This window comes from Camellia sinensis, chromosome 14 (genome assembly GCF_055761805.1).
Source record: "Camellia sinensis isolate YWXY chromosome 14, ASM5576180v1, whole genome shotgun sequence".
NCBI classification, from domain to species: domain Eukaryota; kingdom Viridiplantae; phylum Streptophyta; class Magnoliopsida; order Ericales; family Theaceae; genus Camellia; species Camellia sinensis.
Window position 1 is genome coordinate 133,903,014 of NC_138974.1, and position 72,089 is coordinate 133,975,102.

Genomic DNA, 72,089 nt, shown 5'->3' on the forward strand with positions numbered 1-72,089 from the left:
TCGATACCTCGGTTCGTTACTAGGAATCCCAAAAAAATTTCAGATCCCACGCCGAAGGCACACTTAGATACATTCAGGCGTAGCTTGTGTTTTTTGAGAATGGCAAACATCTCGGACAAGTCAGACAAATGGTCTGCCTGATGCCGGCTTTTAACCACCATATCATCAATGTAGGCTTCCATTGTCCGGCCCAGCAAAGGAGCAAACATCTTGGTCACCATCCTCTGAAAAGTTGCCCCGGCGTTTTTCAAACTAAAAGGCATAACTCGGTAGCAAAAGAGTCCCCTTGGTGTAGTAAACGAGGTGATTTCTCGGTCGGGGCCATGCATGGCAATCTGATGATAGCTGCGGTAGGCATCCAAGAAACTTAGCCTGTTATGTCCAGCCATCAAATCCATGAGCTGGTCAATTCTAGGCAAAGGGAAGCTATCTTTCGGACAAGCTCGGTTGACGGTCTTGTAATCAACACAAACCCGCCACTTCCCATTCTTCTTCGGTACCACCACTGTATTTGAGATCCAACGAGGATAGTGTACTTCTTGAATTGCTCGTGCATCTAGCAAATTCTTGACTTCTTCCACAACTATCTCGGCGTGATGCAGCGCCGATCTCCTTGTTCGCTGAATGACTAGCTTGGCACCGGGGAAGACATTGAGATGATGGCAAATAAATTTAGGATCAAGGCCGGGCATGTCGTAAGGCGACCATGCAAAAACTTCGATGTTGGCCATCAAAAACTCAACCATCTCGGTGCGTTCTGTGGCTGTAAGGCTTGAGCCGAGCAAGAAGAACTTGTCTGGCTGCTCTGTATCAATTCGCACCTCCACCAATTCCTCGACAACTTTGTCTTTGGCCTTGGTGCCCACATCATCCAAGACACCCTGGTCCTCCGGTCCCTCAATCATTTGAACAAATCCTTTGGCAGCCCGGCTCCCGTTGACCGCCACGAAGCACTGCTTGGACATGACCTGATCGCCCCAAATCTCCTCAATTGCCCCTATAGCCGAGGGGAATCTCATTACTTGGTGGAAAGTCGATGCCACGGCTTGCATAGCGTGAAGCCACCCCCTACCAAGGATCAAATTGTAAGTAGATGGCACCTGTAATACCCAGAACTCCACCTGTTTGACCACAAATCCCGCTTTGACTGGCAGGATAATCTTTCCCAAAGGCCACTCTGGTTGTGAGTTGAAATCAACCAACGGCGATGTCGCCGGGGCCAAATCCGTATCTCGGAGCTTGAGCTGTTGGAAAGCGTCGTAGTACATGATCTCGACCGAGCTTCCCTGATCGATCAAGATCCGTTTCACTTCAAAGTCTTTGACGCGGAGTGTAACTACTAAGGCGTCATTGTGCGGTGTCTGAATGCGTTCCAAGTCCCTTGAGGAGAAACTGATCACTTCTTTCGCTTCCGTCCTCTCCCTTTTGAGCGCAGGCTGAACTGACAAAACTTTCCTCATGTACTGTGCCTTTTTTATCATACCACGGAGCTTGCAAACGCTCGCCGGTTCCACTATGCCGTGGATGACATTCACAACCCCTTGAGGAGGTGCATCTCTGTCGTCCGGCCCCCACGGATCAACCGGAACTTGATTTGCCTTGACGCCCCCATCAATGTAAAGATCCAGGTGCCCGGCCGCGACTAGCTCTTCCAGGTGTTGCCTCAATGGCAAACAATCCTCAGTCTGGTGGCCTCGCTCCCGATGAAACGTACAGCGATACCGCAGATTGTAACCCTTTTGTCCATCGCCCAACTTAGCAGGAAACCGGACATACTCCTGGTCTCGAATTTCACTAAGTATGCGATAGATTGGAATCTTGAAGATCGTGATTATGCAAGTCCTTGCCTTCAACCTTCTGTTTGCATCCGCTACGTTATCTCGGGGGTAGTCATCCCGGTCATTCCGACGTCCTCTACCCCGGTTTTTGCGATTCGAGCCACGGTCCGATTCCTCGGCTCGGTCATTTGAGCGGCTGGACTCTTGCCCAACTGCGTGCACTTTGCCTGCTGTCTTCTTGTCTGTTGCTACCGGAGTTTCCTTCACGGCAGTTGCTGACACGTCATCCTCGACTCAGATGTGCTCATTGATGCGCTGCATGAGTTGGCCCATGGACGTCGGCTGGTGCATAGTAAGCGAGTCCCGCAGTCTATATCCGACCGGGAGACTACGCTTGTATTGAGTGATTGTAAGGTTGACCGGGCAATCTAAGATCTCGTTGAAGGTCTCCCAATACCGAGAGTTGTATGCCTTTAATGTGTCGCTCGGTTCCATCTTGACACTCAGTAAATGATCGACTTCCTTTGGTGTTTTTGTGTTGGTTTTGAAGCGCGTGACAAAGGCTTCGGCCAGCTGATGCCACCTTTCAATACTTCCCTCCGGCAGCCTTTCAAACCACTTCAAGCCCAGTTCGCCCAAACTGGACGGAAAAATGAGGCACATAAGAGCGTCATTCCGCCTATGTCCGACCATGACCTGTCGAAAATGACTTACATACATGTAGGGATCGGTTTTCCCGTAGTAAAGCGTGAACTTTGGCTGGTGGAAGCCCGCCGGAAGCGGTGTAGTTTCTATTTCCAGGGAGAAAGGGGTGGCACTCAACCTGGCCAAATCTGAATCCACTAGGAGTGGCGCTGCTTGGCGGGGTGGAGGCATTCCGACCTCTTCGTTGGCGTGAACCCCATAGGATAACTGCTGGAACACCGATATTCTCTGAGCTTCGCGCCGGCGAGCCCGCTCCTTCAAGACCGCCCGCAAATCCTCTGAATGAGCGGAGTAAGAGTACCGATGTCGTCACCGGACGTGAGGGCCGGTAGGTGCTGTCTTGCGCGCTAGACTTCTCTGCATGCGTGTCGGAATCACCAACCTGGTAACTTCTGGTGATAGAAATGGACAGAGTGCGTCGCTGACTCTGTCCACCTGAACGGCGGGATGGGGTGCACTCACTGTGGTCACCCACTCCAGCTACACCTTTCCCTTTGACATGCCGCTTGAGCTCCTCCATCTCCGCCGCCATTCGCCGGATGACAGCGTCTTGGTCCCTCAACTTATGTTCCAGACGTCGGGCATGTGATTCTCTCCGCCGCCGATGACCGTCCGGACTTCGTGAATGACCATAACTTCTTCCGCGCTTATCCCGCGCGTCTCCTGACTGTCCTTCGGTGGGCGTCTCCAAGTCCGCCATTGGATGGATGGCGGGAGGTCCCTCTCTCCTTCGGGTATACTCCGGTGTGGCTCTATCTATGGCAGACAACGGAAACTCGTCGTTGTTCGCCATGGACGGCGATCAGACTAGCCAGGAAGACAAGGTTTTGTCTGTCAAGCTTTTTCCACAGACGGCGCCAATTGTGCGGGGAGCAAATATTTAGGCAAGCCCGCACTCCTTTCTTCCAAACTCCTGTCTGTCCGATCACTTGCGAGCAAATAACGATGAGCTACCCGGCAGTGTGTGGCCGGAAAACCCCTCCGACGATCAAGTTAGAACACACACACAGGGGATAGATAGAGAGAATGGAGAGTGTTGAGTGTTTAGTGTATGTCTCACCAAATGTTCATCTGTCTGCGTATGGGGGGCGCAGTCATGCTTATATACCTTCTGCGCCCCAAATCTACTCCTAGTGATCTCTCAACACGTGGCACTGTTATCCCATCTGTCAGCATAAACCTTGCTGAGCACCACCTAACCCAACTGCCTGCCCATGCTCCTGGGAGCTTGGCAGCCGAGCAGTATCATCTCGGCCATCGTCTGCCATGCTGCGCTTCATGCCCAAGTACTCCAACAGCTAAGCTCAGATGAGGATCGGACTCGGCGGCATCTCGGCAAAGCCGAGCTCGGGACTACTCACATTTGTCTGCGGTCGACCTACCTGCCGAGCAAACAGGTACCTCAGTCCAACCTTGCCTTTCCTGGCGATGGACTTTTCACCTGACCGGCTTCGCAATCACAGATCCTTGCAGCTCGGTCAATCAACGTGCTGCCTTAACCGAGCAGCTTTCAATAAGGCCGGGCCACACAACTTGGCCCAACACCTGTTCGGCCCAAATCTATCTGGCACAACATTGTCCGGCCCAAATCTCTCCGGGCCAACTCTGTCCGGCCCAGATCTGTCCGGCACAAATTCCATATCATTAATCTCCCTCTCAATAATGTTTTTCTTTTGTTTAGGTAGCACATTCTAAAGTTTTTTTTTTTTGTTTTCTTTACTTTCTTCCTCTAAAAAAATCACATCAACATACTTTTTCCATTTACATATAAAGTTCTATACAAACTTAATTTCAATTATAATAACCAATTTTATATAGACTCTATTTGAGAAATACTTATTTTTCATATATTTTTTATCGTGTATTTAGTTTTGTCATTGTCAGATTTATTTTATATAGTTAATATTTTAATTTAATCAGTATGATATTTGAAAAAACAAATTATCTCGATATAAAAATAAATAAATAAATAAATAAAACAAAATGTACTTAATTATGTGCATCGCACGGGTCAAATTAATTTTTTCATGTTTTATATTTTTTATCTATCTTATTGATGTTTTAATATTAATTTGTTTATTTAATATGAAATTATTTATTACAAAATATTTGTATTTAAATTAAATTTTATACACCTATATGCAATATGTATGAATAATTCAAAAAGAATATTAAAGAAAGAAAAATCAATACTTTATATATTTTCTTCTTAATCCAATCACAACATATTTATATTTAATCGTTTAAATAAATTTTGTGGAATTCTATTTTTATATATTTTTATTTTCTAAATAAAAAATTAGAATCACTTTTAGTTTTATAATAATAATTTTCTTTCTAATTTAACTATTATTTTTAATATCAAAATGAGTGTTTATTTTACTATCTTATAATTTAATATATATTATATAAAATCATTATATGATAATTATATTTTTATAGCACAATAGAACTAAAATTATTAAAATAAATAAATAATTAAATTATATTTATTATATATAGGTATTCAAATAACACTTTTACAAAACGATAAAGTTAAAATTATTAAATTAAATAATTTAAATTTAAATTTAAATTTTATTTTATATTAAAATTAATATTATTCTCTTGTAACACATATTATAGTATAATGTATCATTACATTAATTTAAGCTAACTCCATTATGATTTTATCTTAGATATCATATTTTTAGAAACGATTTACATACACGTGTAGCGTCCAATTTGATATTGATTGATTAAAATAATAGAACTTAATATTTTTTTGTTAAGCTATTAGAAGATAAATCGACCAACGTCTAATGATTAATCGAAAATAATTGTATATATTTAAAACACTTATTGATGTTTATTGAATAACTTTTAAATAAAATTTTTAAATTTATAGTATTATTGATAATGCACCTTCATGAGCTCTGCCAAAAAAGATATGCAAAAGTAATTTGGCTGAAATAAAAATTTTATGATTATTATGATGTATCTCATAATTAATCAGAATTCCTTTGAGATTTGAAATTATTCAAGTTATAGAGATTTTGCCCCTGATTTCCTTTGAAGAGACTATTTATAATTTGAATTTATAATTCTGTATGTATCAATGTAAATAACTCTTACGTTCTTACTGATATAAGCATAAATCCTATCTTTTAGTCAACACACCTTAAGCATTTTTTGTGTAATAAAATACTTAAATATTGTCATATAAAAATATTTAATAGATCATAATCAAACACCACCAATTGAAACATAATTAAATACTTGATGCATCACTTTAGACATAACAAAAAATATAATAAATTAGCGAAAATCTTTTCAATTAATAACCAAAATAATATATCATGAGTTATAACCAAATTATAATTTGTATATTATAAAATTTTTCGTTATTTTTATTTTTTTCAGAAAAAATATTTTGATACAAGTGAAATTCGTGATTTTTGGTAAATTTAGGCCTCATTTAGGAACATAATTTTTTAGTAATTTTTTTTTTATTTTTGGCTAAAATATGAGGTAAAAAAAATTAATATGTTTGAAATGACTTTTTATTTTTTTACGAAAATATGTGCAAAAAATAGAGAGAAAAAGAGAATTTTTGACTTTTCGATATATGTTATAGGTTTTTTGATTTTTTTAGCCTTCGTTTGGGAAGAGCTAAAATAACTTGACTTTTTGATTTTTTTGCTATTTTAGTCTGACTTTTTTAGCCTCGTTTGGTTTTGTTTTTAGCTTTTTTGATTTTTGTGAGAGAAAAAATGTAATGATTATGATTTGAATGTGATATTTTGTCTAATTGGCTTATGTAGCCAATTTTGTCTTTTGTGTTTTTTAGCCAAAAAGTTGTTTGGAATGAATTATATAAGTGTACTTTTTGATTTTTTAGATAAAAAAGTAAAGGAAAAAAATATGATTGTTTGGGATAACTTTTTAACTTTTTATTAAAAAATATGTATTAAAATATTATATAAAATAGCAAAATTGTTGTATTACGCCTATGCCCTATGCTACTGACAATGACGGTTGAATAGTGCAGTACAGATTACTTTGAAATGAGATGGTGTCTTCAGAAGATATATATATAGGATGAGGCTTCCCTTGAGCCCTTCATCAGACCAGAGGGTACTGTTGGGTCCATGAAAACCTACCATGGGTTCCATTTCGATAATTCGAACCGTTCAATTATGCCTGTAAAATATCATGTTATTTGGATATCGATAGCTATGTGATCAAATCAGTTTTATATGGAAAAAAATAGACAGTGAAAAATAAACGGTTGACAAAAATCTAATTTGATCATATATCTATCAATATTCAATCAATGTGATTTTTTACAAGCATATAGTACTCAACGAGTTCTATAAATTGACAGTTCGAATCATCAAAATGGGACCCGTGGTGGACCTCCATGGGCCCAACAACACCCTCTAGTTTAAAATATATATATATATATATATATATATATATAATTTTTTCATAAGAGATATGAAAAGTATCCCACGAGCTCACACGTGAGCTTGTACTCGAGGGAACAATTTTGGCTTATACTTTTTTTAGTAAATAATGATAACTTTTTAATTTTTTTAATAATTTTTTAGCTTTTTGTTTTTATAGACTATTCCAAACAAGCACCAAACATAGTTTTAATAAATTTTTGACTTTTAGGCAAAAACAAGTGAATGTCAAATGCTAATTGATACAAATAAAAATTTGATTTCAGGGTGAGAATATATGTTTTTTGTTTAAATTTGAAAGAAATTATTTTTATTAGTCTATTTTAAATAAGAGCATACACAATGATAATAATTTTCATCGATTATTAACAAATCTATTCATATAGCTTTTAGTTATTAAATTTTTTAAAAAATAAAATATTAAGATTCAAAATTATTCAATTTAAAAATAAATTTATGTGCATTTAGTACTATACAAGACGTTGACATATGACGTGTTAGTTAACTGTGATGGGTTTGAAAATTGAAAAAGGCGTTATATAGCGATATCGTTCGCCAATTATAATTTACCAGAAATGATACAATTTTTTTAATTTGGAAATTTTAAAAGAGCATTAATCATATGAAAAATAAAATAAAAATAAAAATAAGATTAAAACATCGCATCACATCATATAGGATCCACATATCAATTAGAGTTATTAGACCTCCTAATTTAGAATTCCTAATTTTTTTTCATAATTTGTTATTTTTTTCATATTTTTCAATAACTCAATATCAATTTATAAATAACTCAATATCAATTTATAAATCTCGGTTTACAGCAAGTGTTCAGATTAAAATAATTATATAAGACAAAATAAATTATTTTAATTAAATAAAATAAAATATCATATCCAATTGATAATCATTTTTTTTTCTCTTATAAAAGTTTAAAAAAATCAAAAAATTTATTTCAAACGAAACTTTTTAATTTCAAATTAAAATAATTAAAAATTCAAAAATTAATCCATATCCCAAACCAATCTTAAATTTTATTTCTCTATCATTTATAATATTATTAAAATATGACTCGACGGTGTCTTAAAATCAACCAATAGCATCTCTCGGAGTTGGCCATGAGTTTTGAAATACAATGTGCGTTGTGGTTTTCTCAGTCATACATCAACAGAAAACTTTACGAGTCAGTAATTAGTTGAGGCATGTTCTCATCTATCCAGCTATAAGGATTGACCTGATCAATAAAAGCTACAAGGATTGACCAATAATAAAGTATTTAAAAAAATAATAATAATTAAAAACTTGGTCCTACAGCGTGTTTGGTAAATGTTATTTTTTAATTTTTTGGATTAAAATTTATAAAAAGATAAAATAAATTAAAATAGTCAATAAGATAAAATATCACATCAATCCTATAATCATTTTACTTTTTCTCAAACAAATATGACATCTAATTATAAAAAAATCTAACTATTTTTCCAAATATAAAAATTTCAGCCTATTAAAATAATCAAAAATTAAAATAACCTATTAAAATAGCAACTTTTCAAACACCCACAAAAGATGTTAGGCTGAAAGATTTTACTTGACAGAAAAAATAGGGTAGTGTTATTTAAATTTAAAAATTAAATTAAGATTTTTAAATTTAATTATTAATTAATTATTTATTTTTTATGTTATTTTCTTCATATCTTTATTAATTATTAATTAATTATCTTACTTGCATATTATTAAATTTAAAAAATAATTATAAAAAATAGTTTTATATATCATTTTTAAAAATAATAATAGAAGATACCATTGTGGTTAATTTTTGAGTAACTTTGAGATGCTGCTTGGATAGTTTAGTTTTTAGCTGAAATGTCAAAAGGTATTATAAATTATCATATTATTCATTTTATCATTTTGTACGTATTTTTATAAAATATAGAATAAAATAATTAATTCTCAAAGAGAGTCTCACAAACTCGAGTCATATATCTCACAAAAAGTTTAAACCCTTATTTGGTTTGTTGGCATGGAAGTGAGTTGATTTTTTAATTTTTTAATTATTATTTTAATTTAGGGTTAAAAGAGTCTGATTTAAGAAGGATTTTTGATTATTTTGTGAAAAAAAAATGTAATGATTATGAGTTGAATGTGATGTTTTATTTTATTAGGCTAAATTTTTTTTTTTTTTTTTTGTAACTATTTTAGCCAAAAAATCCTCAAACCTGGGGACTCATTTGGGAAGAGAGATTTGGGGTTTTTTTTAATTATTAAAATAGCTACAAAAAGCAAAATAGATTTTTTTGTCTAATAAGACAAAATATCACATCCAACAATAATATATTATTTCTCTCACAAAAAATTTAGAAAAGCCAAAGGGTTCGTTTGAGAAGTGGGTTGGCTATTTAGTTTTTTGGATTTTTTTGACTATTTTAACTTGGGGCTAAAAAGACTGATTTGGGAAGGGTTTTAGGTTTTTTTTTAGAGAAAGAATGTAATGATTATAGGTTGGATGTGATGTTTAATATTATTGGACTAAAAAGCCTATTTTATTTTTTGTGGCTATTTTAGCCAAAAAAAGTCCCAATCTTTCCTTCCCAAACGAGCACAAAAGCTCTTCTCAAAGGAAATTTTTTAGTCCTAGGCTAAAATAATAAAAAAAAGTCAAAAAGCTAACTCACTTCCCAAATGAAGCCTATATCTCACAAAAAGTTTAAACCCTTGTTTGGTTTGTCTCCTAAGAGACAATTTTGAAAAAAAAAATTCAAACATTTGTTTGGTTGAATTTAAAAAAATAAATAAATAAATAAATAAAATCCCTTTTATCTGTACTACATATCAATAAATCATTTTTTTTTCTTTCCTCTCTCTTTTTCTTACATCCTACAGATCAATCAATTATTTTTTCTCTCGCACTTATCTATTATAAAAAATAATAATAAATAAATAAATAAAATTAAGGATTGTTTTGGTAAGATGGTTAAAAATTGACCTTTTTTTAAACTTTTTTTGAAAAAATATGTAAAAAATATGAGAGATGATATTATCCAAAATGGGTTAAAAACTTAACCATCTTCTCAAAATAGTCCTAAATCATCCAAAACTCCAAAATTATTTTCAAAACATACAATCTAACAAATTTTTAACTTTTATAAACTCTTTTCAAAAAATTATTTTTAAAATTTTTTTCACAAATATAAACTAAACATGGCTTAAGATATTTTTTTTAGGGTTTGTTTGGAAAATAAGTTGATTTTTTGACTTTTTATGGGGGGAAAAATGTAAGGATTATGAGTTAGATGTGATGTTTTGTCTTATTAGACTAAAAAATCTATTTTACCTTCTTTTTTTTTTACTAAAATTATAACGCCCTAAAAAATATACATATAAACCCACATTATTGACATGCATAGACATAAGAGAATAAAGCATATTTTCATATATCAGAGTATTCATTACAAAAGTATTACATGTTGACAACAAAAGTAAATGCCCATCGGGCTTACAACTTTCCAAGTTAACACTTGGGTATAACAAAAGAAGAGTTTTAACTCTTTATACAAAATAAGCCATTGGCTTGAATTTACATGTAATACAAAAAGAAAACAACAAAAGAGTCATTCGGTTTCTGAGCCTCCCAAGCTACGTCCTTGGAGGTAGTATACCATCTGTACCTGAAAAATGATGTCCCATAAAGGGTGAGCCAAAACCCAGTAGAAATATACTAAACCAATTATGAGAAATAACTAAAACATTAGCATTCGATAAATGGTTATCACATATAAACCAATTTACAACACATTCCAGTTTCATGACAGATACATCTGTATTTCATTCTACTTTCATTTACTTATCCAATTCAGATTTATAAACATGGATCATTATCTAGCCCAACAATTACATGAGACTATAACTCTTATTAAAACATTTCCATTTTTCTACAATTCAATTGAGACTACATCTCATATTAAACACTTCCATACTTCAATCATCTACGTTATGCAAACGTTATTAAGATTTCGGGACTTTCACCCTGGACACTCCGGCCAACTTAGTTATCAATGGAGTTCATCCCTTATCTCCTCCCAAACAGGTTTGAGAGTACATCCACTATCTCCTCTCAAACCATGGAGTACATCCCCTATCTCCTCCCAAACAATATACATATACAATGTATTTAAACACTTATCATACACAATGATCAATCAATACACATATTCGATGTATTATTACAACCGTCATATTCAGTGACATACTCCAGGTGATTAGTTTCAGTTTTCCCTAATCGACATACAATGTTTACAATAATCAAGACTATCCTCCACCGATAGCTCAAAACAGTTATCTCTAAACAGATAATAAATTTAACAATTAGATAAAATATCAACATTTTCATAGGTGAGTGATTAACTAATCCAACTACACCATTCAATCCCATAATTTCCTAATTTTATGATTTTCAACTCAATTTCACTTTTTCTCAAATTAATTATTCAATGTAATTAGGGCATTTTTCCCCATTTCTCAACTTTCAACCCTAAGGTTCAATTTCATCAATTTAACAACAATAATTCCATTCTCCAAGGTCTCACATACATATGGAGTTTTTAAAACACAAAACCCCTCTTTACATAATTTCAATACAAACCCTAACTTTTCCAAAATTACCAAACAACACCCTCTATCCAAAACACCCAACATTTATGTCAAAACTCATAGAGAGGAGTAGGTTAGCCCTACCTCGAAATTAGAAGTCCAAAGGAGTTGATGAAAAAAACTCAAAGTGCTCCAAATCCACGGTTTTTCAGATTAAAGTGAAGCACACGCCACCCTCTATCTTTCTTACAAAGAGATTTGGGTGGAAATACTATAGAAGTAGATGAAATCCTAGAGAGAGAGTGTGTGTAGAGAGAGAAGCAGCCGGGGCTAGGGTTTGAGTAGAGAAGAAGATGAAAAAGTGAAGTGTAACCCGCTACTGCCAACTAATATATTCGAGGCTCGCTCGAGCGAAGGAGTGGTCACTCGAGCGACCAGACACAAAGAAACCTCGCTAGAGCCAACAATTCGAAGCTTTAGGTCTGCAACCCAGAAGCACGCTCGAGCGAAGGAAAGCTCGCTCGAGCGAAGAAACCCAAAACATAGTCCTCGCTTGAGCCAAGAAATGCAACCTTCAGGTCCAAACTAGACGCAGACGTAAGCTCGAGTGCAAGACTTCTCGCTCGAGCCAACAGACACACCACTCAACTCTCGCTCGAGCGAAGGAACCCTGGCTCGAGCGAAGGAACTAAAACACAGAGCTCACTCGAGAGACAAAATCCTTGCTCGAGCGAAGACACCAAAACCTGGGCAGCAACCATTTGTTTCTAAATACACCCAACCTGTTACAAACCTGCCCAACACATCCTAAAACTCAAATATGAGGAATTAAATGATGGAAATGTAGCATATACAACAATAGACAACCACGGTACCTAGTCCGAGATACAACAAAAAATTGAGGGAAAACCGGGATCGCTATAACCTCCCCCCCTTAAAGAATTTCATCCCCGAAATTAGTTATAAGTTTCAAAAGCATGTTTTCCCAATTTTCAACAATATTACAATTCAATATCTAACATCTTGACCCATTACCAGTCATCCCATCTCTTTTCAAGAGGCAATTCACAATATAATTCAATATGCATTAATAACATGCTTTTCTTTGATTTCCAACAAATTCCGATACCACATTCACCATTCCATAACATATTCAATGTTAATGATATATTTACATGCCCACAATGCATCTAACATATACAATGTCAAATTAAACTTCCATTTTCAAGGCATATTCAATAATACTCCTATAAATCAAAACACATACAATGTTTTACAACTTAAGACATACTCAATGTTCTTAAAGTTCATCAATACAACAAAATATTTCAACATATGCTCAAACATCCACAAATAGATTCGGATACTTTTCTCAGACCTCCAATTCACGTTCCCAAGTGGTTTCCTCTACCCCGTGATGTTTCCACAAAACTTTAACCAAGGGAATGGTCTTGCCTCGCAAGACTTGATTTTGCCTATCCTAGACCCTCACCGGTCTCTCCTTAAACGAGGTATCCCCGTCTACCTCTAAGTCGGTCCAATCCAGTATATGTGACGGATCCGGCTCGTACTTCCGAAGCATACTAACATGAAACACGTCATGAACTCTGGACAACTGCGGCGGTAAAGCTATACGGTAGGCAAGCTCGCCAATCCTCTCAAGGATCTCAAAAGGGCCAATAAACCAAGGGGACAACTTCCCACTCTTCCCAAACCTTATCAAACCCCACCTAGGTAATATTTTTCAGAAAGACATGATCACCGGCTTCAAATGCCAAAGGCCTCCGCCTACGGTCAGCAAAACTCTTTTGGCGACTTTGGGCTGTAACAAGCCTCCTACGGATAAGCTCAACCTTCTCCGTCGTCTCCCGAACCAACTCCGGGCCTAACAAAGGTGCATCACCCACCTCGGCCCAACACACTGGAGACCTACATGGTTGGCCATACAAGACCTCAAACGATGCCATACCAATACTCGATTAGAAAACTGTTATTGTAGGCAAACTTCACCAAGGGCAAATGCCTCTTCCACGAACCACTAAAGTCAAGGACACAACCTCGAAGCATATCCTCAAGGATCTGAATAGTACGCTCGGACTGCCTGTCAGTCTGAGGATGATAAGCCGTGCTAAAGGTCAACCTAGTGCCCAAGGCACTCTGCAAACTCTGCCATAACCTAGAAGTAAAACGTGGATCTCTATCTGAGAGGATCAACACTGGGACCCCATGCAACCTCACTATGTCTCGAATATACAAATCGGCAAGATGATCTACCGAATCTCTCACGCGCATAGGAATGAAGTGCGCTGACTTAGTCAATCGGTCAACTACCACCCAAATTGCATCACTACCCCGCTAAGTCCTCGGAAGACCTACAACGAAGTCCATAGTGACATGCTCCCACTTCCACTAGGCAATAGGCAAGGGTTGCAACAAACCCGCTGGCCTCTGATGCTCGGCCTTCACTTGCTGACAAGTAAGGCACTTAGACACAAAAACTGCCACATTCTTCTTCATATCCCGCCACCAAACCTGGCGACCCAAATCACGATATATCTTAGTGCCTCCCGGATACACCGCAAGGCGTGAATGGTGAAACTCTTGGAGTACTTCCTCTCAGTAAGACTCCGGCACAAACAAGTGGTCTCGGTACCTCACACTCAAGTCGGGATACACAGTCAAACCATTCTCAACCTTCCCACTAGAGATCTTCTCCCGGAGGGATTCTACCTCAAGGTCACTCCTCTGTGCCTCTAACACTCGATTCATAAGTGTAGGCGCGACTACAGAAAACAAGGCCGCAGACTCAACGGATTCACCCAAGAGTAAGTCAAACTCTCTAAGTGCACCCAACATTTCCACTCCCGGATGGCTATACAAGCTACATCGCTAATGGATTTCCTGCTAAGGGCATCGGCCACAACATTGGCCTTCCCTGGATGGTAATGCAACTCAAAGTCGTAATCCTCAATAAACTCCATCCACCTCCTCTGCCTCAGATTCAAGTCTTTCGGTGTAAACAGATACTTCAAACTCTTGTGATCCGAGAATACCTCGAATCTCTTACCATAAAGGTAGTGCCTCCAAATCTTCAAGGCAAAAATCACAACTGCTAACTCTAGGTCATGTGTAGGGTAATTTCTCTCATGTGTTTTCAACTGCCGCGAGCCATAGGCGACCACTTTTCCCTCTTGCATCAAGACACAACCCAAACCCTCTCGTGAGGCATCACAATACACTGCATAACCCAAATTCCTCTCCGGAATAATCAAAACTGGAGCGGTGGTGAGTCTAACCTTAAGTTCTTGGAACGAATTTTCACAAGTCTCACTCCATACAAATTTGATCCCTTTCCGCGTCAATCTCGTCAAAGGTGAAGCTAGCCTGAAGAAATCTTTCACAAACCGACGGTAATAACCAGCCAATCCTAGAAAACTGCGGATCTCAAAAACACTCTTAGGCTGTGCCCAATCTTGCACTGCCTCTATCTTGGACGTATCAACAGACACCCCTTCCCCAGAGACTACATGGCCTAAGAACTTAACCTCTCTTAGCCAGAACTCATACTTCCTAAACTTGGCATACAGCTTATGGGCTCTAAGCAACTCAAGCACCACTCTCAAGTGTTCCTCGTGCTCCTCCTCAAAAGGTGAATAAATCAGAATGTCGTCCACAAAGACGACCACAAAGCGATCTAGGAACTCCCGGAATATCCGGTTCATCAAGTCCATAAACACTGTCGGTGCATTGGTGAGCCCAAAAGGCATCACCAGAAACTCATAATGGCCATACCGCATACGGAATGCCGTCTTTGGGATATCTTCCTCCCTGACGCTCAACTGGTGGTAACCCGATCTCAAGTTTATCTTAGAGAAACAATGGGACCCTTTTAACTAGTCAAACAGATCATCTATACGAGGCATAGGGTACTTGTTCTTAACCATAGGCCGATTCAATTTTCGGTAATCAATACAAAGTCTCAAGGCACCATCTTTCTTTTTAGTAAAGAAGGCCGGTGCTCCCCACGGCGAAGTACTAGAGCGGATAAAGCCCTTATCTACAAACTCCTGGAGTTGAATCTTCAACTCACTTAACTCAGCTGGGGCAAAATAATACGGTGCCATGGAAATCGGCGCCGTGCCGGGTACTAAGTCAATAGAAAACTCCACCTCTCGATGTGGTGGCAGACTAACAAGATCCTTGGGAAAGACGTCTGAGTACTCACAAACCACTCTGGGTAACTCAATCTGGATCTCATCATACTCATTACTCATAAGGCTAGCGAGAAGACCACTAAGCTCACTCCGCCCTCGCGGATCATACACTGGCGGCAACACTCTACCAACCTGATCTCCTAAGAAATGAAAACAATCCCTGCTCAAGGTACATACAATAACCCTCTGGCAGTAGCAATCAATAACAACCCGGTATGACGATAACCAGTCCATACCCAAAATCACATCAAAACCCGACATAGCCATAACTACAAAAGAAAATAGAAGCTGGTGGTCGGCGACCTTAATATCACAACCTCTACACCCTTGTTTCAAAATCAACTCACCTCCAACAGGTGATACAACACAAATAGGAGAAGCTAACTGCGCCAACTCCAACCCCAAAACAGATGCAAATGCAGCAGATATAAAGGAATGGGATTCACCCGTATCAATCAACACACTAGCAACCGAGTTGCAAAACAAAAAGGTACCTCTCACAACAGATGGAGCCGGTATAAGGTCCTGCGCGGTAACAGTATACACACGCCCTGAAGGTCTCTGATCTACCTGCTCATCTCTCAGAGCAAAAAACTGTTGCACAAACTGAGACGATGAGGTTCCTTGATTGGCCCTCGAGGTCTGAACAGACTGAGCTAGCTGATAACTCTACCTCGACCCAGATGCACCAGATGTGCCACTCAACTGCGGGCAGAACCTCTTCAGGTGCCCCGCCTGACCACACTGGTAACAAGAGAGCAGCTGGCCTCTACCCTAACCCTGGCTCTGAGGACGAGCCAAAAATGAAGCTGCTTTCTATCCTCCTTCCCTCTGCGGACAAGCTGAAGACTTGTGGCCCAACTGACCATATTTATAACAAGTAACGTCTCCCTAATTGCCTCTTTCGAAGCCTGAACTCGGCACTGGAAAGGTAGATCTCGCAAATGCACCCTGGGACTGCTGAGGGTTAGAACTCCTCTGCCACCTGTCATCCCCCTGGCCATCCTGACTCCTCTTGGAGCCCCTCATCCTCTCCTCCTCCTCATGCATAATAATCTCAAGATGCGCCACATCATCCACAAGGCGTCCATACTCCCGAGTCATGGACCCAACAACCCTAAGTTTGAGCCCGGTCCTCAACTTCTTCTCGAACTTAAGACAACGGCATTCCTCAGACACCACTAGTTCATGTGTAAACCTAGATAAACTGGTAAATGCGGTCTCAAACTCGGCCACTGGTGTATTCAGCTGCTTGAGCTGACAAAACTAATCCCTCAATTTCTCCCTAACAGCGGGAGGCAAAAACTTCTCCTGGAAGGCATCAACAAAAGCCTCCCAAGTCCCACCAATATATCCTCGAACAAACTTCCACCACTGACCCACGTCTCTCTTCAGCTGGAAGGACGCCAAGGTCACCCGCAAACCTCCGTCTTCGATGCCAAGCATCTCAAACATCATCGTCATCTGCTCAAGCCACTCATCAGGCTTAAGTGGCTCTTTAAGATCCCCTAGAAACTCATCTGGATTAGACTGGAAAAACTCCCTCTTTAGAAAAGACGGCCCTGCCTCAGCTACATGGGCCGGGGCTTGATTCTCAGCTCTGAGAATGCCCATATATTCCCTCAATGCTCCTGCTATCTCGCGGGCTAAGGCACCCATGGCTTGCTGACCTACTGGCTCAGCCACATTGGCCTGACCAACAACCTCCTGCTGCGCCGAAATTTCATCCGGTATAGGCATCTCTTGTCTCCTAGGCCTACCTCGCCTACCACCACGTCCTCGTTCTAACATCCTAATAAAGGTAACGAAGAACATTAGCACATTCACAAATGTACCGAAGCTATTTCACTCGCGTCCTAAAACATTGGACAACATTAATTTATTCCACGTAAGCACATAATCACATAAGCACTTACGAATTTCATTTCCGAATAATGACGGTCCCGAGGCGTTGTTAGAGTTTCGGTTAGAAACAACATTGATCAAGTGCTTTTCCAACAGGACTCCCAGAAACCCAAAGATCCAATCAATATCCTAGAACTAAATCCCATACCCATATAGTCACATAAACATGTTATCACATAAGTACATAACATTACACCTAAGTCTCTAACAAGTGAGACAAACTCATTGTGGTACTAACCACTTCCCATCTACCCAAAGTATTCAAACCCGGTACGCTATGATACTAAGTTGTAACGCCCTCAAAAATATACATATAAACCCACATTATTGACATGCATAGATATAAGAGAATAAAGCATATTTCCATATATCAAAGTATTCATTACAAAAGTATTACATATTGACAACAAAAGTATTGTATATTGACAACAAAAGTAAATGCCCTACGGGCTTACAACTTTCCAAGTCAACACTTGGGTACAACAAAAGAAGAGTTCTAACTCTTTATACAAAATAAGCCATTGGCTTGAATTTACATGTAATACAAAAAGAAAACAACAAAAGAGTCATTCAGTCTCTAAGCCTCCCAATCTACGTCCTTGGAGGTGGCATACCATCTGTACCTGAAAAATGATGTCCCATAAAGGGTGAGTCAAAACCCAGTAGAAATATACTAAACCAATTATGAGAAATAATTAAAACATTAGCATTCGATAAATGGTTATCACATGTAAACCAACTTACAACAGATCCCAGTTTTATGACAGATACATCTGTATTTCATTCTACTTTCCTTTACTTATCCAATTTAGATTTATAAACATGGCTCATTATCTAGCCCAACAATTACATGAGACTATAACTCTTATTAAAACATTTCTGTTTTTTTACAATTCAATTGAGACTACATCTCATATTAAACACTTCCATACTTCAATCATCTACGTTATGCAAACGTAATTAAGATTTTGGGACTTTCACCCTAGACACTCCGGCCAACTTAGTTATCAATGGAGTCCATCCCCTATCTTCTTCCAAACAGGTTTGAGAGTACATCCCTTATCTCCTCTGAAACCATGGAGTACATCTCCTATCTCTTCCCAAACAATATAAATATACAATGTATTTAAACACTTATCATACACAATGATCAATCAATACACATATTCGATATATTATTACAACCGTCATATTCAGTGACATATTCCAGGTGATTAGTTTTAGTTTTCCCTAATCAACATACAATGTCTACAACAATCAAGACTATCATCCACCGATAGCCCAAAGCAGTTATCTCTAAACAGATAATAAATTTAACAATCAGATAAAATATCAACATTTTCATAGGTGAGTGATTAACTAATCCAACTACACCATTCAATCCCATAATTTCCCAATTTCATGATTTTCAACTCAATTTCACTCTTTTTCAAATTAATTATTCAATGTAATTAGGACATTTTTTCACCTTTCTCAAATTAATTATTCAATGTAATTAGGGCATTTTTTCACCTTTCTCAACTATCAACCCTAAGGTTCAATTTCATCAATTTAACAACAATAATTCCATTTTCCAAGGTCTCACATACACATGGAGTTTTTAAAACACGAAACCCCTCTTCATATAATTTCAATACAAACCCTAACTTTTCCAAAATTACCAAACAACACCCTCTATTCAAAATACCTAACATTTATGTCAAAACTCATAGAGAGGAGTAGGTTATCCCTACCTCGAAATTAGAAGCCCAAAGGAGTTGATGAACAAAACTCAAAGTACTCCAAATCCACGATTTTTCAGATTAAAGTGAAGCACACGCCACCCTCTATCTTTCTTACAAAGAGATTTGAATGGAAACACTCTAGAAGTAAATGGAATCCTAGAGAGAGAGTGTGTGTGTAGAGAGAGAAGCAGCCGGGGCTAGGGTTTGAGTAGAGAAGAAGATGAAAAAGTGAAGTGTAACCCGCTGTTGCCAACTGATATATTCGAGGCTTGCTCGAGCGTAGGAGTGGTCGCTCGAGCGACCAGACATAAAGAAACCTCGCTTGAGCGCACAAAGCCTCGCTCGAGCCAACAATTCGAAGCTTCAGGTCTACAACCTAGAAGCACGCTCGAGCGAAGAAATCCAAAACATAGTCCTCGCTTACTCGAGCGAAGGAAAGTTCGCTCGAGCCAAGAAATGCAACCTTCAGGTCCACACTAGACGCAGACGCAAGCCCGAACGCAAGACTTCTCGCTCGAGCCAACAGACACACCACTCAACTCTCACTCGAGTGAAAAAACCCTGGCTCGAGCGAAGGAACTAAAACACAGAGCTCGCTCAAGCGACAAAAGCCTTTCTCGAGCGAAGACACTAAAACCTAGGTAGTAACCATTTGTTTCTAAATACACCAAACCTGTTACAAACCTGCCCAACACATCCTAAAACTCAAATATAAGGAATTAAAGGATGTAAATGCAACATATACAACAACAGACAACCACGATACCTAGTCTGGGATACAACAACCAATGGAGGAAAAATCGGGATCGCTATAAAAATAGCCCCAAACCCAACCCAACTCTTCTTCCCAACCGAAGCCTTAATGTACCCAAAAAAATAAAAAATAAATAAAAAAAATTGGACCATATGATATGAGTGTTCAAGATTGTTTCTTTTTTTAATAAAAAAAAAACAAAATGTTTCATGCCCAATAAAATACTTAGGTACTCTTGGACAACATTTGTTGTTTTGTTTGTATTTATTACTCCCTCCGTCCCAAAATATTTGTCCCTTATTCTATTTTTTATTATCCCAAAATATTAGTCTATTTTCAAAAATCAAGTACAAAAATAATATAAATTTCCTATTTTGCCCTTCTTTTAAATTAATAAACAATATAAAAAGTACAATTATGACATTGATATTTTCAAAAAATATACTATCAAAAGGGTAATTTTGGAAAATCAATTTTTTTAAAATACAATAATTGTACTACTAAAAAAAATTAGATTTTCCAAAAGGGACCATTATTTTAGTGCCAATGGAGTAAAAAAAAAACTAAAAAGTGTATATAAAACTCATTTAATGTTTATTTTCATTTAGTAGATTTTTCAGAATACATTTAGTCATATATTTGATAGAAAATTCGATATTCCTAATATTACTTAATCACAAAAAAATTATTTTTACTTATTTAGAAAAATATTATTCCACCTCTTACTCTCATCTATCACCACTACAATCGACAACTTCCGCTTGGATCATCCATCGTCACCAATTATTCTTTCACTTAGCTTTAAAATAAAATTTTAAAATATTTATATGTCCCAAACAATTTTTTTTATTTATCAAAATTAAATTATAAACTATAACAGTCAGCAAACAACTCCTCAAAATTAAAATTTACAGTCTAATTTTAAAATTTACAGAGTTGAAAAAAATAAGGAGAAATTTCAGTACAATATACACTTTTAAAAAAATCACAGATAAATGACAAATTTTATACATATTTATAATTAAAAACATAATTTTATTATATACATTTTGTACCATATGCACTTTAGTTATGTCATTTTTATATTTAGTTATGACATTATTTTAAAATATTTGATTATGATTTTTTGTATTTGGTTATGATTTTTTTTAGTTATGACTCAAAAAATATAAAATTATGTTATATTTTTTGTAGTTATAAGATGTATATGGTATATACCATTTAAAAAGTGTATACCATAATTTTTTTCTAATTAAAATTATAAATTTTACTTTTATAAATCTATAACAGTAATTTTTTTGCAAAAAAAAAAAAAAATAAAGATAAAATAATAATAATAATAATAATAATAATAACTAGCCTACCACGCAAGACCAGACAAAAAAGTTGAAGAAAGGAATTGGTAACTCAACGAAAGTTCGGCTCTCTCTCCCTCCCTACTTTGTAAGGTAAGGTGGAGTAAAGAATATATAAAATTTGCAATTTGATTTAGCCTCCGTTTGAGAAATAGGTTGGATTTTTAATTTTTTGATTTTTTGATTATTTTAATCTGGATTATTTTAGCTTGATTTGGGAAAGATTTTTTAGCTTTTTAATTTTTTTAACTTTTTTTTGAGAGATGATTGTAATAATTATGGGTTAGATTTGATGTTTTGTTTTTTGTGGCTAAAATAGCTTATTTTATTTTTTGTGGCTATTTTAGTCAAAAAAGCTTGACTTTTTTCTTCCTAAACAGAGCCTTAGTCTGGTCAAATTTGATAGATTTGGATTAATTTTTTAAATTCGTGGTTCAGTTTTGAATTAAAAAATTAAAAGTTTATAGTCTACAGATCGGTTCTGAATTGAACCCCACGATTCCGGATTAAAATCGATCCGGACCGTATGCAAATAGTATATATTTTTATTATATACCCTCCCGCATAGTATTTTTTTTTTATTTCATACAAAATCTAAACTCAAACTTAAACCCGTATAGTATCTTCTTTTATTACTTTTGTTTGTTAGTTTTTAGTTTTAATTTGTAATAGTCTAAATATTTATGGTAGAACTAATTTTCTTATAGCTGTTTAAATTTTAGAACAGTACCTATTATGAAAAAAATATTACTCTTGTGAAACTAATATGGTGTTATGTTTATATTTTTATGAAATTAAAGTATTATATATATATTTTTTATTATTTAATTATGTGAATCTGTAGTCTTAAATCTATCTAATTTATGTTCAAATAGATTGATTTGGATTGATTCCACAATCTAAATGGAATGGGTTAGATTCTAAATTTTCAAGAACGGTGATAACAAATTGATTCTAAATTTTGTTCTAATTCGATCCAACATGAACCATACTCACCCCTATTACCCTACCCTACCTTACCCACCCCTGTTGTCACCAACACCGCAACACACACACTCTCTCTCTCTCTCTCTCTCTCTCTCTCTTCTTCTTCTGCCTACAAAAACCCCCGTCTCTCTCTTTCCCCTTCAAAGAACAACAAGCTTCTACTTCAACAGTTACTTACTTTTTACCATTCTTTGTCGGCGCTTCTATAAATTCTTCCCACAATTACTTGTCTACTCACTCGTATCATTACTATTAAAGAGAAAAAAACAAAAAAATGTGTGGCGGCGCAATCCTCGAGGGTCTCTTTCCTCGCAACGGCAACCGCGGCGTCTCCGCCTTGGACCGCTGGCCTAACTCCCCCTTCACCACCAAATTCAACACCTTCCCTTCCGACCTCAATTCCATCTCCCCACAAGTTCCACAACTCATTTCCAAACGACCCGGTAATCCCCTTTCTCGATCTTCACTGCGTATGTTTGTGTTTTTAATTTTTGTTTCTGATTGAGGAGTTTCTTCGAACAGGTGAGGAGCAACTCGAAAAGCCTGTCAAGAGGCAGCGGAAGAACCTCTACAGGGGAATCAGGCAGCGTCCGTGGGGAAAATGGGCAGCTGAGATCCGAGATCCTAGAAAAGGTGTGAGGGTTTGGCTTGGCACCTTCAACACCCCCGAAGAAGCTGCAAGAGCCTACGACAAGGCAGCTCGCAAAATCAGAGGAAAGAAAGCCATAGTCAACTTCCCCAACGAAGACGACAATTACATTCCACCAACCACTAAGCGTAATCCCAATCCTCCTCCGCATCAAACCCACAGGGGGTTTGGTGATGATTTGAACCAGTTCGGGACATACAACTGTAATGGGTTCTACGGCGAAGAAATTTATGCGTCTGGTTCAGAAAGTGCTTACGAGTCGGTGGGCTCGGGTGAGGTGAAAGTGAAGGAAGAGGAAGAGGAAGAGAAGAAAGAGTTAAGAGAAAAAAGCAAAGAATCGGCGTTGATCGAAGTGGCGGAGGCAGAGGAGGAACAGAACCAAGCGCAGAAACTCTCGGAGGAGCTGATGGTCTTCGAGTCCTACATGAAATTCTACCAAATTCCTTACCTCGACGGCCAGTCAGCCGCTGCTCCGCCCATTCCCGCCCATGAGAGCGTCGGCGGCGGTGACGCCGCCGTGGAACTCTGGAGCTTCGATGACGTTGATCTTGACGTCGCCTGAAAATTTCCCTTTCTTTTTTCTTTTCTTTCTTGTTTCTTTTTCTTTTTAGATTTATATGTTTTGTGTTGTCTGTAAATTTGGGTAAATTAAATGGTTTTGTGGCCAGTCTAGGAATTATTCGTAAATTGTCTTTGACAAACCAAATTCCCAAAATAAATTGTTATTTTCATTTTTTGATTTATTCACGTGTTCTTGTTGATTGTTAAGATTTTGTTTATTCTTCTTGTTGATTAGAGTCAAGTAGTTGGAGAAGTTTCATGGAATGGTGTAAATTTATGCTCATATTATGATATGAAAAAAATCAAAAAACCAAATAATAATTGCTTGTTTCCAATTTTTAAAAAGCACTTTTCAGAAAATTTTACTTTTCTTTCGTGTTTTTTTATTTTTATTGAATTTTTTTAATATTTTAAGTAATTTTTTTACTTTTTAGACACACCTAACATAAATACATCTAAAAAATAAAAAAATTGTAATTTTTTTTAAAAATTCACTAAATACCAAAAATATAAAAAAAAAATATAAGAATTCAATACATTTTTTATATTTTTATATATTTATTAATTTTTTAAAATATTTTTTCACAAATTTTTTACTTTTTAAATACATCTAAGTAAAGTGCATCTAAAAAAGTAAAAAAAATATTTAAAATTAAAAAAATATTCACTAAAAACGAAAAAACACGAAAACTAAAAAAATTAATTCAAAAAATTCAAACCAAACGCATTGAATATTTTTTTACTCTTGAGCACTTTTTTTACTGTTTAAATGAAGGGAAAGATAAATACATATATATTGTACTTTTTTCTTTTTAAATACCTATTGAAATTCATAATTAAATTTAGTTTAAAAATTTGTAAAAGTAAAAAAAAAAAAATGTTTATCGAACCCAATATATATATATATATATAGGGCCTGGTTTTGGTCTAGTCCACCATCAGATTGGACCGTGCTGTTGGGTTCGTGGGGGCCCACCGCGGGTCTCGTTTTGAAAATCTGAACCGTCAATGTGTAGAACTCGTCGAGTACTATATGCCTATGAAAAATCACGTTGATCGGATATCGATAGCTATGTGATCAAAACAGTTTTTTTTATCAACTGTTAATTTATTCACCGTCCATTTTTTTATACAAAACTGATTTGATCACACAGCGATCGATATCCGATCAATGTGATTTTTCATAAGCGTATAGTGTTCGACGAGTTCTACACATTACACGGTTCAGATTTTCAAAATGGGACCCGTGGTGGACCCCCACACCTTTTGAATGCCAAACCAATCTTTATATGGCCATGGCTAAATGGTCTTAACAAATTTCATTATGGAAACTGTTATTTTTTAGTTTGTTTGGTAGAAGTCAATTTTTTTTTATTATTATTTATTTTAAATATTGTCTTTAATGATTATATATATATATATATATATATATATATGTCAACAATATTTATTTTTAAGAAAATTAGTAAAATATCTCTCTTCACCTTTGTATAATAAGAGAGATTCAAGATATTTTTTTTATTGGCTAAAGTCACACAATAAAAGTTCTCTGTAACCATACGAGAGAAAGAAGAAGTTGATTGTGAGTTGGAACAAAGTCTGAACTGAATGTTAGACTAGTGCAATTTGTCTGTTTATCATGAGAGGTTCATGTTTGCAAGTTCTGGTTTCCAATTTTAAAGTTATACTTATTTACTGTTAATGGTGTGGTCTCCATGTGCTCCTGAAATTAGTTGCCTCGTAACCGTTTCCAACATGCCGCGGACACGCCGCCAAATGGCATGTCTATCTATTAATTATTTTTTCTATTTTTTAAAATTTGGATCAATAGCTCAGAACTAAAATTAATGCGATAACCAGATGTTTTATGTTTAAATTGTTGGTTACAGATTTATCTAGCAAATGTTATTAATGTATTCTGTGGTGCTTTGTTGTAGACAATGTGTCGCATGATGTGCAATTGTTTATTTGCAGTATATACAAAGCTGTACTTAAATCTAAAGGTTCAATAAACGAAGTCAACCAAATTGCGCAGGTGTTCTATGATATAATCCTTGGAAACGATTTGTTGTAAAATTTGCATTTCCATTTTCTTCATGACATACTTTCATTTATTTGGATTAACAGCTTCGGATCATTATAAAACCAAAGCCTTGCATTGGAGTTAGGCCTTTGTGATGTGCAATGCACAACAGGTAGATCCTTAAACATGGCCAACTAATTGGCCGCTGTTTTCCTCCAAGGACACATGTATTATGGTATACAACATAGCTTTCTTTCATAAATGTGCCTTTTGCAGGTCTGTTACCATGTTCTTGGGCTAGTACATGGAATTGGGACCCCTATTCCTCGATTTGTGCGTGTCATGCTCTTCCTATTTTTTTTTTTTTTTATTCCTGTTTAGCTTTGTTTTGTTAGTTGTTGATTATTGATTCTCTAGGCATATTTTTGTAATAGATGAAAGATTATGTTGCAACTCCAAAACCTAACCGTTATCAGAGTCTTCATACAACCGTAATTCCATTTCTTTATGAGAGCATGTTTCGGCTTGAAGTACAGGTCAGGCTTTGAATCTTTGTTCTTTTCCAATTCCTCTCATTTGACTGCTGCCTTAAATGAAGTCTTTATTATTTGTCACAGTATGCATTCAGTGATTACATTTTTGGTACGATGAAATATTTAATTTGGGTTACTTCCCTTGTATGTTTTGCGTTTGTTTATGGTGACACTCGACAGATTAGAACTGAAGAGATGGACCTGATAGCTGACACAGGCATTGCCACGCATTATTGTGGCAAAGGTTTTGTTACTGGTTTAGTAGGACATGCAATGCTTAATGATAGAAGTTCAAGAGGGAAACCAGTCTCTCTCAATAATGCTAACATTACCCTCAGGGTAATTTACCTTATCCATGCACAAAGTGAATAGTCTTCCTTCAATGAATTTTGTGATAAAACTCCTGCAAATACCCTGACTTTATGGTAGAAGCTCCTTCTTCCCTCCAGATTGGTTGGCTCAATGCAATTAACAAATGGCAAGAGGAATTTGTTGGAAACATGAGTTCTAGAGAATTTGTAGACACTATCACCAGAGATCTTTTAGGTGGTCGTGTCTTCATATTTACGCCAAAGGGAGAGGTAAGAGGATGGATTGCTTCACATACAAGAAAATTATGCTGCTGCAGCTGCTGCCTGATGTTATATCTCTTTCATATTGCACACATTAAGAATCTACCCAAGGGGACAACTGTCATTGATTATGCTTATATGATACACACTGAAATTGGTAACAAAATGGTGGCTGCAAAGGTATTCCTCTTACCTTTTAACTGTGTTGTGCTGCTTTTGATGAGTTCACATCTCACTTTAGGATTTTTATCTGTTTGCAGGTTAATGGCAATCTTGTTTCTCCCTCGCGCATACTTGCAAATGCTGAAGTTGTGGAGGTAATAACCTATAAGGTGAGTTTACATCAGTCTTTCCTTTTTTGCCTTTCTGTTGAATCGATATTTTGGCTCCTCTCTTCTTCCTATTCAAAAAAACTCACTTGGTTTCTTTATGTGGTTCTTCACAATCTGTTTTTCTTGTTCTTTTCTCCAAATTTGTTGATGTAATATGCTTGTTTAATTTTGTATCCAAACAATCACTTGTGCTTATTTAATTCTAGTTATGTTTTGGGTTGGGTTTTGTTAATTAGAGTTAATGTATGTGGAGGAAATTTGTCCAGATGTTTTATGGGTATTTGGGTTGATATAATTTCATATAAAAAGCTTGTAAAGGAAGCTAAAAAGGCAATAGAAAAATCTAAAAAAGGGGCTATTCAACTGAGACCCCTCTTCTCCCCTATTTTACTCTTCTTCTTCTCTATTTTCTGCAGAAAAAAAAAATCAAATCTAATTTTGTGTGTTTCAGATTGATTTCTTTGTAGTTTAAATAAACACTTGCTTCTAAAACACCCAACGTAAAGTGGTATCAGAGCCTAGTTCGAAGTGGAAGCTTGGATTTGAAAAAGAGGGCTGAAAATAGAAGGTGTGTGAAGAAGAAAAGTGGGTTTTGTAGAAAATCTCCATGGCTAACTCAAGCAACCAAAGTATAGGTATCCAGCAACCATCTATGCCCATTTTTGCTGGAGAAAATTATGATTATTAGCGTGTGAGGATGAAGACCTTTTCAGTCCCAAGGTTTATGGAACTTGGTACAAAATGGGTATGATGAATCCGATTCAACAACTACATTAACTTCAGCACAAGAGCAGCAGCTAGAGGAAACTAGAAAAAAGGATGCTAAAGCAATCTTCTTCATCCAACAAGCACTCTCTGATGAATTGTTTCCAAGACTCATTGAAGCCAAGAAATCAAAGGAAGCATGGGACATTTTACAACAAGAATTTCAAGGAGACAAAAAGGTAAGAATCATCAAACTCCAGACTCTTAGAAGGGAGTAAGAATATTTGAAGATGAAAGAATTTGAAACTTTAACTGATTATTTCTCTAAATTGATGGAGATTAATCAAATGCAACCATAAGGTGAAAGAGTTGAAGAAAAGAGAATTGTTGAGAAAATTCTGGTTAGTTTACTAGAAAAATATGACACAATGGTGGGAACAATTGAAGAAACAAAGGATATCTCTGAAATGAGTGTCCAAGAATTGATGGATTCTTTAAAAGCTCATGAACAAAGGTTGTTAAAACAATCAGAGAAGCCTTTGGAGAGTGCATTCCAATCAAAAGTTAATTTGAATTCTAAAAGTCATGGAGAATCATCAAGTAATGAACAAACAAGAGGGGAATCATCAAGAGATGGTAGACAAGGAAGAGAAAGAGGTAGATGAAGAAATTCATCAAGGGGAAAAGGTAGAAACAACATTCATAGAAGTTCAAGTGTGGAAGAAAATACAAGAAAGTACAGAATTTGTGAAAGGGGAAATCATCTAGAGAAGGACTGTTGGTTCCGAGGGAAGCCACAATGTTATAAATGCAAGCATTTTGGTCACCTCCAAAAGGATTGCAAAGTCAAGAGCAATCAACAAGCTATTTTTTTCAGAGGAGAAAGATGGAGAAAGAAACTTATTTTATGCTTGTCAAGCAGCTTCAAAACACAAAAATGATGTTTGGTACCTTGATAGTGGGTGTAGCAATCATATGACAAGTGATAAGTCTATTTTCTTGGATATGGACACTTCAATTTGCTCTCAAGTTAAAATGGGAAATGGAGTGTTAGTAAATACAACGGGAAAAGGAACCATAAGAGTTGAAACAAAGAAAGGGAAGTAAGTTTATTCATGATGTGTTGCTTGTTTCAGACTTGGAGCAAAATCTGCTAAGTGTTAGACAACTTGTGGAACATGGATATGCAGTCCATTTTGAAGCTAATAGTTGCACCATTCATGACAGAAATATAAAACAAGTGGTGGCAAAAATTCAAATGGAGAAAAATCGAAGCTTCCCACTCACATTCAATTATGCTAGAAATGTTGCTTTGAAAGTTCATACGAGTGATGAGTCATGGTTGTGGCATAGAAGACTTGGGCATTTAAATTTTCATAGTCTCAAAGTGCTTCACCAAAAGAATATGGTCCAAGGACTTCCAAGTATTGAGGAAATACACGATGTTTGTGAGGGGCGTGCACTTGGAAAGCATCATTGGCAAACTTTTCCTAAAGGAGTTGCTTGGAGAGCCAAAAAAATATTAGAGTTAGTTCATACAGATGTTTGTGGGCCTATAAGAACTCCTTCCCATGCCCAAAACAAGTACTTAATTCTTTTTATTGATGATTATACAAGGATGACATGGGTGTATTTCATGAGGGAAAGATTAGAAGTGTTCACTATTTTCAAGAGGTTCAAGAGCATGGTGGAAAAGCAAAGTGGGCACTACATAAAGACTTTGAGAAGCGATAATGGAAAAGAATACAACTCTAAGGAGTTTGACAAATTTTGTGAAAATGAAGGTGTAGCCAAGCAACTAACAATGGGTTATATTCCATAACAAAATGGAGTATCCGAAAGAAAGAATCAAACGGTGATGGAAATGGCCAAATCTATGATGTATGAAAAAGGGCTATCAAAGAGCTTTTGAGTTGAAGTTGTTTACACAGCAGTGTACTTGATAAATAGGTGTCCTACCAAAGTCGTTTGGAACGAAACTTCCATAGAAGCTTGGAGTAGGAGAAAGCCATCAGTAAACATCTCAAAGTATTTGGATGTGTTTGCTATGCTCAAATTCCAAAGGAAAGAATAAGCAAATTAGATGAAACAAGTGAGAAATATATCTTTGTGGGATATAACAACAAATCCAAGGGTTATTGATTGTATAGCTTGAAGAAAAATCAGATAATAATTAGCCGGGATGTATTATTTGATGAGAATGCTTCATGGAATTGGGAAGAAGGTAAAACTGAGAAGCAATCTGTCCTAGTTGATGAGGAGCAAGAAAATTCAACACATGAAGATGAAAATAATGAAGATTCACATCAATCCTCACCAAGGGTAAGTCCATCATCATTTTCCAGCTCTTCTCGAAGTTCAAGCTCAAATTCTAATTCATCCTCACTTAGCTCTGTAGGAGAGGGTCCAAGAAAGGAGTTGGAAAATTCGAAGATCTTCGAAGATCCTTGAAGAATAACTTCGAATTCTCTAGAATATAATGAGAGGCTTAGATTCTTCAATAATCTAAACTTAGGAACATAACAACAAAGGAGATGATGGAGATAAGAGATTGGGTGAAGAAGAAGGCAAAATGGCTAGAGAATAGAATAATGGCAAGGCTCTCCCATTGATCTCCCACTTTCACTCTCAAGGTTGATAATGGAGAAGGGAAATTAGTTCTTTCCCAAGAGTTAAAAATCTCCAAAATCCATCCCTTGTAAAGCTATGGGTGGGTGCTATTTATAGGCACCTCATAATGTAGGATGGAGCCCATGTGCAAGGCACATGAGGAATATTCTCTCTAACCACCTTGTCCGAGGAGGTGACCTCTCCGAGGAGGTGACTTCTTCGAGGATGAGAAAACCCCGAAGAGGAGATCAACCCCTCGGCGAACCCTTCTTCTTAGCCACACCTAACCAATGATCCCCAATCATCCCAAAAGGTCAGGGGTAGTCCCAGAGGACGTCCTGCCGCAAAAATATTGCCGAGTCTCATGGACCCCCCGGGGTCGTGCAATCTCAACCCGGGTATAGGCTAGTTTAACCGAAGAGTGAATTTGTCTCCACTCACCGTCCTCGGGATCGGGTCCTTTGTTCGAACTCCATTACGCCCATGGTTCTGGTGCGTAGATCCCGGAAAGCTCCGAGCCCGCAAGTGTTCTGGGACTCATTAACGGAGCGACTTCTAGATTGCGTCTGAATCCGTTCGAAGCCAAGTATTTCGGACCTCTAGGTTCGTGGATCCGAACCCTTTCGAGTCCGAGTGCCTCGGATCTCTAGGCTTGCTTAATACCCTTTCGAGTCCGGGCCCGAGTAAGTCTCTAGGTTCGTGGATCCGAACCCTTTCGAGTCCGGGCTTGAGTAAGTCTCTAGGTTCGTGGATTCGAACCCTTTCGAGGCTTAGAGCCATTCAGCCCGTTTGACGGCGATAAATCCAAGCCCACCAATCTTGGACTTGCGATAAATTCGGGCCCACTAATCTTGGGCTATTGGGCCTAAATAATTTAGTGGGCTTAAATTAGCTCCTCTTACATTTGCCCCTTGCGTGTATGAGAAATTGTAATTTTCTCGGACATGCATAATTTCACCTTATCAGCCATGCTTCACATTATGTCTTCGAGAATATTTGGCCTTGATAAAATCTATGGATAAAAACTGAGGACTCACTGTAAATTACGGATAAAATTGACAACTAATAAAAAAAAAAAATAACTTCTCTTTTTTTTTTTTTTCTTTTTCTTTTTTTTTTTTGTAGACTTTTTTTTTTTTTTTTTTTATTTTTTTACAACAACAACTTAGAATATTGATAATTACATTTTCACTTCTCCAAGTATTTCTCCAAGTAAAAGAAATAAGAATTAAGAAATCAATTTTTTTTTTTTTTAACAAGATAAAGCCACACTTTTTTTTTTTAAATACAGCAGGATCACTTTTTTTTTTCAAGTCAAAGGTAATAAAAGCAAAGCACTCACCTATTTTTTATTAAAAAAAAAAGGTAAGGCTCAAACATTTTTTCATGGCTTAGAAGTGAATACGGCAGCCTCTTTTATATATACATATATATATATTCAAAATATTTGATAGAATATTCCATGCATCAAACCTTTTTGTTTTTTATTTAAAGAAAGAGATAACAACCCTAATTCATAGCTCAACTTTTTTATTGTTGCCCACAGCCGTTTTGCCTTTCTCTCTCTACAGAGGCCAACCCGGGCTTTTCTTTTTCTTTTAGAAGGCTCTGTTTGTTCAACACCAGAAGCCACTGCCATATTCTCCTTCTTCAATAAACTAGGGGCTGCTGCAATACCAGAGGCCAACATCCTACCAGAGCTTCTTCATGTTTTTGCAACTCATTGAAGACCACTGCCGCTGGCCTCCTCCTTTAACATTCTTTAATCGGAGCAACAACTCAGTGCTCTTCTCTTTCTGGTTATGCTTTTCTCTCTTTGAAGTATTAACGAATCAACTCTTATTATTTTCCAGGTTGCCCACTGTCGCGGATCCGATTGTTGCCGATGCCACTATCCGAGCTACTGTTAGCACATTCCGACACTAGCTCTACTCCACCCTCAGTATTTCACTCCAATCCAGCATCAATTTGTCAGAGCTCCGGACTCACCAGAGCTTAATCTTGCTTCCACAGTCGCCGAAGATCCAACCACTGTCACGGTAGGCCAGCACCAGCTCATCACGGCTGCTCCCTCCTCGTGTTGCTAGCATCCTGTCGCATCTCTACCTACTGTGCATTTGAAGTAATAAAGAATCAGCTTCCAAGTGGTGTCTTATATCAGTTTGCCCCATTTGATATACCTGCTGCCATGGATGCTTTTCTTGGTCATTGGAAGCCAAATGAGATCATGCTAATGGAAAGTGAACTTTGGCCAAATTTGATTATGTGTGCCTCCAAAAATGGTATTGCATTGGCATTGTTAAATGCTCGGATGTCTCAGCTCTAACTGCAACTGACCAGTGATGACCACGCTGCCCACTCAACGCAGCGTCGGTCTGTCGATTGCCCACTGAAATCCATCACTGTTAGCTATGACCCGCCAACGCCGACCACACCACCGATTCAACGTGGTGTTGGTCTGCCTAGTTGTTCCAGTGCTTTGCCTTCGTCTTCTGCTGTTCAACGCGAACCACACGTCGCCCACTCAACGCGATGTGCGGTTTTGCCTAACACCATCCAGCTTGTTATTCTCACAGCCCGACGCTATTTTTCGGAGTTTGAATCTCGATTTTTGCATACTCACTAGATTCGGCCGTGATTAATCAACGCGGACCATGTCGCCGACTCAACGCGGCGTCGGTTTGCCTATCTCCTTTCTCACCCACTGTTTCGTCCGTCATTCTCGACCTACGCCGCTTTTGGTCATGATTCTCTTCATTACTTCTATAAGTATGTGAGTAAGTATTTTGAAATTCTTCTATAAATTTGTGGGTAAGCATTTTTGAAACTTCTGACCTTGAGATAACCCCCACTCTTATTGAATCTTGATTTGCATGAGAAATGTAATCTTGAAATTTATATTTTTGGAGCTTGACCTTGTGTTGATAAATCTGACATAGATAGAGTATTAATGTGGCAAACGAAGGATTGGTGTTGCTACTGAAAATTTTGTTAGACGTGCTCGTCTTGAAATTTGTAGAGTAAATAAATGTTGTTGCAAAAGAAATCTGAGGAAATAAGTCCTTCATATCGTATATAAATCTTGTTATCGAATGATTGATTGTTGCGGCTCCAAGAATAGTAAAACCCGATATTGAGCTTTATATACTTGATGAATGAATTTTCGATATCCAAATTCGGTGAATGTTTCGCTTGGGAGAATAAATTGATGTAACAAAGCATAAGACCATATATTGTTATGTGTTGATCTTGTGGACACTTGAGGAAATAAAATGTTGGTGCCAAAATTTTGTGTGACCATTGTAGTTTTACGTCGGCTTGAGAGGAACCAGCCCGGAGAGACAAAAACTTGATTGTTGCATTTTCATGAACTTGCTCAGAGTAATAAAATTGTTGTAGCTTAAATAGATAATTATTATTTGTTGATGTTGCCCCATTCTGATAATGCCTGAATCATGATCTGAAATTGATATTGTTTGTCTCATTTGTGGGCTTTGCTATTTCAGGCAAATGAATTCTTGATTGAAATCCACGACCTCGGGGCCCTTGGAACCCGCACTAATGAGAGCAAGGGCTATTCCTCGGAGGTCCGAACAAAAGCAAGACTGTCCCTCGGGAGTCCGAAGGTAGCACACACCCTACTTTGGCAAGAAAGATTCCTCTGGAAGATAACCGAGTCTACCAAGCTTGCACCAACAGTAGTAAAGATTGTCTCTCAGAAGTTCGAGTGAAAACAAGGCTGTCCCCCAAAAGTCTGAGCAGAAACGAGGCTGTCCCTCGGAAGGCTCTCCCTCAGAAGTCCGAGCAGAAACAAGGCTGTCTCTCGGAAGTCCGAGTGGATGTGCACTTCTACTTCGGCAGCTAATGGAAGCAAAGGCTATCCCTCGGGAGTTCGAGTAAGAGTCCACTCTACTTTGAAAAGAAAGATCCTCGGAGCTCGTATTGATGAAATCAAGGGCTGTTTTTCGGACCCGCACTAATGAGAGCAAGAGTTATCCCTCGGAAGGCTCTCCCTCAGAAGTCCGAGCAGAAACAAGGCTGTCTCTCGGAAGTCCGAGTGGATGCACACTTCTACTTTGGCAACTAATGGAAGCAAAGGCTATTCCTCAAAGCTCGCACTGGCGGAAGCGAGATCTGTTCTTCGAAAGTCTGAGGCGGAGAACACACTCTACTTTAGCAAGAAAGATCCTCAAAGCTTACATTGATGGAAGCAATAGCTGCTCTTCGGAGGTCTGAGTGGGAGTATACTTCTACTACGTCAAGAAAGGTCTCTTCAGGTTAGTAGCCGAGTCTACTATTCCCCTTTCTTCTTCGAGGGGCAGTAAAAAATTGAAAACTGTTTCAAGCAACATAACACAATGAAGATATACAATGTAGAGAAAATAACTTCTAATGGAGATACATAATATAGAGGAAATAAATTTCTTCATAACATAAGAAAGATAGAACTTCTTGGACAATGTAGTAAATGCAAACTGTAAATGTCATAGATAGACTTCTTCCACGGAATGTTGAAATTTGCCCCTAGAGTTGCAAGATCATTTGGAAAACTTTCACCAGCTGCTCGGGTTGTGGCCATCATGCACCATCATAGCCATGTCTTTGGATCTTTCTGTACAGACTGATATCCACATCTCCGCAAGACTTTTCATGGATCTGTTGTAGTCGGAAGCTCGCTTCTTGTTGGCCAACACACCGGGCTAGGAATCCGGTACCTCCTCGGAAGTAAAGTTCACCTTGAATAATTGTGAATTGGGCAAGCTTGGCCATAGTCAGTTTTCTAACTTTGCTTCTGAGTTGTTCGAGGACTTCTCCTCTCCAGTCCTCCGGAAGGTCTTTGTCTTCGGGTATTATTGAAGGTTCCGTTCTCTTTTTGATAACAATTGTTGCCTCTTCCTCTGGAATGTCAACTCTTGCCCCTAATGTTGAGAGGGCATCTGAAAACTTGTTGTCGGAGCGAGGCACATGCTCTATTTCGACCTTCTGAAATTTGTCAAGAAGCCTTTGGACTGCTGTTCGATATGTGGCCAAGGCAGGTTCCTTTAAGACGAATTGTCCTGAAACTTGCTTCACTATCAGCTTTGAGTCCCTCCGGATCCGAATCTGATGTGCTAAGAAGTAATGTCTGAGCTTTTGGGTGGTAAATACCCAAGCTAAGCAATGTCTCTCTATCGGAGTATATTGGACTTCTGCTCCTCGAATCTTCTGGCTGATGTAATACACCGGGCGTTCTACTCTATCTACATCTTGGACCAATAATGCCCCTATGGACTTGGGGGTTGAAGTTAAGTACAACATTAGAGGCACCCCGGGCTGCGGGGCTATCATGGTCTGAGGCGAGGTCAAGGCTGCCTTGATTCTCTCGAAGGCCTTTTGGTGCTCCTGGTTCCACTCGAACTTGGCATCTCCTTTTAATAAAGAGCCGAAAGGTGCAGAGATCTCTGCCAGTGCTGGGATAAACCTCCGAATATAAGACACCTTCCCGAGGAACTTCTTTAACTCCTTCTGAGAATGTGGGGGAGGCATTGCTTTGATAGACTTAACCTTGTCTTCATCTGTCTCGATACCATGCCTATGTACAAGAAACCCGAGGAACTTCCCGGCCGTCACCCCGAAAGCACATTTGAGAGGATTCATCCTCAATTTGAATTTCTGGCACCTCTTGAATACCTTCTCAAGGTCTCGGAGATGGTCTTCTTCTTTCTTGGGTTTCACCACTAGATCATCGACATAATCTTCCACCTCATGATGGATCATGTCATGAAAGATTGCAGTCATAGCCCTTTGGTAAGTTGCACCGGCATTCTTGAGTCCGAAAGGCATGACTGTATGGAAGAAGTTTCCGAGAGGTGTTCTAAAAGCAGTCTTTTCTGCGTCCTCTTCAGCCATCTTAATCTGATTGTATCCACTGAATCCATCCATGAATGAGAACATCTGGTGTCCCGAGGTAGTGTCCACGAGGGTGTCGATGTGAGGAAGAGGGAATTCATCCTTCGGGCAAGATTTGTTCAAATCTCGAAAGTCTACACATACTCTGATTTGGCCATTCTTCTTCTTTACTGGCACGATGTTTGCTAACCACGTGGGGTACTGTATTGGCCGGATGAAACCAGCCTGTTGAAGTTTTTCAATCTCCTCCTTAATCTTCTCTTCGAGATCTGGATGATATTTTCGAGCAGCTTGCTTAATTGGCTTGGAGTTTGGAAACACATCAAGACAGTGGGAGACTAGGTCAGGATCTAGTCCGAGTATTTCCTTATATGACCAAGCAAACACATCTGAGTATCGGCTTATCAACTTTAACAACTGTTCCCGCTTCTCTGGGTTAAGGCTCGAACTTACGAATACCGGCCTCGGTGCATCTTGTCCATCACTCAGATCTATTTCAATAAGTTGTTCGGGCTGAGGCTTCGGCCCATCTTGCATACATTCTGGAGCCACTTCAGGCTTTATTACTATATCATTGTCAGGAGGCTCTTCTTTTGACTCGGAGTCGGTGACTGAAGAAACCGACTCCCCGCACCTTCATAAATAGTACACCATCTTGCCTCCTTCTCGAACTTTCATCACCTTCCGAGGAATAGGCGGACTTTCTGGTCTAGACATTGCCCGCTTACTCGACTCGGCCATTAGCTCCTTGTCATCTTTGATATCCTCCCAACGAGGAATTTTGACCACTCGAGGCTTAGAGGTGGTGGGAACTTCTTCGATAGCCAGTTCGGTGAAGTAAATGACATCAGAATAATGAGCTTCATGGATCTCGAAAGGCCTTTCTGTAGCCTGAATTGTCACCGTCTTCTTTCCCCATTTAGCCTTAACACACTGATGATAACTCGATGGTACAGCCCCATATCTATGCATCCAGGTCCTCCCTAGAATGATGTGATAATTTGCCTCAGAATCGATAATATGGAACTTGGTGGCCGAGCGAATCTCTCCAACGGCTAAATCAACTGTTACGCATCCGATAGTAACTCTCCTTTCTCCACCGAAGCCAGTGATGACTATCGGCTGCTTCACAATGCGTTCTTCAGAGATTCCGGCCTTTTCTAGAGTAGCGCGAGTCATAATGTTGATAGAGGCTCCACTATCTAGAAAGGCCCTTTTGAACTCAACCCCGTTAATAAAAGCAGTCACATAAAGCGGGCGGTTGTGAGAAAAAGGATACTTCCGATCAACCTCGGAGAAAGTAATGGCACTAGATTGCTCTTTTGCCTTCCTCGGGATAGATCCCTCAGTCGACATGCATTCCTCATGGTGTGCCTCGGCTATATTAATGATAGACTTGGTGATTTTTGTTCTTGCCTCCTTAGAAAGTCCAAGCTGGTCAAAGAACTGCTTGAACTTTACACAGTCTTGCAAGGTTTTGGCATAGTGATCCGGATCTTTTTCCATTCTTGGAGGCTCGTAGTTAACCATCTCCTCGGTCTCTTTAAAATAAGATGCCACATAAACATGGTGTCCTCCTCTTCCATAGTACTCTTCTCCTCCTTCTGGATCAAAGGGATCTTCGCCATGAGTCATAAATGTTCTGCCCTCTGGATCGAGAGCGCTTCCATAGTAAACTTGCTCACTCTCTGGCTCGAGGATGTCGTCCAGATAACAGTCATCGTCATTGAGATTGGCGATAGCCTCGATCATCGAGCCTTCATAAGCTATCATAGCAACATTCTTGCCCTTGTCTCGGTGTTGAGGATATGGTTGTTCTCGGATGTCTTGAGTCCCTCGCTTTTTGAACCTCAATTCGTCTGCCTCGACTTTATCTCTGAAGATTTTCCTGAGAGTCCAACACTTTTTTGTCGGATGTTTCAATGTACGATGGTAGACACAAAATTTAGGGCTCTCGCGGTCCTTTTTTGATGGCATTTCTTCGACATAAGGCAATTTTAGCTCTCCGTCGGCCACCCATTCCTTAACTAGAGCTTTCACTTCCTCGATTCCACATGGATAAGAAACATTCCCCTTTTCACCATTATATTGCTTTCTCTTCTAGCCTCTATGACCTCCTCCTTGTGAATTTCGGGTATCTAGGGCAGAGGCAGCAGCAACAATAGGTCCACGAGACGATTTGAAACTATTCTTGTAACTGGCCTTAAATTCGGACTCCTGAGCCTGAGGAATGCTAATGTTCCGAGCTGCTTCTATTAATGCCGAGAAGGTGGGTAGCTTGTGATTAACTAGAAACATTTTGTACCTGCTCAATGCCCCTTCTAAACAGATTTGAACCAAATAGCTCTCCTCAACTGCTTCATGACAATCTATGGCCTTGTCCTGAAACCTTTTGACGTAGTCAAGGATGTCTTCACTTTCTTGTTGCTTCTCTTTACACAATGTAAGTGTGGTCACCTTCTCCGCCACTTGAAAGAACTTGGAGTGGAATTTGTTAACCATTTCCTCCCAAATTCGGACAGAGTTTGGGGCCAAATTAACATACCAACTATATGCTCGGTCGGTGAGGGACTTAGAGAATTCTCTCAGTCGGAGGACGTGGTTTGAACCATGAATACCCAAAGTCTCGATAAATCGCACAACATGTTCTCGGGCATTTCCTTGTTTGCCGTCGAACTTGATGAACTTTGGCACTGTATACCTCTCAGGGTATGTATAGCTCAGCATCTCAATGGGGTAAGGCGGCTTGACGTCTGGATCAGGCAAAGAGGGTAAGGTCCTCTTGCCCCGTTCGAGATCGAACATGGCTTGCACATCGGCGAGAGTAAGAAACTGTTGAGGGAGAGAGTTTGATGGTGGTATTCCCAGGACTTGGCTTATGGACCCGAAGACTGAGCTAGGGGCGACTTGGTCATTCTGGTGCTGCGAATTCATCATTGGTGAGGACATTTGACGATATTGGCCATCAGCGCCTATAGACAAGCCAGTTGGTGATGGGATATTGAATTGAGGCCCGTAGAGTCCACCGCACGGCGCCGCTATACCGGGTTGTGCTTGCAGATTTGTTGTCGGCACCAAAGGAGGCCCGCTTGGTGTTTGGGTAACATTTACTGGTGGCGTAACAAGATTAGGTACGTGCAGAGCTCCCTTTTGCGCCATCATGCTCCTCATGTTTTCCTGGACACCAACAGTCGCCGGAGCGCGATTCATTACACCAGAAACTCCCCTAGTCACCATTGGATCTTGGCTTGGCATGCCATGGAGCCCGGGCATGGGCAAACTGCTGCCACCTGCTGTGGTTTGAGCATGTGTTACTGTGGCCGTGTTGCCATGAGCCATAGGCTGATTGGGGCCTACTTCTCCTTGGATTTGATTTTGCGCTTCGGCGGGAATAACTCCACCACCAGTTTGATTTCCGTTTGGCGCCGGTGCAAGGTTAGAACTCATCACCAACATGGTGTGAGTGAGATTCTGAAGAGTGGTAAGAATCTCTTGTTGAGTACTTTGAAGTCCTTGAATGGCTTCAAGCAAAAGTGGTTGATCTGGAGCCATGGTCCTGTTATCACCACCATTAGAGGATCCTTGTTGGTAAACTTCATCTTCTCCCGCCATCCTTGTTGGAGTTGTGTGGATTCCGGATCTCGTTGAGACCATTAACCAATCCGCCTCCCCAGCAGAGTCGCCAAAATGTAGGAGAGGGTTCAAGAAAGGAGTTGGAAAATTCGAAGATCTTCGAAGATCCTTGAAGAATAACTTCGAATTCTCTAGAATATAATGAGAGGCTTAGATTCTTCAATAATCTCAACTTAGGAACACAACAACAAAGGAGATGATGGAGATAAGAGATTGGGTGAAGAAGAAGGCAAAATGGCTAGAGAATAGAATAATGGCAAGGCTCTCCCATTGATCTCCCACTTTCACTCTCAAGGTTGATAATGGAGAAGGGAAATTAGTTCTTTCCCAAGAGTTAAAAATCTCCAAAATCCATCCCTTGTAAAGCTATGGGTGGGTGCTATTTATAAGCACCTCATGATGTAGGATGGAGCCCATGTGCAAGGCACATGGGGAATATTCTCTCTAACCACCTTGTCCGAGGAGGTGACCTCTCCGAGGAGGTGACTTCTCCGAGGATGAGAAAACCCCGAAGAGGAGATCAACCCCTCGGCGAACCCTTCTTCTTAGCCACACCTAACCAATGATCCCCAATCATCCCAAAAGGTCAGGGGTAGTCCCAGAGGACGTCCTGCCGCAAAAATATTGCCGAGTCTCATGGACCCCTCGGGGTCGTGCCATCTCGACCCGGGTATAGGCTAGTTTAACCGAAGAGTGAATTTGTCTCCACTCACCGTCCTCGGGATCGGGTCCTTTGTTCGAACTCCATTACGCCCATGGTTCTGGTGCGTAGATCCCGAAAAGCTCCGAGCCCGCAAGTGTTCTGGGACTCATTAACGGAGCGACTTCTAGATTGCGTCTGAATCCGTTCGAAGCCAAGTATTTCGGATCTCTAGGTTCGTGGATCCGAACCCTTTCGAGTCCGAGTGCCTCGGATCTCTAGGCTTGCTTAATACCCTTTCGAGTCCGGGCCCGAGTAAGTCTCTAGGTTCGTGGATCTGAACCCTTTCGAGTCCGGGCTTGAGTAAGTCTCTAGGTTCGTGGATCCGAACCCTTTCGAGGCTGAGAGCCATTTAGCCCGTTTGACGGCGATAAATCCAAGCCCACCAATCTTGGACTTGCGATAAATTCGGGCCCACTAATCTTGGGCTATTGGGCCTAAATAATTTAGTGGGCTTAAATTAGCTCCTCTTACAAGCTCAACTCCAAAAAAACTGAGGAGTTTGAGTGATATGTATGTTAAATGCATTTTTTGTGTAACGGAACCTGGAAGTTTTGAAGAAGCAGTTAAACAGGAAGCTTGGAAGAAAGCAATGAAAGAAGAACTTGAAGTCATTGAGAAGAACAACACACGGGAATTGGTTAAAAGACCACTAGACAAGGAAATCATTGGGGTGAAGTGGATTTATAAAGTAAAGTTGAATTCGGATGGTTCATTCCAAAGAAACAAGGCAAGGCTGGTCACAAAAGGGTACACACAACAGCTTGGAATCGATTTTCAAGAAAAATTTGCACCGGTTGCACAACTGGACACCATTCGAGCTCTCATTGCTTTAGTAGCACAAAAAGGTTGGTCATTGTATCAACTTGATGTTAAATCTACGTTTTTAAATAGAGAATTGAAAGAGGAAGTGTATGTTGAACAACCCCAAGGGTTTTTAATGAAAGAAGATGAAGACAAGGTGTATAAATTGAAGAAAGCATTGTATGGGCTAAAGCAAGCTCCAAGAGCATGGTATAGCCAAATTGATTTCTATTTCATCAACAAGGGTTTCAAGAAGAGCAAGAGTGAGCCAATCTTACATGTGAAAAATCAAGGTATATCAATTCTTATTATTGCCATGTATGTTGATGATTTGTTATTTCTCGGTAATGATGAGATAATGATTGAAGAATTTAGAAATGACATGATGAGAAGATATGAAATGAGTGACATGGGTTTGTTGAATGATTTTCTTGGAATTGAAATCTATCAAGTTGAAGATGGAGTATTTATTTCTCAAAAGAAATATGCTTAAAATATTTTAATGAAATTTGGCATGAGTGGTTGTAAGCCCATGGCCACACCACTAGTTGTGAATGAAAAACTTACAAAGGAAGATGGAGAGAAAAAAGTCGATGGGTCGTTGTATAGAAGCTTGGTTAGAAATTTGTTGTATCTTTCAGCTATAAGGCTGGATATAATGTATGCTGCAAGTTTGCTTTCTAGATTTATGAATAATCCCAGCCAAAATCATCTTAGTGCTACAAACAAGTTTTGAGATATATTTGAGGCACAACCAGCTATGGTATCAAGTATTGCAAAGATTTAACTGTGAAATTGTTTGGTTTTTGTGATAGTGATTGGGGTGGTTGCACTGATGATATGAAAAGCACCTCCAGGTATGCATTTTCGTTAGGTTCTGGAGTATTTTCTTGGGCATCAAAGAAGCAACAGAGTGTGGCACAATCATCTGCAGATGCTGAATATGTTTCAGTAGGTTTGGCAACTTCCCAAGCAATTTGGTTGAGGAGAATACTTGAAGATGTTTGCGAAAAGCAAAAAGATGGTACAAATTTTTTTTTGTGACAACAAATCAGCCATTGCCATGGCTAAGAATCCTATTTTTCACAGTCGCACTCGTCATATTGCAATTAATCATTTTATTTGGGAAGCAATTGAAGAAGGTGAAGTGCAGCTCAAATTTTGCAGGTCAGATGAACAAATTGCGAATATATTCACTAAAGCTCTTCCCAAAGAAAAGTTCCAACATTTCAGAGAGTTACTTGGAGTTATAGAGCAGCAAATTAGGGGGGAGCAATGTTGATGTAATGTACTTGTTTAATTTTGTATCCAAATAATGACTTATACTTATTTAATTCTAGTTATGGAGGAAATTAGAGTTAATGTATGTGAAGGAAATTTGTCCAGATGTTTTATTGGTATTTGGGTTGATATAATTTCATATAAAAAGCTTGTAAGGGAAGCTAAAAAGGCAATAGAAAAATCTGAAAAGGGGGCTGTTCAACTGAGACCCCTTTTCTCCCCTGTTTTGCTCTTCTTCTTCTTCTCTATTTTCTGCAGAAAAAAAATCAGATCTGATTTTGTATGTTTCAGATTGATTTCTTTGTAGTTTAAACACACACTTGCTTCCAAAACACCCAACAAAAGTTCTATAAAATATGGGGTTTTCAAATCCACATGTAAGATGAGAATGTAGAGATGCTATAATTCTTGATTTACTTGATATATTGTGCAAAATAACAAAGTTTAGATCACTTCGGAAAACCTTTCATAACTTTCAAACATCATGCACCCCTTATGAGTGGTAGGTCTAAACCGGAATTCTAAACCTATTTCTAAGATTAAAGCAATTTGACATCCTGATTATTTTTTTATTTTTTTATTTTTTGATAAATAATTTGAGATACTGATTATCATGAGCATTGGCAGGTAGTGTGATATATTTGCCTTGTCACGGTTGTTTGTTGCTGTTGAGCTATTAGTCCACCATCCATATATTGTGTTCTCTTGAGTAATTTGCAGTTATACGATTGTTTACTGGTTTGTCCACTGTTTTACCTGGTTAATTTCCAGGCACTCTCAAACAAATCAGCATTCCAGAGACATAAGCAGTGGTTGCAACATGCAAAAACACGCAGTGCCAAACACAAAATTATGAAAGTGGGTTTTTCTGTGGTCTAGAATTTTGGATGGTGCTTTAGATATCCTTTGTCTCTGCTCTATTAATCCAAGGTTCATGTTGTGTTCAGTGTTTGAGAGAGCAACTGAGACAGTCAATGAAGAGGATAGTGAAGCAGAAGAGCACTCAGATTATTCTAAAGGAAACAAATACACCTGGGAGAATATCCTCAAGAATGTTATGGAAATGTCATCTTCAAAGATAAATGGCAAAGATATTTTCCAACTCCAACATGGTAGCATCCAGGTCCCCAAGGTCAATGGGAAACATAACAAGAATATGCAGGATATGGATTTGAAGGCCAAAGGAGAGATGTTATCGCAGGGAAATGGTGCTGCTAAGATGATACTCGCTAATATTCCCACATTCAAGGAAGTTTTGCCTGGTCTGCAGAGCTGGCATGCTGGCAAGGTTGCATCTTGGCACAACTTTGAAGGGCACTCTATCCAGTGGTTCTGTGTATTATGTATGGATTGAAGAGGTATTTCTTTTGACCCTTTTAATAACAATTTTTTTCTTAGTCGTCTAACATTTGGTACTAAACATCATTGCAGGTTTTTAGCAGTTACATAAAACTATCGCACAACACTCCTTATGCAGTAATCCATTTCATTCAGTTTTCTTTAATTCTATCTTCATTTTTATTTCTAGTTTTGTAATGCTCCATATTCTATATTTCTACTTAACCTAAACCCTTTAAATTCTAAAGTATCACTCCACAATTCTAGCTTAAAGTTTACAAACCATGTAATCTCCCTACATTGTCATTAATCCATTCAAATACTTCCATAATTGTCATTTATTATATAGATTTATCATATCTATCACTACTTCTCCCTACATGGCCATTATGATCCACTGCCTATTTAAGCACTATCGTTTACTAGATTATCACATTATGCCATTTTACATCTAGATAGCTGTGTGGATACACAGTAGTTTTATCTACTAATTGTAATCCAGATTCAAGTACATAAATGATATCACAGTAGTATTGGCCGACGTAGGTGTTACGATATGTGCTTGTGCGGTAAGTAGTTGAAATAGATAAATAAATAATTAAAAACAATGTGGCTGTACTTGTTTATTACTGCCACTGGGGAGCTTCTCCGTGCAGTGTCCATGACAAACCCTATTTTCTTGGCAGGCAGAGATGGATAGAGGAAGACGTATAGAAGTCATGTTATTTTCTTATGTCCACTCTGTTTTTTATTGGAAAGTTGTTGCCTTATCCTTCAGGTTAGTGCTTGTTCACGGTTGGATCTAATCTTTGGTGTTTTGGGATGGTCCGCGGGATGCAGCTGGCCTAGCTTGATTGAAAACCAACAGTTTCTCGAATGCTAATCATTTAGTGCATTTGGCAACTGAGTCAGTCAATAACCCTGCTAGTGGAGGCTTGGGTTGAAGTTTTGTTGTCTGAAAAATACATACATCTGGGCTTGAATTAGATTTTTAGCAACTAGTTCCATTAAGTTTCTCAACTATTTTGTTGGGAAACTAATGAAATAAATAAGCAGCCCAATTTGAGCAAGTCTCTGGAGTGAGGGAGGGGATTGTATACAGAGAGATGAGCAAAGAGTGAAGTATACATGTAAAGATACTTGCAAGAAGATAAGATTAAAGCATTTTTATCCAAAAGAGGTTTACATACTTATCAGCATGTACGATCTTTCTGTCTTTTTTCTTTGGATAAATTACATCAACCTCAGTTACATTTTGAAGAAATGGCATTGGGCCTCACAAATTTTGTCATAATTACACTAGAACCATAAAGTTTTTAATTCATGTAAGGTTAGCAATTTTTTCATCCGTAGATAGATTAATGATGTTATCTCATTTTACACTAGAATATATATTTTACTCTTATTTATTCATGTCTACGTACTATTTGCATTAGTTCTACGCAATTTAGTATTACTAAAAGGGAAGTAGGTGTAATTATGTCAAACTTCTTGGCTTGTAAGGGCTCATTTGAGAATTGGTTGTTTTAGTTGGTTTTTTAATTTTTTACGAAAATATATGCAGAAGAGTAAATAGAGTGATGTGATAATTTATATTGACTTTTTGACTATTTTAACCTATTGGCAAACAAGGCCTAAACCTCATGCGTGGCCATTGTAATTTACCCTTTTTTTTCTTTATTCTAAATGAGAAGGCGAAAGTGGTGTTTCTTTGTAATGGGTTGAATAAAGAAACTAGGAAGCAATGGTGTAACCACAGGACATGCTTGTGCACCATGCCCAATATCAGGGCAACAAATATTTTCAATGGTAGTAAAAGGGCTAGAGAAAGTTCGGTGGTAGTTGTGCTTAAGTTTGTCAAGTAGGCAAGACTTGTGCTTAAATTTGTCAAGTAGGCCAGACTTTTCCTTCCCAAGATAGGGCAGAACCACAAAAAAATAAAATAAAATAAAAAAATGACAAGTTTTAGGTAGCTATTAAAATAACTATTAAGTTTGTAAAGTGCAGTCTGTGCTTGTGATAAAGGACCAAGGGTGAAAGCTTGGTGTTTGGTTTGCAAATGAATCTATTTGAATGCAATGGAAGATTTGAAACGTAAATTGCAGCTTTATAAAGCCATCAATTTATGTGAATGAAACTACTGCATTTGAGTTATGCTCCCCTAATATGGTAGGGTGCCAACCTCCATCCTGATGTATAATCTTATTGTTTAGTCGTCATTGAGTATCAAATCAATAGGGTTAAATTCTTGATTTATCTTTACGCTTTTTTTTTTTTTTTAAAATTTTTTAATATCTTTTTATGCCTTACCACATTCTAAGTTATTGCTTACATTGCGTGGTCTGAGAAGGATACAATCTTACTCGTATGTGGAGAAAGAGCGATGCATAAATAAATATGAATATATACATGTCCCAAAATTTAAGCAAGCACTGAAATATGGATAATTATTCAATAATCGTGGTATTCTATAGTATTGTGATTGGTGGAGAGGGTAGGTAGGTGGGCTATTGTATTGGGTGATTGGGGAACATGAGGAGATATATTGAATGATGATTGATTAAGGAGTACAGACACGTGGTATTCTGGGAATATTGAATAATTTCACCTGAAATATGAGCCGATACTAAGCAATTTATGATACCAGCATGGAAAGTAGAAACATTTGAAATTATTACCATCCCTTTATTCTAAACACTACAACTAAGTTATGGTAGTTTTTCAAACTTGGGACAGAATCACAACTAAGAAGATTATGAGACAAAGCTTCACAATATTGGCAGGTAAAAGTAGCAGTGGCATCACCAGTAGCAGCGGCACCAACAGCACCAACGATGGCCATATCCAAATTCTCGTGTTTGATGAGTCTGTTGATAGTTTAATACTCGCCAGAAGCTCCTTTATACCCCCTTGCTTGCTGTCACGATTGATTTTCCTGTTTCTTCATTGTTATGGTGGCCATTGACATAAATATTACCCTCATCTGTGATACTATTGCTGTGGCAACTGTGGTCTTCTGTTTCGTCAATCTAGTCATCTAATGTCTTGTTAATGATCTTCAAGTCTTTGAATTCAAGTGATAATTCCTGTATTGACTCTGCCGGCCAAATTGGCTCAGCATTGGTTCCATGGACGAGTCTACTGTTCCGTCTGAGCTCTCTTCACCTTTCTCTACAATTTCTTCCTCGTCCTCATCCTCATTAACATCCATTTCATCATCATCTTCATCCTCATCCTCATCTTCGCTCAGTACTGTCACTTGTGGCTCTTCTTCGCTCAGTACTGTCACTTGTGGCTCAGTACCGTCTCAATTGCTTCATCTTTTTCTACAGCAATTCCTCCATCATCATTTCTTGTACTTCTTCAATATCAATTGCATCTTTGGGTTGTACTCTGATCCCCCTTTCTCAATAACAATTTCAATCAATTGGGTATGTCTATTGTCCACTTCCTCAATCTGACCCACATGAGGTGCCTCAACTGCCTTGTCCTCCCATATAACTTCAGAGATTATCGAGTCGCCTTCCATGGCAAACTGGTTCACTAAATCAGTCTCAACTACTACTTCACTAATCTCTATAGTATTTTCTACATCGTAATGGTCTTCCACTTCTCCTTCTCCCCCTTTCTCAATCAATTCCATTGGCGGGTTATCTTCTTCCACATCCACTGTGTCCCCTATATGCTCATTTTTGTTCATGTTTCTGGATTTGAGAAGCGAAGGTCCGTCCAACACTGGTGATGAGTACTCTTGCATATTGACACCATAATCAGTGATCAAGAGACTGTTTTTTGGCTTTGAATTATCAGATAAAAGAATTTCCAAATAGGTGGGGCTCTTGGTTGGGCCACTAATATCAAGCACTGAGTTGTCATCCTGAATCAAATACCACAGTATCAGCACTCAAATTCATTGAAGGAGATTGATTCTTTAGGGTCTAGTAAATTTGTTTAACCACATTCAAGGATTCTTGATCATTTAGAGAATTAGGATTAAAAAAATAAAAGTATCAATGGTCTAGAAATTTAAGAAACTAATTACCATGATGGAAGTTTTTGTGAAGTCTGACGATGTGGAATCAATCTGGGTAACAGGCATTTCTGTTGTTCCATCAGTACTGCAATTGAAAAAATGAACAATACAACACAATTTCAATTTGATACATTCCCAATACATTCCCAAATGAAAAGACTAAATGTTTAGGCTCAAACCTTGGATGGTAATCTATAGGTGAAGAATAATCTTGAAGAAGAACATGAAGGCCTTTTCCTTGATCATCATCATTGTTTTTCTTCTTCTTCAATTCCAACTTGTTTAGTAGATCAGCAATGGGTTCAGCTTCAGACTGATGAACTTGTTGGTTTTGGTGGTGGTGGTGGTGGATTGTGGCTTTTGTTTGTGTCTTTTCCTCAATCTGAAACCGATAAGAATGTTGCAACCGCCACTACTCCACCCCACAAAACAACTCCACCACCACCACCGCCACCGCCGCCGCCGCCGTCTAGTCAGATCGCCAGCTTATGCTTTTCTTGCTTCTTGGGTTTCTCCATATTCTCTACTGTTTTATTGATCTCCAATTTCTCTGGGTCTCTTGAAGGTTTGGGATTTGGTGCGCTTGTCAATGCATTTTTTGTTTTTGTTTATGTTCCGTTAATGCACAGAGAGAGAGGGAGAGAGAGAGAGAGAGAGAGAGGGGATTTGACTTGTAAACAGTGTGAGTGTGGATCGGTCTCGGAGGTTGAAGCGGAAATCTCGTGTTAGTCTTTTGATTTTGTTTGTTTTTGTTTACTTCTACCACCAAACTCGCGTTCCATGCCAGAGGGGTGTGTGTGTCTGTGTGGCTGTGGTATACACGCGTATGTACACAATCAAAGATTCTGTTTAATTGTCCCCCCTGTGGAACCCTTTTTATATGCTGATAACCCCATTTTGGACTCTTCCTTAATATTTAAAAAAAATTAAAATAGATACACCTTGGTGGATCTTTATCCAGCAATCCAAATGGCAATACAACTTTGGCACCATATCTACCACCGAAAAAATAAAATAAAGATAAATTACATTTATGCCCATGTAATAACATTTTATACTGAGCTACATTGCTGTTAGTTAATCTATTTGAACAACTAATCAAATCTACTACATATGACACCTGCATGTGATAAGTGATGGTTGCAGCAAAACTAGGTGTGCCATGCACCATTAGTGTCTAGTAACAGGCAATGATGTTACATCTTGATATAGTATAACTACCTTGAAATTTTTTTATGACAGGGAAAACATGATTGTCATATGTGGAAATTACCTCCAAGAGGAATGAGTTTAGCGCCAGATTTACAATAAATGAGTCCTTGAATGCCAGTGATGCAGGGTAGCAGCTTTCCTTGTGTCTTAGGTTTCTCAAGCTCTCGCTTTGGAGCCTACCCATAACCATTTGTCTTGGGTTTATCAAGTTGTGGCATTGGGACAAACTCATAACCACCCGTCTTTGGTTTCTCAAGCTTTGGTTTTGGAGCATACCTTGTATATGTAGTAGGTTTCTTAAGCTTTGGCACTGGCTTTGGGGAGGCATACCCCATCATAGGTTTCTCAACCTTCAGCTTTGGGACATAAGGAATTGTCTTAGGTTTTGGATCATACATTGTCTCATGTTTTTCAAGATCTAGTTTTGAGATATAAGCAGTGGTCTTAGGTTTTTCAACCTTTGGTTTTTGGGTATACCCTAAGTTAGGTTTCTCAAGGTTTGGGATTGGACGATAACCAGGGGTCTTAATTAAGTTTCTTAGACTCTGATTTTGGAGAGTACCCTAAGTTAGGTTTCTCAGTTTGAACTATAACCAGTGATCTTAGGTTTCTCGAACTCTAGTTTTGGAGCATAACCTAAGTTAGGCTTCTCAAGTTTAGGGTTCAGACTATAATCAGTGATCTTAGGTTTCTCAAACTCTGGCTTTGGGGCATAACCTAAGTAAGGGTTTGGATTATAACTAGTGATGTCACAACCCAAACCCGCCCCCATAGGTTTCGCGTCGTAACTAGCCAGTAATCTTGGGATTACCAAAGGCCTCTGACCTGAAAATCATATAAATAGAGGGGCTATAGAAGCAAATATACAAAATACAACGCTCGTCGAGCTATGCAGACAAACATGCGATAAATAATTTAAAACTTTATACATACATATGACAACAAAAAATCATAAGTTATGCAACACCGTATAGGTATCACCAAAAGGGACTAAGCCCAATGTACATTTAGTCAAACGAAACAAAGCAAAACATTCTTAACATGATTCACAAAACTCGACTTTTCAAATAGGAACCTCCCCGGGAGACACGGTGGCTGGCTGACAAAATAAAACTCTCCAAGCAGCAGCTTAGGTCTAGTCACGCATCTGCTCACCTAGAAACGTAATATAAATAGTGAGTGGAAGCCCAGTGAATAATAACAAAATAAAGGTTTTAATGAATGATGTCCGTAACAGAAACATAGTCTTGTACATAATCAGATGTCAAAGCAGAAACAGATTCATATACATAATCATATTCGTAACCAAAGTTCATACATTTCACACGACAGTACGTGGTACATTCATTAGCGTTAACAAATCCGATGACCTATAAAGGGACAGTCGTGAAGGCATTCCGATGACTCATGTGCACAGAGACGTTTTCAATGACCCATAAAGGGACGGCTATAAAGGCATTCCGATGACCCATAAAGGGACACATATCATATAATAGTAAAGATGTCACGAATACATTTCAGAAACTTGAACAATCATTCATTCAAACAAAACGTAGCATTTCAGTAAACTGATCATTTCATATCATCAGAAATAATTAAAGTTAAACATAACTTTACAAAGTTATTACTCACAGATGGCTCCAAAGCATACAAACAGAGCAAACAAATTAGATAACTTGCGACGCGTGACCTATACAGACACAGAACGAATATGTACTGAATTACACACCCGAAATCATTAACTTAATTCTTTCTTGTCTTGGTGTGTTTCTACTTCTTATCTCCGTTATTATGTCTTAACTATGGCCTAAGAATGCCTAGGATGTAATGGGGATGCCAAAATGCCTTTTGAAACACTTAACAAAATTTGCTGAAAATAGGGCCTTTTCTCGAGCGCAACTTCCTTTACTCGAGCGAAGACTCAAAGATGTAAGTGGTCGCTCGAGCGGTCTGTAAACTTCTATAAAAGTACTGGTTGTGTGAATTCTTCACTCGACGACCGCTTAACGATCGTTCGAGCATGAGACTGAGGTCTCCGCTCAAGTGCAACTCTTGTCGCTCGAGCGATCTATAAAAATTATAAACTTTTGGGAGCATGCATTTTACGCTCTAGCCAACTTTTGGTCGCTCGAGTGGAAGTGCAAAAAAAAATGTGGTCGCTCGAGCACAATTTTTGTCGCTCAAGCGGAGAGACAAAATCTAGAATTTTCAGATTGCTCTTCCAAGTTAAAAACTCCAATTCAAAGCTGCAAATCATGGTCTTTTGGACCAAAAACTTGAGGAAACACTTGTAAATTGATAAACCATGGTGTATTCAAAATCATTTCGCACAATTAAGCCCAAAAGCTTTGTCAATCGTTCAAAACTCAAACTTGAAATTGTGAAAACATATCATTACACATCATGCACGTAAAAATGAAAGTACAAAGCTTTCAAAAAATGATCAAATGAGTGTTTAAAAAACATGTTGAATTCGTAGGACAAGGCCAAAATGAGGAAATGGAAAAGAAAATTCTTTGAATTCAACTTCAAAATCATGAGAATTATGTATGTATGCATGATACATTCCTCAAACCATTTATCTAAGCTTGGTTCTTGCATTACATAACTTAATTATTTGAATTCAAGTGTTAAGTGACTCAATTCCAAAGCTCAAAGGTTGAATTCTTACCTTAGATGGTCAATGATGCTCTAAATGATCAATTATTTGAGGTTCCAAGCCAAAACCCCTAAGTTCTCTAACAATCCCCTTAATTTGAACTCACTCTACTCTCTCTCTCTCTCTCTCTCTCTCTCTCTCTCTCTCTCTCTCTCTCCACGTTTGTTTGCTCTCAAGGATGATGATATGAAGGTGAAAAATGTATTCTAGAGGTTATAAGAGCCTTATATAGGTTCCATTAGTGGCTCTAATTAATGACTAATTAATTGACACTATTTATTCTAATTATTTGGTTACGTTTCAAATTTAAATTGAACCTACCATAAAATACCAAAAATTCTAAATAACACATAACCTAAGTCAATTTCATGATCGGATGCCGATAAGGCCTTCAATTAATAGAACAAATAAAAACACAAACAGATCTTTCTACAATAGATAGATAAAAACACCAATAATGCAACACACATGCAATTAATGTAGAATTTCTTCTTAATTACTTATTAGACATCTTTAATCATGGTTAACAGTTAATCATAGGTCGGGGTTGTTACAGTCTTTCTCCCCTTAAAGAGTTTGATCCTCCAAACTCGAATTACCTTCGTTTTGGTAGAATATTGGATCTAGAGGGAACAAATTAGGGTATCTTTGCATCATATCTTCTTCAGTCTCCCAAGTTGCATAAGTCTCTCTGTGGTTTTGCCAATCGACCTTCACCAGTGGTATTTCTTTGTTCCTCAATCTCTTAATTCTGCGGTTTACAATTTGAATTGGCATCTCTTCGTACGTATAGTCATCTTTTAGAAGCACATGAATCGACTTAATCACATGGATTGGATTTCGTAGATATTCCTGAAGCATTGAGACATGAAAAACATTATGTATATATTCCATGATCAGCGGTAAAGCTACTCAATATGTCACCGGATTGATTTTTTCAAGAATTTAACATATCTCAGCGCTAGCTTACCCTTTACACCAAGCTGCGTCTGGCCTTTCATAAGAGTTACTTTGATAAATACATGCGTCACGACCCAAACCCGCCCCTATAGATTTAGCGTCGTAACCGGCCAGTAATCATCGGATTACCAAAGGCCTCTTAGCAAATTAGCAAGTAATAAGGGGCTGCGGAAGCAACTAGACAAAATAAACAAAGTCCAATGAGCTGTGATGACGTACATGGGACAGAGTAAGTCAAATTTATTTATATTCATAAGCATGCTAGTCAAGGGACACCAATATTCACAAATATTTACAGACTGTAGTTTCCAGATCCTGACTTTACAAACAGACAGAGACTACCATAACTACAAAAACAGCCATGGCAATTGACTTCAACTGGAACCTCCTCGGGAGGCGTAACGGTTGGCTGACAAAACTGGGGTGTAGGCTATTAACCCTAGGCCTGGTCTCGTACTTGCTCACCTACATATATAATATAAGGAGTGAGCTAAAGCCCAGTGAAAAATAACAGAGTAAAGGGGTTTAATGAATGATGACCATATTAAATACAGAAATCAGAAATCAATCCCTTATCAGATCGGAAACATAATCATATTCGTATCAGAAAAGAATCACAGTCATATCCATATTCAAATCATGTGTGGTACATTCCCCTTAGCATAACATATCATGTTAGTCAAGCATAGTAAGTCCCATAATGGAACCTCCGGTACCGGGTAACATATCCGTGCCACGGTATTGTTTTTTCCGGGCGAGGGCCTGTGCCACGGTATTAACCCTCGGGCTAGGGCCTCATGACCATGTACCTTAGTATTGTGTCCCCTAGGCGAGGGCCTCGGCTAAGGGTACCATGTTTACATTTCAAGGAAAATTGGACAATCATTCATTCATTTAAAACATAGCATTTCAGAACTTATCATCTCATGTCATTGGAAAATAATTAAAGTTAAACATAACTTTACAGAGTTATTACTCACAAACAATTGGTCGGCCCAACTAGATGGTAAAATGGCTCTTCACTTGTCCTGGGGTGCGGGACCTACACGAACACGCATATAATTATCCGCTTGAAACACACGCTCGAGTTAGACGTAACTTACTTTGTTAATCTTAGTGTGTGCTTAACCATTAACCTCATTATGGAGTCTTAAACATAGCTTAGGAATGCTTAGGATGGAATGGGGATGCAAAAATGCACTTAACAACATTTTTCAAAACTTTGCTGAAACAGGAGTTATGCTCGAGCGTGGACTTCTACGCTCGAGCGGACATGCAGACAAAAGGAATTCGCTCGAGCGTGGATTACTCCGCTTGAGCAGACCGCAAGCTACAGTAAAAGTACTGGATGCACGAAATTCACGCTCGATGGGTGTTCGATACCCGCTCGAGCGTGAGACACAAGTCCTCGCTCGAGCGTGCATTACCCCGCTCGAGCAGACTGTAAACACAGGCAAAGTACTGGATACACAAAATTCCCGCTTGAGGGAATTTTACCCGCTCGAGCATACTGCATGAACTCAGTATGTACGCTCGAGCGTGGAGTTTCCCGCTCGAGCGTGAGTCCAAAATCTGGAATTTCCAGATTCGAACCTCAAGATCAAAACTCAACTACAATGCACCAAATTCGATCCTCTTGGGCTAATTTTTGGGAAAACACTTGTAAACTCATAATATGACATGTTTCAAAGATCATTTTGAGAAATCAAAGCCCAAAGGTAGTTCAATTAAACATAATTTTCAAATAAACTTCAAGAACATGAAGAACAATGCAAAATTCAACACATGCATGGGTTCCTTGAAACTCCAAAGTTCTAAAACATGATCAAATGCAAGATTTAACTTCAAAACATGGTGAGTTCATGGACTATAACAAAAATGTGGACATGCATGCAAGAATTACTATGAAAACAACCTCAAACTTCATGATATGCACATGCATGCATGATACAAGCTTCAATTCAACATGTTTGAGCTAATTCTAGACTTAGGTAAGTAATTTCATATGAACCATGCAAGAACTAACTCAATTCACAATTAAGAAGGTAATTCTCCTACCTTAAGTCTTCAATTCCAAGCCTAGAAGCTCAAGTATGCACACAATTCTTTAATTCTTCCAAGTTCAAGCTCAAATCTCTTGTTGAAAACAAGTCTCTCACACTCTCACTCTTTCTCACGTTTTTTTTTTTTTTTGTCTCCAGGAAGATGAATAAGTGATGCCTCAACCTCTTATGCCTCAAAACTAGGTGTTTACCTAGAATAATCCACTTAGTGGCAATTAGGTAAATAAGCCAAACTAATGTGATTCAACATTGATTAATCTAATTTAATCATACCGAATTGAGTTCGAATTAAATCTACCATAAAATCACATAAATTCTAATTAGCACATAACGCTAATCAATTTCGGAATCGGGCGCCGATAAGGCTTTCAATTCGCAATTCAAAGTCAGAACATGAACATATCGTTATACATCGAACAGATAGATACATAAAAATAATGCAACACATATGCAAATTAATTTTTGGATTTCTCCTAAATTACTGTTAGGCATAATTAATCATGAATTAGCATTAATCGGAGGTCGGGGTTATTACAATCTTCCCCCCTTAAAAGAGTTTGGTCCTCCAAACTCGAATTACCTTCATTCGGAATTAACATTGGGTCCAAAGGGTACAAATCCGGATATCTCTTCATCATGTCTTCCTCGGTTTCCCAAGTTGCATAGGTTCCTCCGTGGTTTTACCAATCAACTTTTACCAATGGTATTTCTTTATTTCTCAACTTCTTGATCCGGCGATTCACAATCTGGATAGGTCTCTCCTCATAAGTGTAGTCATCTTTCAAAAGCACCTGTGTCGGTTCAATGACGTGAAATGGATCTCTCAAGTAGTCTCGAAGCATCGATACATGAAAGACGTTATGCATATGTTCCATTACTGGAGGCAAGGCTACCCGATACGATACTGGATTGATCTTTTTGAGAACTTCATAAGGTCCAACATACCTTGGCGCCAACTTACCCCTAACACCAAACCGAGTTTGACCCTTCATCGGGGTCACCTTTATGAACACATGGTCTCCAACTTCATATTCCCTATCTCTCATTCGAACATCGGCATAGCTTTTCTGCCGACTCTGTGCAGTTTTCAGATGCTGCTGTATCAGCTTCACTTTCTCGGTTGTTTCTTGCACAAGTTCCGGTCCCAACAAAGGTCTATCACCTACTTCAGCCCAACATATCGGAGAACGACACTTCCTTCCATATAAAGCTTCGTAAGGAGCCATTCCGATGCTTGAATGGTAACTGTTGTTGTACACGAATTCAACTAATGGCAAGTAGGTCTCCCAATTCCCCTGGAAGTCTAACACACACATTCTGAGCATATCCTCTAGAGTTTGATTCGTTCATTCAGTTTGGCCATCTGTCTGTGGGTGATAGGCACTGCTTAGTCTCAATTTAGTTCCCAAAGCTTGTTGCAAACTTTGCCAAAACCATGATACAAACTTCGAGTCCCTATCAGACACAATAGCTACTGGCACTCCATGCAATCTCACAATTTCAGTCATGTAGATATTAGCCAATTTATCAACGTTATACATAGTTTTGATAGGCAGAAAATGGGCAGACTTAGTTAAACGGTAAACTATAACCCAAATAGAGTCCATACCTCAAGAAGAACGAGGCAATCCCACGATGAAGTCCATGGTAATGTGCTCCCATTTCCATTCCGGTATTGGGAGTGGTTGTAGCAAACCAGCGGGTCGTTAATGTTCAACTTTAACCTGTTGGCAATGTAAACATCTAGCCACAAAGTCTGCAACACTCCTTTTCATTCCAGGCCACCAAAAGTTCTGCTTCAAATTATGATACATCTTCGTGTTCCCTGGGTGCATGGCAAACTTACTGTTGTGAGCTTCGGTCATCACACGTTTTCTCAAGTTACCACAATCAGGTACACAAAGACAGTTCTGAAATTTCAGCACATTATTTTCAAATACAAACCCTGGCCTTGGCTTGGAATCAAGTTCTTCCATGACCTTTTCATGTATTCGTCTTCAAGTTACCTTTCTCGGATTTCTTCAATGATCGCAGGCTGAGCGGAGATAGCGGCTAGTATTCCGCCCTGTTCCCGTATCACAATCTCAATTTCGTTCCTTTCCAAATCACACAAGAGTTCTCTCTGGTAGACACCCCATTTTTGACCGCCTTTAAGACTTGGGCACTACTGATGGTTTACTTGGTGGAGAAAGTTGTGCAGGGCAAAGGTTCAGATTTCTTCGGCAAGAGGAGAATCAAATCCCAACCTTACACCCCATTTTGGACTAAAGCTATTTTGAATGGTGTTTAGACCTTAAAACCCTCTCTTTCAAAATGTTTTGAAAATAAAGTTCCTACGATGTTCCGACGCTCGTATTTCGTTAAATGTTGCACTTTTCGGTAAACCGAGCGAGGACAAAGTGGAAATGAATGAAAGAGAGATGAAATCTTTGAAAAATATTTCAAAACACCTTGTTTAGGGGTTTGAAGTTGAGGAAAATTGGAGAAGAGGGAAGAAACCAAGTTGAAGAAGAAGGTGGACGTGAATCGCTAAGAGAGAGTCGAGCGGTCCTCGCTAAATCAGGCTTATCTATCTATACACTTGGATTTAAGCTATGAGGCCAGCACCGTTGGAAAGAAGACTTCCGAGGCTTCATTTTGCACTCAAGAATATCCTAAAGCCAACTCCAGATGGGGGAGATATGGTTGGTTGAAGTAGGGCATCAATCTGGTTGGACCGAATCTGCGCGGCTTCACCAAAACAGGCATAACTTTTTGCACAGTTGGAATTTTAATGCAAGGCTGGCGCCATTGGAAAGCTAGCTTCTGGGACTTCATCATAAGGGGTGGCTGACCACCTTGTACCTTTTGACCTGGTCGGCCGAACACTTGAACTGGTCGGCCAGCTCTCTGCAGATTTGTCTGAGTGAGTGTGTTCCAGCTGTGCCAGCTGGGAGGCATTTGCTGCATCCTCCATACATGTGGAGGATGTTTAATCTTGGTTTTAAGCTTCCAAGAGAAGATTTGGCCGGAAAAAAAAAAAAAAAAACCTCATAAATATTGGTACTAACACTACTCCTAATTTAGTTTTTTTTTATTTATTGTATTTGTTTAGTTTAATTGCTTCGTAGTGATTCTGGGTTAATTTAATTAGTTCGTGAAATTTGGTTTTATTTTTATTTTTCTTATACTTGTGTAGTTAATGATTTTATTTTTATCTTATTCTATGATGTCATTGTTCATATATTTACTAAGTAGTTTAATTTTATTTTATTTTGTTTTCTGAAGTTTTATTTAATTTTCTTCTCTTCAATTAAAAAAATAAATAAATAAATAAATACATAAATAAACATGTTTAGTTTTGGTTATTTGATTCTATACTTTAGTCTATTTTGTAGTTTAATTATTTTATAGTCTAGTTTAGTTTAGTTTATTTTATAGTTTAGTTAATTTAATTTAATGACATGTTACTTCATTTATTTAATTAATTTCGTTTTTACACAAAAAAAAAATCAAAAAAAAAAAAGTGGGAATTGCATGTGGTACATTAATGGGCAAATTTGTTCTTTCATAATTTAGTTGATTCTCAAGCTGGTTTCACGGGTATCTGTATTTGTTGTTGGTGTGTGCAGGATATGAGTCGCCGTGTCACTGTTCGGGCCTCCAAAAAGGCCAGGGATGCCTCCTCTTCGGCGCCACCACCACCATCATCACCACCATCCTCGCCACCACCACCAGGAGACTTGCCCCGGCCGGAGTGGGCTTCACGGCCTCTTTACAAGCTCACGCAGTTCAACCTGCCATTTTTCCAGCATGACGAGGACACTACTTGGGCGGTTGAGCAGCTCCGACTCTGGCAACAGTTGGGCATTTGCGCTGTGACAGCGTCCACTTATCCTCGTCTGGTACGCCTATTCTACCAGAACCTGCATGAGACACCCACTGCGGTTGGACTGCTCTCTAACATTGATGGTCATGTTGTTCACATCATCTCGGCCATGATTGCCACAGTGTTAGAGTTTTTCGCCAAACCGGAATATCAGCCTTTCCCGGAAGTTAAGGATCGCCAACCCATACATCGCCTCATCCAGCAATACTTCCCGGGAGCCCACGGTGACCCCAGTTTCACATGCTTGCAGCGGAGCAAGCTACCTAGCCGCTTGCTTTTCCTTGATTCCGTGGTCCATAAGAATGTCCTTCCACTTGGGCATCGAGCTGAGCGCCGTTTGGAGTTTGTGCGGGTTTTACACGGGTATCAGCTTGGCTATCAGGTCCCGCTTGAGGATTTCATTTTGCTGCATTTGCAAAAATTTCTACGTGAGGCAGTTCGGCCTACTCCTATGCAGAACCTGACTTGGCCCCTACCTTTCGCCAATTTGTTGACACTTGTGTTTGAGCTGAACCACCTTCCCATTGCTGAGGATGAGGAGATTGATAGAGGGTATTCGACATTCGGCCAGCGGGAATGACAGCACAGCATATCTCGCATCCCGCAGCCGGTAGGTGTCCCGGTTGATGAGGCCCAAGACCCCGTCCATGACCACCCAGCTCATCCTGTTCCCCCCGTGCCTCCCCAAGGGGACCCACTCTACATGACTCGCGAGGAGTACTTACAACTTCAGCACTCTGTCGATCAGGTCCACCGTACTCTTCGTGATCACCACCAGAGTCTCATGGAGTTGCGCACGGATTTTCAGGCTCATCGCGACTATTCTCAGGCGCGCTTCGATCAGCTATACGCCGACAACCTCGCCATCCAGCAACAGGGTCAGGATAATGCCTTCGAGACGCGCGCTTTGATGCAAGCTTTGTTTGCCCAACATTTCCCACCACCCCCACCACCGGCTTCTCCGTAGTCCCCGCCTGTATACCTCTTTGTCTATTTTATTTTTCTTTTTATTTTTCTTTTTCTTTTTCGTTTTTTTTTTAATCTAAAAAAAAAAAAAAGAAGTGAAGTGTGTATATGTTACTCTCTGCCTGCCTGGATGTGCACCTACAATTCTGGTAATTTTCTCTTATTTCTCTTTACTTTTCCATTGAGGACAATGTCATATTCAAGTTGGGGGATGAGGGTTATATTTTCTTTTGTGCATTCCTATTTGGCTCATAATTCATGCTTATACCTGTTTCACTTGATTGCATTACTTCACCTGATGTGACTTTTTGCTAGTAGGGTGATGATATTTGCATATGTTATTTGGAGATCATAGTAGACTTGTATGAACAGGGTTTATTGGGTAGATACTTGCATGTGATGTTTGCACGAGAAGAGTTGTCTGTGTTTGTGATTTTAGTACACTTGTCATGAGTATGTCTTAATTCACATGAACACACTATCATAGCGGTGATCTTTTTATTATAATCCCTAGTGTACATCATTGATAATAGCTATAGTTGCAGAAAAGAATAAATGAGGAGCCAAGATTCCTAAAAAATAAAAAAAATAAAAAAAACACTTAACTGGTTTGGGTCCGTAGCCTTTTTAACTCGAGTTATTAAGCCCGTAGGGGTATCTCTACACCTAATGCCCTAAAACCGTCTGGTTTGGGAGTCATTGGCCCAATGCTTGTTACATGGGTTAATTAGAAAGCTTAAGGGACATGGACATTGCACAGTTAAGGAAAAATAAGAAGAATGACTTGTTCGGATTCGTAGCCTTTTCAACTCGAGTTATTAAGCCCGTAGGGGTGTCTTTACACCTAGTGCCCTAAAACCGTCTGGTTTGGGAGTCATTGGCCCAATGCTTGTTACATGGGTTGATTAGAAAGCTTAATGGATCAGGACATTGCATAGTCATTTAAAAAAAAAAAAAAAAGCGCAACTTTTGAAAATCTTGGCTGCAACAGGTTAGTCTTTCTGTATATGATGGGTGTTATTATGAGTTACACTGGGCTATTATAGTGGATAGTTAACTAATATGGAGATTGCACTTTACACCGAGGGTACTCATGACTTGTCTACTAGCATGCACAAGTATAGGGAACTTTACTTTTGTATTAACTGAATTGTGGTTTTGACTCAATAGGTTCCTTCATGCTTGTCCACTTTAATGACTCATGATGTCTAAATATCACACTGTAGTGGCACATAAGTTGATTGTTAGGTGGAGTAGTGTGGTCATTTGTTGTTGAGTATATATGAATATGTTAATGTTTGTGGGTATCATTTCTGGAAACCCTCACGAGACTTTACTCGTCCACTTGGGGTAACCTTGTGGTTTAAAGGCTTGTTGCATATGCTAAATGCAATCGTTTTCCTACGAAAGAGGAAATAGATAGATTTTGTTTAATTTTATTTTATTTTACTTGCTTGAGGACTAGCAAGTAGTAAGTTGGGGGATGTGATTAAGGCCGAAATGTACATCATTGAGGCCGTTAATTAGAATCTCTTAACTTCACTTGCTGGTCAAACTGTATATTTTATGTGCGTTGAGTGTCAATCAGGTTGCACATCGTCGGAGCATAAAATGAGCAAAAAGACAGAATTTGGGGCAGAGTTGACTTTCCCGCACGTGCGTTGACTTTTTCCGCATGTGCGTTGACTTTTTCTGGAAAAGTCAAACCGACGTTTTAAACCTGTTTGGACGAGATTGGAAGTATAAAAAGGCAAGTAAAAGGCTGGATTAGGGTTCTGAAATTGTTTAGACCTAAAGAGGGAGGCTAGGGTTTGCAAAAGAGGAAGAAACAAGAAGCTTCAAAGATGTCTCCCATGGTTGTTCCTTCTCCTTCTACCTCTTTCCACTCCTCCATGAGTGGCTAGTCTTCTTTTCTAGGGTTTTGATGAAACCCTAGCCATGTAATTATATAGTTTTCTTTTTTGATTTTATATTATGTAAAGGTTAGAACCATTGTATGGTGTTTTAGAAATTCTTTATATATAATTTTCATTATCTTTTCAAATATTTGACCTTCTGTGATTGTTGAATATTATCCATACATGAGTTTTCTATTCCTTCACATTCAAGGTATGGGACGAACCATGCTACGAGGAACGAGTCATATCACTACCCTAGTTTAGAGTGAACGATTCGTATTACTTGAGATGGTTCGTGCTCGTACATTGAATGTGATAATCTTCTTGTTAAATGTTTTGAGCTTGTAGTTGCGAAGCATTAATCCGTTCAAACCATAGCATAATTAATTTCAATTGGAAACCCTAATTATGTGGTTAGTGGTGAATTCTCTACCCTAGGATTTTTCCCCAATTTAGTAAATCCAATTTCATTTATTCTTGATAATTTAATTAATTAGTTTAATTTATTTGTTATTAAATTAGGTTATAAACAACCAATCTTTTTATCAAAATTAATTTAGGAATTTGACAATTAAATTAGTTTAATTTCACAATAGTCCCTGTGGATCGATACCTGGACTTGCCATTATTCTGATTGAATTTGGTATAGTTTAGTATTTAATTTTGGTGTGTTCAACGACCCATCACTTCTCTAAAGGAAGCCCCCCCCCCCCTTCTCCATTGCAAGGGTTTAGATTTTGATTAGGGCTAAACACTATATCTCTCTTTGTATCTCTTCATTTGAGCCTTGAAAGAGTGAGATTCTTGGACCCTTTGCACACCACCTCACAACCACACACTTCCACCATTGCTTGGAGGTTCTTGGAGCTTGTTTTCAGAGGCTAAGGGTTGAGTTTTGGTCCAGAAGCTGCTGGTCCTTGCTGAGCTACAAGGGTAACCATTTTCCCCCTTTTTGAACATCATTTTGATCTTTATTTTAGACATACTTGCAAGCATATTTGAGCTTTGGTGTAAACTGAAAAGAGTCTTATTTTGAGCTTCTTAACAAGTTTGTTTAAGGTCATTTTTCTGTTGGGGGTCATCTACTCCCTTGCATGCTTGTTTTCATCTTGTTTTGAGCCATGCATTAAGGCCTTTGAAGTGAGCTTTGTTTGGCCTTCTAGCCACTGAAATCTAGTGAATTTTTAGTGGCTAGCATACTGTTTTGAGCCCCAAAATCAGAGAAGGGTGACCCTCTTACCCCTTATCTTGTTTACTAGCATTGTTGGCCTAACAAAGGGGCCTATATTTACACACTTCTTGAGCATGTTTCAGGCCATTTTTGGTGGGTTTTAGGACCTGCGTGACCCCTTTCCAGAGGTGGTTTTGCCATATTAGGTGTCCCTCTTGCATGTGTAGAGTAACCCTCTTCAAGGAGCTTTTACTTGCATGCTTCCTAGCCTCATTTCAGGCCCTTTTCAGTGAGTTTTAGGGCCTTCATAACCTCTATCTAGAGGTGGTTTTGCCATTTTGGATGTCCATCTTGCACGTGTAGAATAACCCACTTTTGGGCCTTTCAAAGGAACATATCATCCTTGCATGCATTGACCATGTTTCCATGAGTTTTTGGGCATTATTTGGCAAGTTTCTGACTTTTGCTGGTTCAGTGACCTCTTGATTGCCTCACATACTTGTAGTGCAAATCTTCTTTACTAGCTTACATTGCACGCTATGTTGACCCTTGATTCTAGCACTTTTTAGCCATGCCTTAAACTGATTTTGTGCATATTTTGGACTGCCTTAGCTCTGTTTTTGGGTCTCATGGTCAAATGATGCTTGTTTTGCATGCTTGTAGTTCAATATCCATGCTTAACTTTGAGTTTTGAGGTCCATCGCATCCATATACTGAGGTGTTTTCATATTTTAGGGCCATTACACATCATATTTCAGAGCCTATATGCATGCCATATTCCCATGATTTTAACTCTTTAAGTGCATTAGAGAGTCGGGCTTGTACGCCTCATTTATCGACCATTGCATGGGCTTCATTTGAATGCATTTTGAGCCATCGTTTTAGACCAATTTCCCACTATCTTGGACCTACCTAGGGTCTGTTTGGGGTTAGTTTTGCCATTTGTGCATTGCTTTGTGTACTTCTAGTGTAACGCACTTCACTAGTTTCGGTATTCGGGCCATCTAGCATGCATCGGGTGAAGTGTTTGCATGATTCGGGACCATTGTGCATCATATTTCAGAGCTGGATCATGTGCCATTCTATGCCATATTTCATCCTTTGCCATGCTTTGTTAGAGTTGCATGTTGTGCCTTAGGATCGGTTCTTTGCGTTCGTGCATGTTTGCATGTATTTCGGTTGTCTCATTTTCATCATATGGCCACTAATTTGAGTGTGGCTGAGGTCCACTCATATTGGATTAAGTTCATCTTGCATTGTGTATGCCATTTGGTTCATGTTATTGCATGTTTGACCATTGCATTGTGTATGCTTTGATTATGCCTTTGTGTATGTCCATCTTCGTATGCGTGCATTGTGTATGCCATTTTAGTCTATAGCATTGCGTATGCTAGGTTGCATGTGTGCATATCATCCCTCGCATGCCAACATGATTAGGTTGCATTGCATTTAGGGTTGCATGTTAATCGCATTGTGTATGCCATCTCATTGCATTGTGTTTGGAGTAGGGTTAGTCTAAACACGGAAAATGAGGGGTGTTTCATACTCAAAGTGACAAAACGTGTCTCAATTTTCGGTCGCCGACACTCTTGATTATCCATGATAGAGTTGTTCGCTTTAGATGCTTATTTGGGCATTCATGTCACATCAAGTCGTGCAATTCGACTCCTCGGCCATCATGCATCGAGATGTGTGATTAGTGGTCCGAGGATCGAGGGTTACACTCCCTAGAGCCTATGCTATGACGGGGAGAGTGGTCGAGCACACATTTGTTGAAAATACCTTGACATGCCTCCCTATTGCTTTATGTTGCGGAAAACCAGAAACCAGGGGCAGAAACTGGTCGGCCGACCAGCTTTTCTGGCAGGCCGACCGCCTCTTTTGGTCTCCACCACAAAAGGTGGTCGGCAGGTGGTCTCCAAGGCCAAGGGCTGGTCGGTAGCCTTCCCACAGCTTCCCAGGGTGGAGTTTCAGCCTTTTGGAGCTTTGTGCAAGTTTTTGAGTTCAATTGCAAACAAAGGCAAATCGGGACATCCCGATGGATTTCCCGACAAAGCGACTTGAGCATGCATGCATCCCTATCATTCGGAACAAAGCTGAGGCAGTCCATTTTGTTTAATTTGCATGCTAGTTTCCTTCCTTACTTAGTTAATTCGTAATTAATTAATGTTGTGTAATAATTAGTTTAATTAGCTTAGATTAGCTAGTTTATTCTGTACTATTCATTCGAACCCTCCGAGAGAGGGCAATGTTGTAATAAGTGTACGTGTGTGTGATGTATGTCTTCTAACCCCACGTCTTTCTCCCTTTTATTTACCAGCTTATGATGGTTAGATTAGGGCATGTTTCAATTAGCATACTTATGTTCGCATGTTTGTATTTATTCATCTGTCTTGCATGCACCGGGCTCGGCGTATCATGCTAACTACATTGTATTTCAATTCCGAGTTGAATACATGTTATCTGTAGCATTTCATATGCCATTCTTAGGATAACCGAGCCTATTCCTAGTTGCATTCTTGCATGTGTTGCATTAGACATTTCAGCATAGTTAGGATTCATGTATGTTTTCTAATTAGCTTCTTTCTTTGGCTCGGAGTACTCGGTAAGTGTTTATGCTTTAGCATCCTTGCATGCGTGTGAGTGACTACCATGATAACATGCTTACCATGAGGCTATGTGCTTATGTGATATAACTACCTGAATGCTTGTGGGTGAAGGTTGGATTATTTGAATTGGAACAATTCATTGATTGCGAGTTTTAAGCCCACTTGAGAGTGGCAAATCACCATATTTTCTAAGCCCACTTGAGGGTGGCAAAATCCGCATTTTAGCCTACTTGCGAGTAGCAAACCGCTTTCAAAAACAAATATGAGATGTTTTGTTCCAACTTAGATGATCCAGTCTATACTTGTATGCTGTGCGCATCACATAGTAATTCTAGGCTAATAAACCGGAATAAGAACGCATGTGTTTTCAAAACTCAATATCATGGTTAGTAGAGGCCGATCTTTGATCGGGCGAGCGGGGGTGCTCACGAAGTGACCTTCCCCAATCGTACCCAAGTTCCCGAGCTGAGGCAACTTTGGTGATGACGGACACGTGGCCTTAGGCACGAGTCAGGGTTTCCTAAATTCCCCAAAAAGAAAATATTTAGGTGTCGACTCTGTATCTGGCAAAGTAGTCCATGCTTGGCATTTCTTTTTAAAAATCAGTTTTTCAAAACGATTTGTCGGATTTGGACTCTTTGATGATTCATCGGTCTTGCATTGCACTCTGCAAGATTAGATACAGGACCGTGACATTGAGTTCAAACTGTAGTAAGCCCCAATGAACAAAACGGGATTCCCTCCCGGGACGTTCGGGGACGTCTACAGTTGGTAAGCAGGCATGATAAACTCCCCATTGATTTTCGGCTCAAAGCATTTGCCACAGTATTATCTTTCCCTGGGTGATACAAAATTTGTAAGTCATAGTCCTTGATCAGTTCTAACCACCGCCTCTGTCTCATGTTCAATTCTTTTTGGGTGAAGAAGTATTTCAAGCTTTTATGGTCGGTATACATTTCACAAGTTACCCCATACAAGTAATGACGCCAGATTTTCAAAGCGAACACTACAGCCGCTGGTTCAAGGTCGTGTGTCGGGTAATTCTTTTCATGAGGACGAAGTTGTCGAGAAGCATAGGCAATGACTTTCCCATTTTGCATCAATACACAGCCCAACCCTTCATATGAAGCATCACTGTAAATCTGAAACCCATCGGTACCATTAGGTAAGGTTAGGATTGGTGCAGTTACCAGCCTGGTCTTTAGTTTTTGGAAAGCTGATTCACGCTGGTCATTCCAGTCAAACTGTACATTCTTCTGTGTCAATTGTGTTAATGGCATTGCAAGCTTTGATAAATCTTTCACAAATCTCCTATAATACCCAGCCAATCCCAGAAAACTTCTAACTTCTGTCACATTCGTCGGTCTAGGCCAATCCACAATAGCTTCAATATTCTGGGGTCTACAGAAACACCATCCCCATTAATTACATGGCCCAAGAATGCTACACTGTCAAGCCAGAATTCGTATTTGGATAATTTAGCATACAGCCTCTTTTCTCTCAAAATCTGCAAGGCAGTTCTCAAATGGTTCTCATGTTCCTTCTTGTCTTTAGAGTAAATCAGAATGTCATCAATAAACACAACAATGAATTCATCAAAATATTGTTTGAAGACCCTATTCATTAGGTCCATAAAAGCTGCGGGTGCATTTGTTACCCCAAAAGGCATTACTAAAAACTCATAATGTCCGTATCTAGTTCTGAATGCAGTTTTCTCTTCGTCTTCTGCTTTAACCTTTAATTGATGATATCCGGATCGAAGGTCAATTTTTTAGAACACTTTGGCCCCTTGGAGTTGGTCAAATAAATCATCTATTCAGGGTAATGGATATTTGTTCTTAATGGTTACCTTGTTCAATTCCCGGTAGTCAATGCACAGTCTCAAGGATCCGTCTTTCTTTTTAACAAATAATACTAGAGCACCCCAAGGTGAGGTACTTGGATGAATAAATTTCTTGTTTAGGAGTCCCTGAAGTTGGGCTTTCAGTTCTTTCAGTTCAGAAGTCGACATCCTATATGGAGTCTTTGAGATAGGTTGTGTCCCAGATGTTACATCAATGGTGAACTCTATTTCCCTATCAATCAAGTTCCCGGGTAGATCATTGGGAAACACATCAGGAAAATCACAGGCCACAGGGATAGCTTCTACTTTAGTGTCATCAGGTGATGCAGTCAGTACACAGCACAAGTATCCCCTACATCCTTTCTTAAGCAATTTTCTGGCCTTCAGGGCTGAAATTAGATATGGGGGAGAAACTACCCCGTCCCCAGTAAAGGTAAATTCGGGCATACCCGGTGGCTTAAACACAACAGACTTACTTGCACAATCAATGGTAGCACAGTATTTAGTCAACCAGTCCATTCCCAAAATACAATCAAAGTGAATAATGTTCAAGGGTATTGTAGACATCCCATTTTTGACAGCCCTTAACAATTGGGCACTACTGATGTTTCATTTGGTGGAGAAAGATGTGCAAGGCAAAAGTTCAGTTTCTTCGGCAAGGGGAGAGTCAAATCTCAACTTCATACCCCATTTTGGACCAAAGCTATTTTGAATGGTTTTTAGACCTTAAAACCCTCTCTTTCAAAACATTTTTGAATTAAAGTTTTTACAATGTTCGGCTCACATTTTGTTAAATGTTGCGCTTTTCGGTAAACCGAGTAAGGACAGAGTGGAAATGAATGAAAGAGAGATGAAATATTTAAAAAATATTTCAAAACACCTTGTTTAGGGGTTTGGAATTGAAGAAAAGAGGAGAAGAGAGAAGAAAACTAGTTTGGGAGAAGTTCGGCATGAATCCGGGTAGGACCGAAACTGCGCGGCTTCACCGAAATGGGCATAACTCTTCACACAGGAGGAATTTTGATGAAATATTGGAACCATTGGAAATATTACTTCTGGGGCTTCATTTTTCACTTACGAATCTCCTAAATCCAAGTCCGGATGGGGGAGATATGGTTGGTTGAAGTAGGGCATCAATCCGGTTGGACCGAATCTGCGCGGCTTCACCAAAACAGGCATAACGTTTTGCACAGATGGAATTTTAATGCACGGTTTACGCCATTGGAAAGATAACTTCTGGGGCTTCATCCTAGGTGGTGACCAACTACCTTGACCCTTTTGACCTGGTCAGCCAGCTCCCATCCTGTTTGTCTCAGTGGGTGTGTTCCAGTTGTGCCAGCTAGGAGGCATTTGCTGCATCCTCCATACACGTGTATGGAGGATCTTGGCCCTTGGTTTGAAGCTTCTTTGAGAAGCTTTAGACCTTTTGTTCTATAAGAGAAACCACATCCCTCACTTGAAAGGGTTCAGAAAATTGCTAGGGCTAAACAATATATCTCTCTTTATATCTTTCTATTTTGAGCTCTAAATTGCTTAGCTCTTGGCCCCTTTGCACCACCTCTCATAGCCTAACACTTCCATCATCAACCTAAGGTCCATGGAGGGTGTTTTCAGAGGTTCAAGGTTAGGTTTTTGGGTCCAGAGGCTGCTGGTTTTCAAGGGTAACCATTTTTTTCTTTTTTGAGCATTATTTTGATCCATATTTTAGCTATACTTGCAAGCATTTTCGAGCTTTGACATAAACTGAAAAGAGTCTTATTTTGAGTCTCTCTTGAAGTTTGTTTAAGGACATTTTTCTGTTAGAGGTCATCTACCCCCTTGTATGCTCCATCTCTCTTTTAAGGCTTATTTTGCTTCATATCTTAGCCTTACTTGCAAGCATTTTCGAGCCTTGACATAAACTAAAAAAAGTCTTATTTTGAGCTCCTCTTGAAGATTGTTTAAGGTAATTTTTCTGTTGGGGGTTGTCTACCCCCTTGCATGCTTGTTTGCATCTTGTTTTGAGCATTGCATCTAGGCCTTGGTTTTGTGTTTTGTTTGGCCTTCTAGCCACTAAAATCCAGTGGATTTTTAGTGGCTAGCATACTATTTTGAGAGCCAAAATCAGAGGGGGGGTGACCCCCTCTCTCCTTGCTTTGTTTACTAGCTTTGTTGGCCTTACAAAGGAGCTCCATTTTGCATATTTTGGAGCCATGTTTCAGGCCCTATTTGGTGAGTTTTAAGGTGTGCGTAGGCTCTGTCCAGAGCCCATTTTACCATATAAAGTGTCTATTATGCATGTGTAGAGCAATCCTATTCAAGGCCTTTCAAAGGGGCTTTCACTTGCATGCTTCCTAGACTAATTTTAGGACCTTTTTGGTGAGTTTTAGGGTCCTCATAACCTCTGTCCAGAGGTGGTTTTTCCATTTTGTATGTCTATCTTATATGTGTGGAACAACCCCTTGCATGGCCTTCTAAAGGAGCACATCATTCTTGCATGCATTGACTGAGTTTCAGTGGTTATTTGGGCATATTTTGGAATGGCATACTTTTTTTTTTGGTTGCTTTGGTGAGCCCTCATGTGCTTCATATACGTGTAGTGTAAATCATGGTTCACTAGCTTACTTCGCATGCTTTGTTGACCCTTCATGTTAGCACTTTTTGGCCATGCCTTAAACTGATATTGTGCATATTTTGGACTGCCCTAGCTCTGTTTTTGGGTCTCATGATTGAATGATGTTTGTTTTGCATGCTTGTAGTTCAATACCCATGCTTAACTTTGAGTTTTGAGGTCCATTCCAAGCATATACTGAGGTGTGTTCATGTTTTGGGCCCATTATACATCATATTTTAGAGCTTGTTTGAATGCCATATCCTCATGTTTTCTACTCCTTAAGTGTGCTTGAGAGTTGTCCACGAATGCCTTATTTTCGGACCATTAAATGAGCTTATTTCTTTGCATGTTAAGCCATCCTTTTAGATCACTTTCCCACTATTTCAGACCTTCCTAGGGTCTGTTTGGGTTTGGTTTTGCCATTTGTGCATTGCTTTGGGTACCTCTAGTGTAACGCACTTCACTAGTTTTGGTACCCGGGTCATCTAGCATGTATTGGGTGACATATTTGCATGTTTTGGGACCATCTTTTATGCCATTTCAGAGCTGTATCACGTGCCATTCTATGCCATATTTCTTCCTTTGCCATGCTTAGTTAGAGTTGCATGTTGTGCCTTAGGATCGGTCCTTTGCATTCGTGCATATTTGCATGTATCTCGGTTGTCTCATTTTCATCACATGGCTACTGATGTGAGTGTGGCTGAGGTCCACTCATATTGGTGTAAGTCCACCTTGCATTGTGTATGCCATTTTAGTCCATAGCATTGCGTATGCTAGGTTGCATGTTAGTCGCATTGTGTATGCCATCTCATTGCGTTGTGTTTGGGATAAGAGTTAGCCCAAACACGAGAAACGAGGGACGTTTCGTACCCAAAGTGACGGAACGTGCCTCAATTCCCGGTCGCCGACACTCCGGATTACTCATGATGGAGTCTAGGCCTTGTTGTGTTGTCATGTACATTCATTTCACATCGAGTCGTGCAATTCGACCCCTCGGCCATCATGCATCGAGATGCGTGATTGGTGGCACAAGGATCGAGGTATGCATACATATGTGAAAATACTTTGCCATGCTCCTTTCTTGCTCTCTATTGCAGCAAACCAGAAATCAGCAGCCTTCTAGAGCTTTGCATAGTATTCTGGGATTAATCGCAAACAGAGGCAAATCGAGGCATCGCGAGGAATTTTTCGACGAGGCGACTCGAACATGCATGTACCTTTCATCATTCGGAGCAGAGCTGGGGCGGTCCATTTAGCTTGCATGCTAATTCATTTTCTTTCCCAGTTAATTTGTTAATTAATTAGGGTTTTGTAATATTTAATTAGCTAGAGTAGTTAATTATTTATTCGGACTGTACTATTTATTCGGACCCCTCGAGGGGGGTGCAATGTTGTAATAAGTGTGTGTGTGTGTGATGTATGTCTTCCAACCCCACGTCTTTCTTCTTTTTATTTACCAGCTTATGATGGTTAGATTAGGGCATGTTTCAATTAGCATACTTATGCTTGCATGTTTGCATCATTCATCTGTATTGCATGCACCGGGCTCGGCGCATCATACTAACTGCATTGTATTTCAATTTCAAGTTGAATACATGTTAGCTGTAGCATCATCACATGCAATCTTAGAATAGCCGAGCTTGTTGTAGTTGCATTTTTTGCATGTGTTGCATTAGGCATTTCTGTATAGTTCGGATCATGCATGGATTTCTAACATAGCTTCTGTTTTGGCCTGGAGTACTCGGTAAGTGTTTATGCTTTAGCATCCTTGCATGTGTGTGGGTGACTGCCATGATAACATGCTTACCCTGAGGCTATGTGCTTATGTGATATACCTACTTGAATGCTTGTGGGTGAAGGTTGGATTATCTGAATTGGAATAATGCATTGACTGTGAGTTTTAAGACCACTTGAGAGTGGCAAACCATCACGTTTTCTAAACCCACCCGAGGGTGGCAAATCCACATCTTAGCCTACTTGCGGATATCACCATCAAACCATTTTCAAAATAAACAAACATGAGATGTGTTGTTCCAATTCAGGCGATCCAGTCTATACTTGTATGCTGTGCGCATCACATAGTAAATCTAGGCTAATAATCGGAATAAGAACGCATAATGTTTTCAAAAC

General features: G+C 39.0%; 2 protein-coding genes and 1 pseudogene across 3 annotated transcripts; 2 read left to right on the plus strand and 1 right to left on the minus strand.

Annotated features, from left to right (window-relative positions):
* Positions 1-22,440: 22,440 nt before the first annotated feature.
* On the plus strand, positions 22,441-23,846 carry LOC114271916 (ethylene-responsive transcription factor ERF071). The gene is made up of 2 exons (XM_028213579.2): positions 22,441-22,897; positions 22,977-23,846. Exons 1-2 carry the CDS (start codon positions 22,729-22,731, stop codon positions 23,663-23,665), a joined length of 858 nt encoding a protein of 285 aa, XP_028069380.2. The 5' UTR covers positions 22,441-22,728; the 3' UTR covers positions 23,666-23,846.
* Positions 23,847-25,303: 1,457 nt separating this feature from the next.
* Positions 25,304-45,193, plus strand: LOC114271887 (putative GTP diphosphokinase RSH1, chloroplastic; annotated as a pseudogene). The gene is made up of 14 exons (XR_014350315.1): positions 25,304-25,310; positions 25,602-25,699; positions 25,792-25,859; positions 25,964-26,020; positions 26,122-26,223; positions 26,401-26,559; positions 26,670-26,801; positions 26,886-26,972; positions 27,053-27,124; positions 43,518-43,608; positions 43,694-44,110; positions 44,598-44,653; positions 44,771-44,827; positions 44,863-45,193. The product of XR_014350315.1 is annotated as a putative GTP diphosphokinase RSH1, chloroplastic (transcript).
* A 1,156-nt stretch (positions 45,194-46,349) lies between these two features.
* On the minus strand, positions 46,350-48,839 carry LOC114271915 (uncharacterized). Its single transcript, XM_028213578.2, has 3 exons — positions 48,297-48,839; positions 48,127-48,202; positions 46,350-47,961 (listed from the first exon to the last, which is right to left on the minus strand). Exons 2-3 carry the CDS (start codon positions 48,181-48,183, stop codon positions 47,431-47,433), a joined length of 588 nt encoding a protein of 195 aa, XP_028069379.1. The 5' UTR covers positions 48,184-48,202; positions 48,297-48,839; the 3' UTR covers positions 46,350-47,430.
* Positions 48,840-72,089: the final 23,250 nt, after the last annotated feature.

Excerpts from the sequence above, each read along its gene's own strand:
- LOC114271916 (XM_028213579.2), top strand. The coding sequence starts at position 22,729 with ATGTGTGGCGGCGCAATCCTCGAGGGTCTCTTTCCTCGCAACGGCAAC. Across the intron at positions 22,898-22,976 it reads ACTCATTTCCAAACGACCCG|GTGAGGAGCAACTCGAAAAG; the intron begins GTAATCCCCTTT and ends TTCTTCGAACAG.
- LOC114271915 (XM_028213578.2), bottom strand. The coding sequence starts at position 48,183 with ATGCCTGTTACCCAGATTGATTCCACATCGTCAGACTTCACAAAAACT. Across the intron at positions 47,962-48,126 it reads TCACAAAAACTTCCATCATG|GATGACAACTCAGTGCTTGA; the intron begins GTAATTAGTTTC and ends TATTTGATTCAG.